Raw genomic sequence first — 60,948 nt, forward strand, 5'->3', positions numbered from 1 at the left:
ATGGTTTGGAAGAAATCTAGTTATAAGAGTTTTGGCTTTGATTTACACATGGAAATGGTCAGACTTGGGTCATAATATGTAAGGTAATTACTGGGCTTGAGTTTTTCATAAGGTTTAGTCTATTTTTAAAAAGTAGTCCATTTTGTAAAGAATAATTTTTGATCTAATTGTCAAGAGCAGCTCATTTTTTATATAATAGTCAAAAGAAATTACTATAATCTATTAAGTAACAGTAAAAAACCTTAATAAAAAGAGGTAAAAAATGCTAAATTTATATCATAGGGTTTTACTAATCATTGTGGTTCTTTTTCTTCTTTTTTTTGGTTGGGTGTACGTTGCTCCTTATGAACGACATAATATTTGTTGCATACAAGAATCTGTATTATTTTTGCTTCTAAGGACCAGATGGAGCTGTGTCCTGTTAATTTTGATTTCCACACTTGTGCTGAATTAATTTTTTTTTTTTTTCCATGGGCTTGTCCTACTTGTAGGGTAGAAATGCTTTGTATATTCTCTTAATCCCTTCTAATTCCATAAGTTTTATGTTTTCTTTTTCCCTTCTTTCCATAATCTCAAGGTTTGGATTGTACCTAATTGTTGAATATGAAGATCCAAATCTATATGCTGTGCTGGTTGGAGAGCGAGCTGACTTTTTCTGGGTATGTTGAGAGAGAGAGAGAGAGAGAGAGAATGTTCGGCAAGCCATTCTAACGGTAATATTTAATAATGGGCTGTGGCTTTTTGCAATAGTTGAGGCTGGCTGTCCGCACGTAAATGCGCAAGTCGCAAGTCCTTTGTATTTCAAAATGCTACCTTCTTCCAAAGCACTTTTCCATTACGTTACCAAACGCTCATTTTAAAATTTCAGCTTCAAAAAACGTGTTTTGACTTCTTAGAGCAATCACACCAGATCATGTAAAAGTTTCCTCTATTTTACACAAAAAACTTCCTTTTAAAATTTTACACATTCATTTTTACAAATTACCTACATCAGTTCATCTATCCTACTCCATCTATTAATTAAATAATAATTTTCTCACTTTTTTATTAACTCTCTCAACTAACCTACGCGCCTATTCATTTCTTCTTCTTCAGTTCTGATTAATTTCTCTCTCTCTCTCTCCTTCTCTTCATTTCTTCTCTTCATTTCTCTCTCTCTCTCACTCTCTCTCTACCCAGATCATCTCTGTTCTCTACCCAGATCATCTCTCACTCTCTCTCTACCCAGAGCTCCGATCATCTCTACCTAGATCATCTCTCTTCTTGATCCGAGCTCCGATCCAACGCTCGGAGTGCGATCCGAGCTCCGATCCAGCGCTCCGAGCGCGACCCGAGCTCCGATCCAGCGCTCCGAGCGCGACCCGAGCTCCGATCCAGTCGCTCCGAGCGCGACCCGAGCTCCGATCCAGTCGCTCCGAGCACGATCCGATCTCCGATCCACTCCGATCCAAGCTCCGACCGCTCCGATCAAGCGCCGATCTGTATTTGTGTATCTATGTTTTTTTTTTTTTTTTTTGAGCAAGTGTCTGTGTTGAGTTTTAGTTGGGTTGGTTGAGAACGGAAAGGAGAGAGAAAAAAAAAGAGGGAACGGAAATGATAAAATAATGCTATAAACGAGCTACAGTAACCGTGTATATTTACACGGTACTGTAGCTCGGGGATGAGTTTCCACGTTTTTACCCAATTTTAGATACACTGATGTAGCTCAAAATGTGTAAAATTAAAAAAAAAATTGTATTATACATGATTTTAGATACACTGATGTGGATGCTCTTATAAGTGGAACCAAACGCACACAATGTAAAGAGAGCAATGGTTAGTGCACACTACCCAATACATGCTACCGCCTACCATGCACACTCAGTGTTAAGTATGGATATCTTTTATATAAAAAATGATACCTGACTTTACAAAATGTGGATATTGTCTAAACTAATGTAATATCAAATAGTTTATGTAGAGTCCGGTTAATAAGGCACACATTAAGCTATTTATTTTTGGTAAAATATTCTCGAAAATTGAAAAATTTGTTAATAGTTTTTTAATTCTCGAAAAAAAAAAATTTCAAAAATGATTAATTATTGTGTGCCCTTAGGGCACACATTAGCAAAATCCGTTTATGTAAACCACAATTAGTGCCATGCAAAGGTTTTTTATGGTAGTTCCAAGCAGGCCATATTTAGTTGTCTGGACAAAAATGTAATCAACCAGCCCATACTCTAGCAAGGGCTGCCCTTCAAAATGAGGGGCATCCTTTAAAATAAATAAATAAATATGAAGACTCACTTATAGTAATATTACTATCTCAGATATGTTGAGTTCTCAGAGGTAATTTCCACCAAAAAAAAAGGTTCTCGTAGGTATTATCAGTTCGTTTTTAAATAATTATTTAAAAAATCCAAATTTTAATATATTTTTTATTATAAATTTAATTCTACTTTAATTATCTTTATTTACATAGATATTATCTGCAAAATTGTATTTATAGTCTGATATACCAAAAGAATCTAGTTATGATCGTGTAAAATTTAGAATCTTTTTTTTTTTTTTGGCAATTAAAATTTAGCATCTTAATTTTGTTGATTTTTTTTTAAAGAGAATTTCAACCTATAGCGTCCGCTCTATCATCAAACCAAGATACCAATCAATTATTGGTGTAAGCGAAAATTGAACCCCAGATCTCTTATACAACTATCAAAGACTTTACCAGTTAAGTTAACTAGAACCCACTTAATTTTGTTGATTTATACAAACTGCATGGGTAAAATCCTAGGTCTAATAGCACATTTTAATATTTTACACATTTATTTCATTTCAAGTTTCAACAGCACAATAAACACTCCCGGATAAATGATGGAGTCAACTGAAGTAGCAATACGCTAGATAGGGGATAGGCTGAACTCTAGGATAAATTAACTTCTTTTTTTATTTTTTGAAGCCAAGATAAATTAACTTTTTATTCAGCTAATAAGTAAAAGACATCTTAAAAGAAATTTAGTACTTCTCAACATTTTTTTTTTTTTTGGTTAAAATGGTCCAAGTGCTGCTGCTACCAGCATCAAATGAAGTCAACACACTAGATAGTTTTAATTCAACAAACAAAACAAAAATCTTAATATATCATTGTGAAAAAAAATGTACTTTTACAAGATAGTTTTATAATAAAACTGGACATGAAGATTATATGAAAGGGGAGAGTATAAAGGCTAGGTTCAATGTGAACCAATAAACCTTCCAACCGAAATACTCTTTTGGTGTGTTTGAATGACATAATTTGGGCATTTGAATTTGGATTTAGCTGATTAAAATCCAAATAACTTGTTTGAAAAGTTTAAAAAATGTCAAGGATTTGGATTTTAAATCCGTAACTCCTAAAATCAATAAATTTCAAATCCCTTAATTTCAAATCTATTAATTTAGAATCCAAATTCAAGTTCCAAAACTCAACCTTAGGATTTGTGTCCAACACTACCTAATATAAAAGGAAAAACCTAAATATGTTTCAATAGTTCTTAAAAGTCTTATGAGTTACTCCTGTGAGATTTGTGAGGCATCTGTAGCATTCTAACTCAACAAGCATTTACAGGAAAAAAATATCTATATCCAAGAACCGGTGGAATAAGTCGTTGCATACAAGATCATACATAGCTAATGATTTAAAGCTTTGAGTGGGATCTCAGAGTCACAAATGGGGGTGTTTGTGTTCAACAAATTCAGATAGAAGAGTCTATAGATTCATAGCTACATGTGGTCACGTGAGTAAGTACTACAAGAGATAGCTTTAAATTTAGGAATGTAAAACTTCCATTCTATCATAGAGAATTTGTTGTCTTAAGATAGTTTAGTTAAACGCTTCCTAGGTTTTTTACCTTGAAACTGTTGGTTTCATTGGTTTTCCTAGATCATATATCGCTTGTCTTCTTTACTTTTCTGCATTAAGTGATATGATTGTTTGTGTTTAACCTAAATTTGAATAATAAACCTAAGTATCAACTTGTTTAATAATTAAGTTAAAAAATCTAAATGTATAAGGGTCTAAACAAACTAACACTTGAAATAAACTAATAATCATGCATTGAATGGAAATAATTCAATTGAAATGATACCAATGCACTGTTTGAAAATAATTCAAAGGAACTACTAGACTTTATAGTCTTCATACAGATCTTGAGAATCTTGAAAATAAGGCCAAGGAACAAGGGAGTTTGCGGATTCTTCTTCATCATATGCTGCTTCTAATAATTTTTTTTTATGTAAAGTTGTGATTTACAACTATTTTGTGTTGGCTTTAATTCCGTGTCAAATTTGATTGTAATTTTGCTCAATCTTTTATACCCTATACTTTATGTGGGATTTTATTGTAAGGGTTGTGTGATAGAGAGAGTGTGTGTGAAGACTCAAGCTTTTGAAGGCAGAAGATTTCTCGCGAGTAGCCTGTGACTAAGCACCCCGCGAAGTGATGCATGTGCTCTGCACATGACTGGAATGCGAAGAGTCATGACAGATGGTGACAGCTGGTTTTCGCGAGTGTCTCCCGAGTAAGGCCTTCCCGCGAGATACCCGCGAAACAGTCTGTTTTGCTATTTTGTCCTATTTGCTCCACTACATTCTCAATCACATTATATATACCATCATTACCCACATATTGAGTAGAAAGTTTTTTAGAAGAGAAAACCCTAGCCTCAACCTTTGAGAGTGTGAGATTGTCATATCCACAATTCTACACACAATCCATTGTGGTTTTCCTCTACTCTTACCTCTCCATTTCTAAATCCTTGAGAGGTTGATAGCCCAAACACTTACCACACCCATACTGAGTGTCCAATGTGTTTTAGTGATGCTGGGAAGCATTGGAAGAAGCCAAGCTTTGGCAGATGCAATCGGGCGCATTGCGGGGTCCGGAAAGCCAGACAAGACACGGTTCTGAGAAGCCTTGTTAGAGTAGGAGCTTGGAGGGCTTAGGTGCATTGGGTAAACTAGGCTTGGAGAGTCTTTTGCTATTCGTGTATCCCAACTTATTGTCTAATGGATCGATTTACCGCTTGGAGGGCGGCAGAGAGGCTTTTCGTCGAGTCCTTCGGTTTCCTCTTCGATAACACATCGATGTGTTATCTTGTATTTGCATCTCTCTTCCCTACTTTTTTAGCTTTCATTTTATTGCTGTAATTTATTGATTATGGCTTAGAGTAGCGGTTTTGTTTGTTCGCTCGCATTTACTCTATTCCGCACTTAGTTTAAGTTAGAGTAAAATCAACCAAGCCGTAATTTTTTTAATTTGAGGTCTAAACAACTCTTGTGTTTTTAACACAAATTTGAGCTTTCAATTGGTAGGAGTGTGTGCTCGATTTCAGACAGCTCCTAGAGAATCCCATTTGTCAGCAATAAAACGAATCATCCGCTATATCAATGGTACTTCTAATTATGGAATTGGTATTCAAAAGACTCAAATGAGTGCTTAGCTGGATATTCAGATGCTGACTGGGCCGGGTGCATTGATGATAGGAAAATCACTCCGGTGGTTGTTTTTATCTTGGAAATAACTTGGTGTCATGGATGACCAAAAAGCAAAATTCAGTTTCTTTGTCAACAGCTGAAGCTGAATATATTGCAGCAGGAAGTTGTTGTGCACAACTTTTGTGGATGAAGAAACTCTTGTATGATTATGGAATCACTCAAGACACCAAGTGTGTGTTCTGTGATAACACAAGTGCCATAAATCTGTCAAAAAATCCAGTTCAACACTCGAAATCAAAACACATCGAAATTCGGTATCATTTTATCCGAGATCTAGTGGAGAACAAGGTTGTGTGGTTGGAGTTTATCAACACCAACATCCAAAAGGCAGACATTTTGACAAAACCCCTTGATGGTGCTCGATTTCAATCTCTTCGTAAGACCATCGGTGTCAGTATCATCCCCTAAATCTCATCCCTTCTATGACCTTATGCTGCTCTTTGTTGCATATATGTTATATAGGTCATTTGTGCATGTGTACACATGTTTCTTCTGCTAGCTATTTTTGTTTTTGTCTTTGTTGATCTTACTTTTCGTGTTATATTTTTTTGAGTGTGTTGAAAAATTCAAAAACTCATAAAAATTGAAAAATCTTCAAAAAGTTTGATCGCTTGTGTTGTGTATATCACATGTGAGTTTGGCCTAGTACTTTTGTACTAATGGCATAGTGCATTTACGAGCTTAGCTTGTTTTGTATGCACATCTATCTTTGTAGGAAAAATCTTGAAATCTATGTGTGATTGTTGTAAATTGATCTTCAAGCTTGTCATGAATGATTAGTCAATAGTCTTGTTGGCCTTGATACAGGCATAGACTTATGCCTATATCTTTTTCCACGTTTTTATGTTTTTTTTTTTTTTTTGCTTAAAGAGCTCATCAAATGTCAAATATCGAAAAGAGATTTTGAGCTGCAAAAGCCGTCACACATACTAGTTTTTTACTAGGAAAAAGGGAAAGCGACTTGTATTGAAATGTATGGTGCCTCAAAAAGCCAAAGGCTTACTCTCTTACAAAGTTGAAATATCAAAAGTTTAGGCATCAATCTCAAAATGAGAGGTACTTTGTTCAAAAATGATCATATGCTATGTTTTGTAATGGAGCCAAATGAAAAGCTTCAAAGTTATGTAATCATTCTTGTGGGAGATCATATATGTTCATTTCTATAATTGAGATAGTCCACTTGACTTAGTACTAGTTGTGTATGACTTGATTGAATTGATCATTGAAGTTTCACTCTAGACTAAGGACTTTTCCACATTTGATACTCATTCACAACACACAAGACTTTGTTCAATGAATGCTTATTTCATTTGTGTGATTGTACATGATCAAATGTGATGTGTGATGAGGAATGAAGAAAAATAAAGTACTCTAGACCGTCCATAGTCATCCACACCAGCAGTCGTCCAAAAGAAAGCACCAGGACAAGGCTAACGTCCATGGTCGTCCATAGATGAAAACACATCCGCAGTCAAATTTGGCACAACCGCATCTACTCTTCCTAGGAAAGCTATCAACCCCGTCCTGAAGGGGTTCGTCCATAAGAGGAACCACCTCCTTTAGAAGCAAGGTATATACAACAAAAGGACCCCTGGACGAGCCCTTTACACTTCAAAAAATTCCTAAGTACATGTCACCACTCCGTAACATACGCATAACTTTCGGTGACCGTTATATGAGAAAATATAACTCCTAAACGGTTGTGGAAGTTATCCTTGAACCCTCGCACCTCCTCAAATCCAGGGGAGGTTACAAGCCCAATAACTGTTCCTAGGACACTATATAAATATCCATTCAGACCAGAAAAAGGTACGCTTTATATTTCCCAAAAAGTTGGAACTCCGAAGATATAGAGAGAAAATTAACTTTGCCATCGGAGGGTTCTTGGCCGGCAACCCCGGTCACCTTTGATCGTTCTTCTTTCTTTTCCAGACCATCGAAAGAGCAAGTAGTCCTTTCAAGTCCGAAGCATCCAGCCTACTGATTTTCTTTGCATTATCAATGTGTATACTCAATTGCTTGTCGATCAAAACCAAAAAGATTTTTGAGTATTTTTATATGTTTTTGAAAGTGTTTTTATACTTTTGAGCCTTAAGTTTTTGTTTCAAAATGCATTTTTGTGTTTTTCTTCAAAAACCTGGTTCAGAGGCGTTTTCGCGAGTATCTCGTGACTTAGAGCTACCCGCGAAAAATGCTAAAGGGATATTAAAAAGCCACATTTTTATCCAGAGAGTCTCGCTACTGCCTCTCGAGTATTTCGCAACTAAACTCTACTCGCGAAATGTTTTTAGGCAAAAACTGGAAATTTTCAACTTTACACAGAAACTTTCGCAAGTGTCCCGCAACTATGTCACTGCTAAAAGCTTCTCGCGAAAGCTTCCCGCGAAAGCTTCCATGTGTCTCGCGACTAATCTCACGACTCTCTAACCCGCAAAAAACGCGTGTTTTTAGTTTTTATGTAGCAGATGTGACATTTTTTTCAAATTACTTCATTTCCCTCACTTTGCCTCTCGAACCCCTCTCAACCCAAAACTCTCTTTCACTCAAACCCCATCACTTTCAAGCAAAAATCTCTGCAAAATCACTTCAAGGTATGTTCATCTAAACATTGCTTTCACTTTTTTCTTAAGTTTCTGCAGTTTTTAACTTAGGGTTTTAAAAATTGGAGATTTTCGAAAAATGGGTTGGGATTCTAATTTTTGTGAAAATTTCTTCAAAATTTTAATTGGGCTGAGTCCCATTTGCTATGTTTATGTTGGCTCCTTGTGGGATTTTTAGCATGTATTTGGGCAGATTTCTTTGTGTTAATGCATTTTTCATTTATATAGAACTGTGTTGCATGCTAAGTGTTTGATAAAATGTCCAAGTGACATTTTTGTGTTGGTTTAGACTCAAATGAGTTCCAATGTTTAGGATTACCCTTGATTAACCATGCTTGACATGTTTTGATCATTGGGTGTGTGTTTTACACACTTTTCCCATTGTATGCCTCACAATGCCATGTCATGCATCACCTCGGCACACACTATGCATCACCTGCTGCACACACATGCACAGTCATTGTCTTTTTTTATGCATTGCGTTCATGTTTACATGTTTTATTTCTTATAACATGATATTTTGAGTTTATTATACTCTGTTTAAGATGTTTTTACTTTTGTTTTGGACTAACTTGAATCTAATCAAGTGTTTGTGGTCTGTTTTGTATTCTTTTTGTTTATGCTTTATATCTATTTTGCAGATTTCTCCCACCAAGCATGCTGCTAAGAAACCATCCTCCAAGCGTGCTCGCACAGATTTTGACAACTTCAAGTCTATTGAGGCAAACATGAAGTACAATGACTTCTATAAAGGAGCAACTATCATCATGGAAAGGGTAATGCAGTTAGAAACTCTTGCGGACACTTTCATACCTGAAGTGTTCAAGGAAAGGACATGGACAAAACTGCTGAATCCAAGTGGAGTAGTGTACTCGGAGATTATCAGAGAGTTTTTCTCCAATGCTAGTGTTGAAAGGGATCATATCAACTGCTGGGTACGTCACAAGGAATTTGTCATCACTAGAGATAGCATTCAGGATTTTTTAGAAGTTCGTCCTCCATCTCAATCGATCACGATGCAATATGACAAAAGATTGGAATCTTCTAAAGAGATGGTGAAGATACTTGGCGGTACTTCTAAGAAAACCTCCATGAACACAATCAAATTCACTCTAGAGATGCGAACCCTTGGACATGTGATGATCAATAACTTATACCCAGTCACCAACTTGACAACATTTTCCAAGCCAAGGACCATCTTCTTGTTCGATCTCTTCACTCACAAAGAGATTGATATTTATGGACACATCCTTCATCTCTTGAAGAAGAGCATTGTGAAGCAAAACTCCAGAACAGTTCTTCCATTTCCTTCAATTATAATGGGCCTAATTGCAAAAATGAGGCTTAAACTTCCAAGTGACCTCACTATGGTTCAGAGGGATTATCCTATTGGTGGTCACACAGTGACTCGAAGCACAGCTCACATCAAAGGATCAAAGATCGACACATCTCAAATTCCAAGGGCTACTGTTCAATATGAAGGTGGTGACACAGAGGATGAGATTGATCGCTTCACTTCTGCCCCAGAGACCTCAGCACAGCCATCCTCTTCAGCAACTACACGAGGATCTGATCGTCTTGATCACCTTCTAGCAACGGTGGATCAGATATATGGCATGCTTGAATCTCACGTGCAACACACTGCGGAGCAATTTGCTTACCTCCAAGTTCAAATAACTGCCATATCATCACAGATCGAGGATATTTCGATGGCTCCTAGATCTGACTCCGAATCCGATCAGTTCTAGCTTCTTTGGCCATTTCGGTCAAAAAAGGGGAGAAACTTTTGAGGGGGAGTAGCACATTTTAAGGGGGAGATACATAGAGACTTAGAATTTTGGTTAATTTTCTTTGTTTAGTGTTTAATTGCTTATGCCATAGTCTAGAACTCTTTCTTTTACATTGCTTTCCTTTAAAGCTTCAAGTACTTTGATTTATATTTAGTACTTTGTGTTTGTATCTTTGCTTTGTAGCATTTTTTTGTACTTATAATTTATCTTGAGTACTACACTCTTGTGCCCTTGTTGGATCGTGTATCCTTAATGCAAATACTTTGGTATTTTGCATTGGTTGAGTATTTTGGACATGCAATTGATTCTTGCTTTGCACTTAATTGCATTGTGTGTCCGGATGATCATTTACTAGTTAAATGATCATTGTAGTCATTCTGTAATGACTGTTCTTGTATGATCAAGTTATGCTTCATAGCTTGTATCTTGTTTATCTTGATCGCATTATGCTTGCTCATATACGTACCTTGTATTCAACTTGTCATAACTTAATGAAAGTTTTGTTTGTGTGCGAGTGTTTCAGGTTAAAGGTGTATTCGTGCAAGTGCTTCACAGCTTCTAGATTAAGTGTGAGTGAGTTTTGTCTATGTTCCCAAACTCACGTTAAGTCTAGAGTCTGTTATAGGGTGTTTTGTCACGAAATAGCCAAAGGGGGAGATTGTAAAATTGTGATTTACGACTGTTTTGTGTTGGCTTTAATTCCGTGCCAAATTTAATTGTAATTTTGTTCAATCTTTTATACCATGTACTTTATGTGGGATTTTATTGTAAGGGTTGTGTGATAGAGAGAGAGAGTGTGAAGACTCAAGCTTTTGAAGGCAGAAGATTTCTCGCGGGTAGCTCGCGACTAAGCATCCCGTGAAATGATGCATGTGCCCTGCACATGACTGGAATGTAAAGATTCATGACAGATGGTGACAGCTAGTTTTCACGAGTGTCTCGCAAATAAGGCCTTCCCGCGAGATACCCGCAAAACAATCTGTTTTGCTATTTTTTCCTATCTACTCCATTACATTCTCAATCACACTATATATACCATCATTACCCACATATTGAGTAGAGAGCTTTTCAGAAAAGAAAACCCTAGCCTCAACCCTTGAGAGTGTGAGATTGTCATACCCACAATTCTACACACAATCCATTGTGGTTTTCCTCTACTCTTACCTCTTCATTTTTAAATCCTTGAGAGGTTAATAGCGCAAACACTTACCACACCCATACTGAGTGTCCAGTGTGTTTTGGTGCTGCTAGGAAGCATTGGAAGAAGCCAAGCTTTGGCGAATGCAATCGGGCGCATTGCGGAATCCGGAAAACTAGACAAGACACGGTTTCGAGAAGCCTTGTTGGAGTAGGAGCTTGGAGGGCTTAGGTGCATTGAGTAGACTTGGCATGGAGGGTCTTTTGCTATTTGTATATCCCAACTTATTGTATAGTGGATCGATTTACCGCTTGGAGGGCGGCATAGAGGTTTTTCGCCGAGTTCTTCGGTTTCCTCTTCGATAACACATCGGCGTGTTATCTTGTGTTTGCATCTCTCTTCCCTACTCTTTTAGCTTTCATTTTACTGCTGTGATTTATTGATTATGGCTTAGGGTAGTGGTTTTGTTTATTCACTCGCATTTACTCTATTCCGCACTTAGTTTAAGTTAGAGTAAAATCAACCGAGCCGTAATTTTTTAATTTGGGATCTAAACAGCTCTTGTGTTTTTAACACAAATCTGAGCTTTCAGTTAAATTCTTTTTTGGACTATACTACTACAAATTTAGATTGCTCTTGACTCTTTTGAAGGAGAAACTGGTTTTGCGAAACTAATTCTTCTTTTATTTTAGCTTTAACATTAACACCTTTATATCTTGGCCACCATCTAACTGTTGTTTTCTAACAACATATTTTGTTTGTGATTGTTGGGAGAAATCATAATCCCATCTCATTATCAAAGGAGTTTGTAGTGGATACAATAGACTAATAATTTTGTAAAATTGAAAAAAGTGTGGAGGAATGGGATAATTTTTTCAAATATTTAAAATCATTATGCATAGAAAGAGAGTTGCATTCCCAATTCAGCTCCAAAATAAGACCACCACTTATTATACCATTGAGGAAGAAATGTAATTTTTTGTAATAGTCAAAAAAGAAAAGACAGGAATGTTGATTGCTATTTTTTTTTTTTACCTTGTTTTTGAGATGTTGTCTACCTTGTTGTTTCGTGCTTTAATGCTCTACTCACAAGCACCATAATAAGAAACATGTATGTGGGTCATGAAGGCATGGAGTACAATTTGGATAAGTCCTAAACAAGATTCTAGAGGTATGTACTCATTTTATTTCTCAAAAGAAATGGACTAATAGTCAAACAATAAGACGAATTAAGCCCAGCAATATGGGAAGAATTAGGAGTGGTAGGGGGAGAAGAGTGAGGGGGGACCGAATTTAAGTTGTAGAGTTCATCAACCAGTCAAACTATAAGGCGAAATACACCTAAAAATGACCAAAATACCTCGAAACCTAAAAAATTGTCAAAATGCCTCTGAAACTTTAAAATTACCAAAATACTTCTAAAATCCAAAAATTACCAAAATAGCCTCAAAATCTAAAAATTACCGAAATACTCCTAAAACCTAAAAAATGACAAAAATGCCCCTGTAATGTAAAAAATGACTGAGATACCCTTAGAATCTAAAGAATGACCAAAATAACCCCAAAACCTAAAAATATATAAAAATTCCCTCAAAACTTACAAAATGACTGAACTGTTCTTAGAACCCTCGAAACATCCAAAATATGCCAAACCTCTATTTTGGTAATTTAAGAGGTTTCAGGTGTATTTTGGTCATCTTACATGTTTAGGGGTATTTTGGTCACTTTAAAATTTTCAAGGGTATTTTGGTCATTTTCGATATTTTGAGGGGTATTTTGGTCTTTTTATATGTTTCAGGGTATTTTTGGTAATATTAGAGTTTTGGGGTTATTTTTCATCACTTTAGAGGTTTTGGATGTATTTTAGTCATTTTAAAGGTTTAGGGGTATTTTCTTCATTTTGTAGGTTTAAGGATATTTCGGTCATTTTTTAGGTTTAGGGTGTATTTTTATCATCATATTGGTTTTAGGGGCATTTTTGTCATTTTATTGGTTTCGAGGGTATTTTAGTAATTTTATTAGTTTTGGAGGTATTTCGGTCAGTTTGTAGGTTTCGGGGTATTTAAATCATTTTTTAGATTTAGGGGATATTTTAGTAATTTTTAATTTTCAAGGTTATTTCGGTCAATTTTTAGATTTTGGAGGTATTTCGGTCATTTTTGGGGTTCAGGGGGTATTTTGAACATTTTTTAGGTTTCGTAGGTACTTTGGTCATTTTTAGGTTTCGGGAGTATTTCAGTTATTTTTTAGGTTTATGGGGTATTTTGGTAATTTTTAGTGGTTTTTGAGCATATTTCCTTATTTTGAGGATATTTTAGTCATTTTATAGGTTTCAATGGTTATTCATTTTGGTCATTTAGTGGTTTTTTAGCATAATTGGTGATTTTAGAAATATCAAGGGTATTTTTGTTATTTTAAAGGTTTCACAAGTATTTTGCTCATTTAAGAGATTTTGAAGATATTTTAGTCATTTTACTAGTTTTTGTCTTTTTGAGCATATGTGGTGATTTTATAGAAATTAGGTTTGGATAAGGTATGGATATCCAGGAATAAACAAACCAGATAACAATTGGGTATGGGTACTAATTGGGTAAGGTAATCGAATATCCATGGATAAATTAATTGGGTTAGATATGGGTATACCCTTCCCATACCCTACCCATGGCCATCCCTCGCATAAGTGCTTCTTAAAAATCCTTAACTCGACTTTAAAAGACTGTGGAGTGAAGAACCCTCTTAACATATCATAGTAGAATGACAATTTTTCAATGAACTAAAATTTAAATCATTATAATAACAACACATCATCATATTGTGATAGCTTTACTATTATATTGCAATTGGTGGATGGTCATGTCCTACACCAGGGCTATGACCAGGAGTTGTTGGTCAAAAGGCTTCAGTCTCAGCCATTTTATAACGATTTATAGTGAACCAACCAATAAAAGGAGGTTTTGGCTTGCTTAAGGAGCCTCTAGAAACTGTTTGCGGATGAATTCCTAGTGGCTTTGATGATGCTATGGCACTAAGGTTTTGTTGGAGAAGAATGATAACCATAAAAATGGTTAACACAAAATTTTTGTTTGCCTTGAATCCAAGTGGAAAGAAGATGTTTTCTTAAACCGATTTAGTAGAAGGTGATTTTTGTTACTAGTTGACAGTGCTATTTAAAGATGTTTGTAATTGCCCCAAATGCATTCATTTACTCCTATTCATTTATTATCTAAACTTTGCATTTATTCCTATTCATTTATTATCTAAACTTTGCATTTATGTCAAAGTATAACCTCATTATGGTATATTAAATAATAGATTCATTTCTTCTATATATTAATTTGGGAAATTACACTTTTTCCAAATGCATCATTGATAGGCCAAAAAACGTGTTGACCTCTTGTGATAAATCAATTGATTAATTCGCCAAGTTTATTAATTAATCAAATTAACATGCAAACATGTGGTAGCACAAACAAATCACCAATAAACTAAAGTGCAGCGAAAAAATAAATTGACACTGTGATTTGTTTACAAATGGGGAAAACCAACACAGTAAAAACCCCACCAGATGATTTTAAGGTCACCACTCCCGAGAATCCACTATTATCAAAACAAGTAGTTACAAGTAAAGGAATCCCAGTACCTTATACCAACCTATAGTTGAACCCTTACCCCAATACCCAATTGGACTTGTTCTATAGTGACAATCTCTCCTTGTATTGCACGGCTCCCAGTACATGACTAACCAATTGCGCGGATCCCAGTACGCGACTTCAATCACCAACTAGAAGGATTGTTGGCTGCAAAGTTCATCAGTTCATCACACGATGAAGATCGAGAAGCTCCTTGGTTACAAAACCCTATGGTGCACAAACATAGCAGCTTCTTCTCAAGAAATATGAACTAGGGCAAACTAGGTCTCCGGTTACAATTTTCTCTTGTGAAATTTTTCTCCTGGCTATATATCCTGATACGGCCCTTAAAATAATCCTTATATACGTTTAGGGTTGGAGAAAAGAAAGCCCAAACATACAATCACGAATTGGATGAAAAACAGACTCGAAAATCTAAGTTTCATAAATCACGACAAATACCCTATCTATCGAGCTACTGTCGAGCCACGGGCTAGAACAGCTCTTCAAGTCTCGGTAGATGCTAGCTGTCGAGCTTTAATGAATAGTACTTTTCACACTTGATTCTTGGACAGACTTGCATGGCTTCAATACTTGGACTTGAAACAAGGTTCCTTGAAGTATTAAACACATCCTAGATCTACCCAAATATAAGTAAAATGCGTTTTGTCAAAGGATTAGCCAATTACATAAAATGTTGACATATGTTCCTAACATCAAATCACATATGTCCTAATAATCATCTACTCATTTTACATACAAAAATGAATTAATACATTGACATTATACAATGGTTAGATAATAAATACATATGCATAAATGCATGCGCTAATTATTGTGTGATAATAAATTATGAATTTGACATAAATGCACGGGGGTCCATTACAAACATATTTAAATAGCACTCTAAACTAGTAACAAGCATCATCTTCTGCTTAATTAGTTTAAGAAAACCTCTTCTTTCCACCCAGCATCATGGCAAACAAAACTTTTATGATAACCATTTTCATGGTTATCCTTCTTCTTCAACAAAACCTTAGCCCAATAACAGCATCAAGGCCAACCGATATTCATCCACCAACATTTTCCAGAGGCCCCTTAAACAAGCCAAAACCTCCATCTACATGGTTCACTATAAATCGTTATAAAATGGCTGAGATTGAAGACTTTCGCCCAACAACTCCTGGTCATAGCCCCGGGGCAGGACATGACCATCCACCAGTTACAATACAATTGTAAACCTATCAGAAAATGATAATGTCTTGTAATTATGAAATAAGGATTTAAATTTTAGTTCATTGACAAATTGTCATATTGCTATGATATGTTATGAGAGTTTGTTTTAAAGTGGAGTTAAAGGATTTTTACAAAGCACTTATGCATGGAATGTGAAGTAGTCTCAAATCTAAGGTAGTAAACATGAATGGTATGGTGTTTTAAAATAGTTTGTCACTGTTTTTTGGTTTTTGAAGTGTTTTTTTTCTTATTTCTTTGTGCTTTAATTAAGAGATAGTGAGATAAGCCCTTAACATTTCCTTCGGAAATGATAATTGTTCTCGCACATTCGTTAATATGCCATTACTACGCACAATGTCCATAATTTTAGGCACGATGTCTATGGGCTCGGGGAAATTTTAGTGTTTTGTTTTAGACACCTCTCTTTTTGGGTAAGTGGTGTGGAGTCTCCACTTATTTTTTATACAAAAAAAAAAATAAGAAAAAATTAAATACAAATTTGCATGACTAAATTGTTTCATTCTCATTGATTGAATAAAAAAATACAAACTTGATAAATTGAGTATTACATGGCTTTGGGTCCTAGTTACAAACTACCAAAAATACATAGTTTTTTGTCCTAGTACAATCTACCCAAAAAAAAATTAAAAATAAAAATATAAAAAAGATAAAGCCTTGGTCTACCTATCCAAAGACACTAAATTCGGAGGCTAAGTCATGGAATAGGAAGGTGTTAGGCACCCATTCCGCCCAGACTAAGTCTGGTCTTCTAAACTCTCATGACCAATGTACCACTTTTATGCATGATATGAATGACATGTTGCATATATGAAACACTTAGCAAAACTAAGTCACAAAAGTTTATTTATGAATGTGTCCTCTTCTTTGTTAAAAATTTAGATCTGTTGTTATGATAAAAAAATTGGTTTGATTCATTAAAAAGAAACCAGATCTGTTTTTGTTGAGTAAAAAAAATAGTTTTTATGAAGAAAAAAATCAAATCGGTTTTGTTAAGTAAGGTAAAACAAAATGGTTTTTGGTTTGTAAAGAATCAGATCTGTTTGTTTATGTGAAATTGTATAAATCCTTCTTCTTTTTTTAGAAGAGAACTACACTCATAGAATAAACATACGCTACTTGCATTCAACAAAACAACACTGTCTATGACCTTCTTTTTAATTTCAAAATATGCCTTATTAAAAAAATTCAGATCTACATCTAAAGAAGATATAAATCTGTTTTTGTTTTAAAAAAATCATATTTGCATCTAAGAAAAATACAAATAAGTTTTTATGTAAAAATTCAGATATGAATCTAAGGAAGATGCAAATCAGTTTTTGACTTTAAAAAATTCAGATTTGTACGTAAGGAAGATGCAAATCAGTTTTTAGTTTTGAAAAATTCAGATCTGCACCTAAGGAAGATACAGATCTGTTTTTTATTTTGAAAAATTCAGATTTGCACCTAAGGAAGATGCAAATCATTTTTTTATTTGAAAATTTTCAGATTTGCATCTAAGGAAGATGCAAATCAGTCTTTAATTTTGAAAAATTCAGATTTGCATCTAAGGAAGATGCAAATCAGTTTTTGATAATAAAAAAAATTCAAATCTGCATCTAAGGAAGATGCAAATCAGTTTTTGTTTTGAGAAAGATGTAGTACTAAGCATATTTTTTTAACTAAAAATAGATCATGACAATAAAAACATCAAGAACATATTTCAACAGAAAAAATATTGATAATACATGTTACAAATATTGAAAAGTAAAACTAAAAGACTATCTACATCATGCATCATCAAAATTAAAAGAAGCAGAAGAAAAAGGGTAAAGGAAAAACAACCTTTTGCATGGACGTACTCTTCTTCTTCAGGGAATATTTTAGGGTTTAAAGAATTTTGTTCAATTATCTTTGAAACCGAAAATACCTTACTTAAAAAAAGAAATTCTTAAGGCTAAAGCCTCCAGAACTTCTTTAATGTAACGGAGAAAATAATAGAAAGGAGAGTCAGAAAGAGGGAAAATCAGAGAGCGTGAAAAAGTCTCCCCCCAGAAGAAAAAAAAATGTGTGTTGAATTCTGAAATCCATCCTCTATTTATAGAGGCTGGGGGGTTTGAAAATTTAGCTAGATGATCAAAATACGAACTGGGACGCGTCCTTATCTCTAAAAAATCAAAAATGATGAGTTTCAACTGAATCCAAATTCCCCCAGGCCAAATCTCGAGGTTGTGCCAATCGGCACTCCAAAAGTGCCACTTTTGGGTGCCAAGTCTGCTTTTGAGTTTTGGTCCGTTTTGGACTCCTTTTTTGAGGTTTTTTGAGCAAGGACTTGTACTTAGACGCGTTTTGAACCCATATTCTAAAAATTGAACTCTTTTCTAGATAATTTAGGTTTTTTCAATTACAATTATCTTGTAGATAAATACTCCAAAAAAGTCTGGATTATCCACAATTTCATTGTTCTCCAATTATCCTCTTTATTCCCATGCAAGCAAGCCTATTTTTGACACTAACTAACAACCAATCACAAAATTATTTAATTAATTTTAATTTTCTAACCAATCAGAATTAATTTAAATTAATCGTGTATGTTCGATTCTACCTAAACACAATGCATGCTAACCGTGCAAACTTGGTCATGCGATATCTATCGATCTGGCGATCCAATTTGGAACCGAGCATATCGTTGCAATCGTTAGAATCTCAAAATCATTTTTATGATATGCAATGAATGAATTAATACACGAAATGCAATCACGAATTTTGGGTACACAATTGGTCATTCTAGTCATTTTCCTTGATTAAATCATGGGTGCAAAATCGAGTGTCTACATGGGCACAGTGGTAGAGTACGCCTCAACCAAGTGGACCAGGGCAAAGAAAAGAGAAATGGAGCTGTCACCTAATTTTATGGTTTTGGAACCATGTGTATAGTGCCCTTACATGGAAAGACTGATCTTTCTACCAAAGTCTACGATCGGAGTTTAGGTAGGCTTGAGAAGGTGTTAAACACCCAAGACTGCTCGACCCATGGGTCAGCTTCTACTCATTGTGTCTTATGTCTTAATCTCATTAAAGGCATGTTCAATATTACATCTTAAACTCACACACACACTAACATACAACATGGCATCAATCATCCTAAAACCCTAACATGCATCTTGTCCTATCCCACACCCTAACATCACATCTCATATTTCATCGAAGGCAGCAACATATATGTATCAAATCAAGATAGAAACATAGGCATGGTAAGATTAAACAAACATGTGATTGCATCTAAGCATCATCCAAATAAGCATACTCATACTCATCATCAAATCCATAGCCTAAAGACCCTACCATTCATCTAGCAATATGTATCCAAGGGCAGCAAAACACATCACAAAATAGCAATATCAACAAGATATTAACATCAAGCATATCTCAAACATCTAAGCATAGTGTCAAAGCATCAAACAAACATATTCATCATCCAAAATGCACGTTCATGTGAATCCATGACTTACCTCGCTTACCTTATTGCATCAATGCATGGACATATGAATGCGTGTCCATGGCAAAGCAAAGAATACATAAAAAGGGAATCCTAATCTAACATGTTAAAGGCAAACGAACAATAAACAAAGAGACAGAAACATATACATGTGAAAATAAGCTAGAACAGAGACATATTAGACAAATAAAATAAAGAAACTAAAGCAGAAAATGTCGAATTAGGGTTTCTTGGTTTGAGTACGCATACGCATACATAGGGCTTGCGTACGTGGCCCAGCTATGCATACTTCGAGTATGCGTACACATGCAGAAAGCATGCGTACGCATTCACACCCAAAACGCTAACCCAAAATTAGCAAGAAGAAAAACGAGGCAGAAACTTAAAACGATAAATCTAACAACCTAACATGTCTTAAAATGTAAACAAAGAAAACTTAAACCTAAATAAACATGTTATATCACAAATAAATCAGAAAAACAAAAATTAAAGCAAGAAAGTAAAAAGAAAGACTTAGAACATATACCTCAAAAACAAAGCTCCTTGGCTCAATTTTGACCGCTCCCCTCAATCAAATCTATTCACAATCAAATACAAAAGTGTTTAGTAATCTTCAAACTCGAAGATCAAGGCCAGAAAAAGCCTCAATTAGAAAATATTGACACGGGGATATTTTGTGAAAAAATCCCTCTTTCATTCACTATTTCTAGCAAATCTTGGGTTTTCCCTTAGGATTTTCTGTGTGTTTTGAAAATGTACCATGTATGGCTTTTTATATTGAAAAAATAGGGGTTTGGAACGGCTCCTAAACGATGTGAGATTCATTCCAAACCTCAGCCTTCATGCAAAAAGTTGTCTTTCATAGTTTTTAGAACCCTAGCATGCATACACATGCCCATGTATGTGTACATATGCATAAAGCTCGCGTACACAAGTCTGGGGCATGTGTACACATATGCGTGTCTACGTACGCATGCCCTATGGTTTTCATCGCCTTTATTTTCCAAAAATAGTTCTATTTAGCTCATAAAAAAAGTTATATTTTTCATAAAAATCTTTCTTATGTCAATTTCAATCTGATCAGACCCTAAACCAATTTTGGGCTTTAGAATTTTTCCATCATTGGGGAACGAGGGCCCAAGTCGTAAGGGGTAAAAAAGGCGATGTCTACTGATGCCCCTCTTTTGATTCGTGAGCTCCACTAATGGAATCAAAAGAATAAGAGACAAAACATTTTTCTTCAACGTACGGCTCAGGTCCAACCCTAGGGCAGGGTGCAACTCCACAGAGTCGCGTAGGATTCGTATGTCCCAATTCCCTCCTTTGTCACTCGGGAAACAAACAACAACAGGTTCACTATCCTAGAACCTGTTTTTCCAATTGCAAGCTAAAGGCGAGTGACTCACTATCCTAAAGTCACTTAAAAAAGAAAAAAAAAAAACATGGCCAACAGCCGCAACAATCAACCAAACAAACAAGGTGCTCTTACAAGCTTAAAAGGATACATATCTGTAGTGTCCATATGGGGCTCTTGCCTCAAATTTCTCCAAGTTGCTTGCGCCTCTAGGTAGTACTTGCCTCGGGTGACCTTGATCTCTATCTCTATCTCTATCTCTATCTCTATCTCTACATCTTCTATTGTGCCTGCATGTTCAATTCTTTCGAGATATGTGCACAAATTCTGGCTTGTATAGGATCTGTGCCTGCTCGTTCAATTCCCTTGGGATATGTGCACAAGTTATGTATTCTCTTTTTCTAACTAGTATGGGATATGTGCCTGCATATTCAATTCCCAATGGATATGTGCACAATTTTTGTACTTTCTCTAACTTGTATGGGATTTGTGCCTACATGTTCAATTCCCTCAAGATATGTGCACAAGTTCTGTACTTTCTCTTCTGGCTTGTATGGGATTTGTGCCTACATATTCAATTCCCAGAGGATATATGCACAAGTGGCCTTGGTGTTCTGACTTACGAGGAAGTCCTTGGTGAAAGATCTATTAAGGAGGATAATTTGCCAAGGAGTGTGTTGGTGACCCATGGGGGAGCCCTCTTGGGAATTTTGACCTGCGAGGAAGTCTTTGGTGTGTGACCTATTGGGAAAAGTAACTTTTCTGATGAGTGTGCTGGCGCCCCATTGAGGAGTCTTCTTGATGTTTTTGACCTACGAGGAAGTCTTTGATGGTGTGTAGTCCACTAAGGGATAAGATAACTCACTGAGGAGTTTGCTGGTGAATTTGACGAAGAAGTCTTTGATGGGGTGTAGTCCGCTGGGGAAAATTTTCTTCTTCTATTTCATGACTCACTGGGAAACTTGTGTTGATTCCACTCATGAGGGGGTTTTATCAACTTCATGGAAAAATCTTTCTTCTCTTCCTCTTCCTCATCTCTTCACATTTTCTCTAACTCTCCAACTTCCATCCCTCTCTCTACAAATACTCTCTGCCTTTCCCTTACTTCATCTCTCTCACAATCATAATTTGAAACTCTCTTTTTATCCCACACTCTCTTTCTCCCTCAAACTCTCTCATCTCCATGGCACCCAAGTCCAAGAAGAGTTCATACATGATTTTTGATGATGTGCTCAACCTCACCCGCTGGAATTTGGCTAGGAGGCTGAACGAGTCCCCTTCATTGACCCACAGGCCACATGACCATATCTCAGAGAGTGCATGAACTAGATTGGTAAGTTTTTCAAACTTTTCTCATTTTCGAGTTTTGCTTTAATCTTCCAATTTAATATGTTTTTGGACATGCAAATGCTTAGGTTTTACTATGGATAGGTTTAGATGAAAACCTGAAATTTTAGGAGGGGTAGGATCATGTGTAGGACGACTTTTGATCAAAATGTGCTTGAAAATGTCGAACACTTCTCTGTCTAGGTTCACATGTACACGGGTATCGGCTTGTGTATGCAGCTTGTATTCATGTGTATGAATACTTTACTCATGCATACATAGGCTCTCTTCATGCATACACGTCTGTGCTCTTTAGTTTACACGGATGCATGATCCAACATCTGTATGCAAACGCAAGCCTACGTACGCACACTAGCACTCAGAAACCCTATTTTGACTATTTTAGCTCCTTTTTCACTTATTTTCTCACCTAACTGCAATTTTAATGCTTTATTTTCATCCTTTTGCAGGCTTTGCCTCCATTCTCAGGTAGAGGCAACACCAATCGCGTTGCTGCATGGTAAAGGGTCTTGACTGAGGAGACCAGGGGTCACATACGCGTTGCGTACTACAGACACCCCAACAACAACCCCAAAAAATAATGACTAGCTATTTTAATCAGGATTTGATGTTTTTATGATATCCTATACATTTCAACTCTAATTTGGGCTTGTGAAATGTCTTTTTAAGTGGAATTTCATGATATTTAAGATGGATAAAAATTTATCTTGATCAGACGATCAAATTTTTGGTCAAATTTTTTACTAGTCCCATTTAAGGTTAGTTAACATTGGTCAAACTTAGCGAAAAATGGCAATTTTGGAATTTTGAACTCTTGGATCATCAAAATGATATATACAACATTTGATGGGGATAAATAGAACTTTTTCATACAATTCATTATCTTTCTATGTTTAAAAATACAATTTTTGGCTTTTTAAGGCTTAAATTCTAGTATTTTGGCACGTAAATCGAGTTCGAACAAAATACAATATCAATAGTGGACACTAGGGTTTCCTCGGGCCCACCACTCCATCCCTCGGGAGTGTCTTGGTGATGTGTGTATGACGTGTGTTCAATGTGTGACATTAAGGTGATGTGTGAGAGTGAGTCTTTTTTTTTTTTTTAGGAATCGTCATAAACCATTGGCTTCTAAGGTGTGATTAGTTACTTATATCTAATTTATTTTATTTTCTTAATTAACTAGGGTCTTTCCTAATGGCTTTTTAAAAGGAAGAAAAATTCTCAAACAAAAGAATTGGACATAGAAGTTCGGTTACATGTGAAGAAGGTATTAAGCACACCATAACACCTACGTCTATCTTTAGGATAGTAACTTGTTTTAATTTTTTCCTAGTGGATCACTATTTTGGAATATAACTAAGACAGTTGGCACTTGTTTTTTTAGAAAAAAATTTTACTTGTAAGTAGCATATGTGAAAAAGATATTAGGGTAAACTACATAAATGGTCCTTATCTTTTACACCATATTAAGGCTGTCCAGGCAAACCGAGAACCTTCCGGAACCGACCAACCCGACCGAAACCGACCCATCACGACTGGACTGACACTTCCAATGGGTCGGTGACGGGTCCTAACCTTCAGAACCCGACTCTAACAGGTTGAGTGGCGGGTTTCGTCCTCAAAAACCCGAGCTACCCGACCCGCCCGACAAAACCTCAAAGAAGACCGAAATCCGGCGAAAATCTGGCGCTTCTCAGCTCCGATGCGGCCACGTTTGGCCTTCCTTTACTCAGATTTACTCAAATCCTCACTAAGATATGCTTAAATCAGACGAAGCTAGCCCTGATCTACTCAAACTCGGCCAAACTCCGGTAAGCCCAACTCTAACTCAGCCAAATCTCAGCCATATTTCCATAGATCTAGCGAGTTATCGGCCAAAGCTCATTAGATTCGGCCAGATCTAACTAGATCTGGACAGATTTCAGCCAAAATTCGGCAATATCGAAAAACCCAAAACCGACTGATTCTCACCCGAAAACCGATACAACTTGACCCGGTTGATCTGAAACGTTATTCGAGTCAGTTGCGGGTCGAAATATTCCCCACCCGATAAGGTCGAGTCGAGTTCGGGTTGGGCACAAACCCGACCTGGCCCAACCCATGGACAGCCCTACACCATATATCATTTTGGTCCCCAACCTTTTAATTGTGTTAATTTGGTCTCTAACATTTCAATACCGTGTCATTTTGGTCCCTGCCGTTATCCCTTGGATGGAAAAATTTGACGTGTCAAACAAAATAATAAAAAAATTAATTTACTTGCCACATCAACTACCAACTGTACAAGCACATCATATTAAATTAAAAATAAATAAATTTTTTTTCTCACATGAGATTGGGCTTGGAGAAGAAACTATCTCTCATTCTCATGCTCATCTCTATCCCTTATACTTAACTCTCTCGGCTAAAGTAGAAGTTACAACGGTAAGGACCAACAACTGGGTTTTCTCATCGACGGTAGAAGGTTCGACACTCTCTCTCTCTCTCTCTCTCTCTCTCTCTCTCTCTCTCTCTCTCTCTCTCTCTCTCTCTCTCTCTCTCTCTCTCTCTCTATTTTGTTACTATCCAAAATATCAAAGATGAACATAAGCTAGTATTTGCTACAAATCATTTTGGAAACTCCAAGTAAAAGTATTGAATTGCATGAAAATTTATTAGAATTAAGAAAATGTAAAGACGTTTGCAATGAAATAAAATCATATTGCTTTTGTGCGAAAATAAGGCTTGCTGAATATTAAGTAGAATTTGACAATGGACCATGTCTGCCAAGTTAATTTTAGCCAATTCAACTAGCTACTTCATATATGAGATTCAACTAGTGACATCCTAAATTTGAAATTTTATGGAGCACATCGTGTTATCACTTAGCAATGTTGCAGATGATCGAAAAAAAGGCTCAACCGATCAAAGATCATGTTCTACAAAATTTTGATCAAGCCCAAAGCCCACAAAAACATTTACATTTTATTAAAATATCAATTTTTTAATTTTTTTTTAATTATTTCACTTTCTTCATACACGACAACAACCATCAACTCTCTTTCTTCTTCCTTACTATACATGAAGAAAAAAATTAGGTAAAAAATTAATAGTATTAGTGTAAATTTACACGGTTATTGTAACAAATGTATTTTTACACAATTTTACATAACCAAAAGTAAGGGTGTCAATTCGGGCTCGTGTCGTGTCAAGGTAAGAGTATTCGACTAAATGGCTCAACCCTAACCCGATTCATTTAATAATCGTGTTATGATCCTTCAACCCTAACCCGACTTGTTAATAAGGCAGGTTGACCTGACCCAACCCATTTGACACGTTTAATAAATGAGTCGTGTTGAGTTGACAAGAATGTAACACAACCTGTTTCAACCTGCATAATATTAAATATAACATCCATTTAGAATTTTTTTTTTTTTTTTTTTTTTTTACATCCTAAAAGGAGTGCATACACTTCAAGTCTTCAATCCACATTCAAAATAATATAATTCAAAAAATATATAACATTTATCTATAAATAAGTTATTTACACTCCAAAAGAAGTGAATACACTTAGACCCAAATTCAAAATAATAAAGTTTAACAAAAATAAATAACATAGTTCAACAAAAACAAGTGGGCCATATCATGCAATCAAGAAAAACACAAGGCACATGGGTTCAAAGTTTATTGTACAAAAGTATTATGCAGAAAAAATAAACACATGAGAGAGAGAGAGAGAGAGAGAGAGAGAGAGAAATAACCAGTTTGAGAGTTGACACTTTGAGTTTGAGAATTGGGCATGAAAGAGTAGCACGACTGAAATTTTAAAAAAAAAATTAGATATTTATAAGAAGGTTTAGAAATTTAGGGTTTGTAGGGTTTAGAGATCTAGGGTTTGTAGGGTTTAGAGATCTAGGGTTTGTAAAGTTTCAATTTTCAATTATATCCCTTGTAAACTTTTGTAATTACTCACTTTTCTTTTTAAATTTAAAATATATGTTGGATATAAAAGGGATTTGATAAATCTAAAATAAAATGAATATTTATTTGTTATAAGAGTTAAACGGGGTTGTGTTAAGTGGGTCATTTCGGGTTGACACAAATAAATTGGAGTGTCAAACGTGTCTATTGCGAGTTACGCAGGTTGACCCGATTATGACATGTTTCTTATCGTGTCGCTTTTGGGTCGACTCATTTATGACACAAACCCATTAAGGCCCAACCTTAATCCGAAAAAACCCGTGTCAAGTTCGTATCGTGTTCGCAGGTTAGGTCAAACATTGACACCCCTAGCCAAAAGTGGGTGAATTTTGGACTTGATTTGCTAAAATACAATTTTCTTTTTCTATTATACAAGCACTAATACTAGTGCTCTCACCTCTCACATCTTATTTACTAGTTGGGAAAGAAGGATTCACATTTTAGTTCTCCTTCTTAAGAAAATTGTGTCATTAAATTACGAGATTCTTGATCATCTTCACTTAGAATTTAGAATTAAATCCTGCATTGTCATTCCCATTTTAGGATGAGATGTCCAAAGCATTAATGGCGCTATTCTCTGCTTGTCCATTTGTGGATGAGATGTCCAGAGAGCTCTAATGACACTATTTCCTTCTGTCCATTTGTAGGTGAAAATAGAAATGAGATACAGCCAGCACCTACCACTTAATCCCACATGCAAACCTATTGTGGGATCCATAACTCTGCATCTTCATTTTCAGAACTCATTTTTTAAATTCAAGAGTAAACCTTTAAGGAACTTTCAAAGAAGAAACTTGAAAGCCTTGGCATCCGCAATTGGGGGAACAAACAAAATCAATGCCTTTGATTATTCCTTTCTCTTTCTTCTTTTTTAGATTTGAGTTCTTCCTTTCCAAGTCACTGGCCCCACTGAACTCCCAAGAGTAAAGGGTATGCCAATTCATTTTCGATTTGTATCCCTTCTAGTTTTAAATGTAGAAAAAGAAATTGTACCACGTGAAAGGAAAATTACAATTGCAAAAATTAATATATCCACCTCAAAACTCCAATTAAGCTTTCATCAAACATCACGAAGAACCTACTAAACATTATAAGATGTCTCTTCTCAATAAGAGAATCATATTCTTATCTTCAGATTAATAAAAATTAAAACCAGAATCACCCACACAAACCTGTCTTTTGCTTTTATTTTGATTCTTCTACCTTATCCTAAACAACTTGCCCCACTCTTACGCACACACAGATATCTCCATCCTGGCAATGAAGTTGACCAACTCTATGTCAAATTGTTTGATATCCAAAGCTTCACTTACAATCCAAGGTCGTCTAAATACCACTAGGGACGGTATCTCTCCTTCAAAGCAATGAGAGACTTCTTAGGAAGGAAATCCCAACTACCACAAAGGAAGAAACCCCAGAAAAGGGAGGACCAATTACACCAACAGGAGGCTATATTTTCCTTTCATTTTGAGTAAGTTCCAAGCCTTGTTGCCTGTTTTCTCTACTTTCAAGCCATCTCCCAAAGAGCTTAGTCCCCCCCTATGAAGAATCACCAATATGGCTTTGCATTAAGTTTCTCCATTGTTGTTTCCCTTGGTCTTGCTTCCTTCCTATCGTGTATAGCTGCTGAGTTAAAGAGAACAAAGGTAGTGGTTAACAAAGTCATTGGTTCACATGTAATGCATTTGTTTAAATTTTTTTTTTTTTTTTTTAATGTGAATGGTTTCATGTCTTTTTTGTGTGTTTTGTAGATCAAGGATATCAAGTTGAATGGAAAACTGTGTTATTTGCCAGGAAGTCATGCATTTGGGTTCGGAATTGCAGCTTTGGTCTGTTTGCTTATTGCTCAGATAATCGGCAATCTGATCATTTGCATGAATTCTTGTTCAAGAGAGAAGAGAAACAACTGCAAGACAAGAAGACCGAGGACTGCCTCAATCCTCCTGTCTATTTCATGGTAGGTGATCAATCTTTGGCAAAACTGGCGTTTCTTTACAGTTTCCTAGTTATACATTGCTATCACATACTGTTCCAATGAACACAAATTTGACTCCTACGATACAGGTTACACCTGGTCAAAATGTCACACTTGAACACAAATGATTTTTCAAGCATTCTGGCAACCACCTTTGAATGCCATTACCTAATCAGATTTACCTTTTTCTTCATTTTCCTGCTTCCTTTAAACTACATGCCATATCCACATTCTATTTTCCTGCTACTTCCTATGAACTAAGAGCCACGTGATGTCAATTATGGAATATGATGTGTTCTGTGATATGCTGCATGTAGGCAACTTGAAAGACTTTTTTATAATTAAAAAAATTCTAACAGGAACATGAACAGCTGGAGACGTCTCAGTTTCTTAATCTAATCTGAGATTCAGGCACCTAGAAAAATAATAAACATTATAAAGAAACATGGTCAAAGTAGAAAATGCTGAACAAGTCTTAAACTAATCCATGTTGCAGGTTGAGCTTTGGAATTGCAGTTATATTAATGAGTGTAGCAATAAGTATGAGCAGAAGCCAGCCCTATGGGAAAGGATGGTTGGATGGCGAATGCTACCTAGTCAAAGACGGCGCATATATTGGTTCAGCAATACTAGTCCTAATCACAATAGGTTCAACACTTGGCTCAGCCATCACAACAAAAAGGAAAAGCCAGACCGATAAAGACCAAAAAATACATGCACAAGTAGGATGAAAAGACAAATAATGGGAAATATGTGAAAAGATTTTAGAAAACAGGTGGATTTCTTCAGGGCAAACTAGGCAAGAGTTTGGGAGACACAGCAATGCCAAATGTTGCAGCAACACCAGCTAAAGAAGAATGTCGGGCCTCTACCCCTTTGAAGCAACATTTTCTTTTTCATTTGTTCTTGGGGAAGAAAGGTGAAAAAAAAAAATAACACAACCAACTGTAACCTGCCCCCGCACCCAATGTCAAAAGAAATAATTTCCATCGCAATGAAAGGAAGACTCCTTTCAATCGTATATCGTCATCAATGGAGCCCAGTAGAAGGGGAAAAAAATAGATATTTATACTATTATGATACTTTATATTTTTCCAATCACACGATTACAAATGTGATATTGAAACACTTTCTGTATCTATCAATTTGTAAGTAGAGAAGTTCAAATTAAAGTCCAAAAACTGAGTGACCAAAAGTTCTTTTCTTGCAAAATGTTCCCTAAAGTAACAAAGAGTCAACAACCACATGTTATAAAGAAAATAACTCAATGATCTTCAGCTAATATTTTCCTAGGAATTCAATAATCTTTAATCAACTGTTTCCTGTTTGACAAGTGATATAAACAATTAGAGAAAGGGCCACATCAAAAGCCACCAACTCGCCCAAGTTTGGAAGGTAAAGGAACTAATATAATATTCCACTCCAAGGACAATTTGGTCCGACTCTCAACTTGGTAAGCAATATTAATGCTAGTGACCCCAAAAATGAGCAAAGTGCACAATCACAACCTAGGCTAAAGTTCAGTTCTTTTAGTCCTCTCTAGTAGAGTTCAAGTAAGCGATTGCATTGCCATTTGTAATCCTCTCTAATAGAGTTCAAGTAATTGCATTGCCATCATGGGGAAACCACACAAGGAATGACTCCGACGAGAAGGTTAAGCAATTATACAAAGGATATTTGTGGAGGCAGATGAGAATTTCAGAATAGAATATTTGAATCCAGAACCAAAGCTGACACAGGAGGTTGTTTATTGAGTCACTGATTTATAGATAAGGGTTGAAATGAAATGATTTATTTTTTATTAATAAATACCATTCACATGTCACCTGACTAAATCATTTACCAAACACCCTTTTGAATACGTGACCAAGATTAAGGCACAAATCAATGCGCAAGTCTCTTGAATGTCACCTTAACAGCATTACCTCTACCTTAATCCCTCCAAACCACTGTCCGCTTGGCAATCTCGACCTCTACCTTAAGCCCTCCAAATTTATGTCTACATGGCATTCTCCAAATGGCAAACTACATGTCTATGCCAAGGTGGTGTAAAGGCTCCAGCATTCTTCCAAGCCACCTCAGTCCAACCCACGTTCCTAGGAGTTCTGGGCTCGTATTCAAGAGCATATAGTTTGTCCATTGCTGGTTCCTCCAAGCAAGGCTCAGGGCGCTTCATGCTAAAACCAAGGCAGTACCTTCTAAAAAGGCATGTGCCCTTGCTGCCACTTAGTAATCCCCTATATACAGTAACCACATTATTGACTCTTAACAATGCTTCTTAACATCAAACAAAAACCGATACATTATCAAATATTCCAACATCAAATTCAGATAGTTTTTGTAAGAGGTAAGTTTAACACAACATATTGATGTAGCAATCACAAATTCACCCATGCTTGACCCAACCTAATCCCTCCAATTGCCAACTCCAATCAAAGAATGAAATGCTGAAGATTAGGATATCCTGTCAACACATTGTGTAATGCTGAAGGACATGTGAGGTATATAAGTTCCAGGATTTAGGCCAAAGCAATAGCCCATGAAAGGGAACACTATTACATCCTACTCGACAGAAATTTCCATTGACAATCCAGAGCTTATTTTTTCTTCCTTTTCTTTCTTTGCATTTTATACCTTTTGTTGTTTATAGAAGTAACCCATACAGGAAACAGTTGACTAATAGGAATCTGCTAATGAGAAACAAGTGTTAAACCTTCCAAAATAACAAAGAGGAAGTTTAAGAAGCATCTCATGCTTAAGCCCCTCAACTCAAAAGGACAGTATATGGTTTATCACATATAATTGGATAAGCAGGCAACCTAGGCTTCCAGAATTCACTCAATTTTGATCTGAAAATTGCTACAGAGTAAATACATTGACCACTGGAAGTATGAATTCATTACATAGAATCTTAAGATGGCACCAGCCAAAAAATAGCAATGGATTAATTACCATGTCATAAAACTGGAAGAGAAGAAAAACAAAAACTGACACATGCAAAAAATACACTCATTTCAAATGGATACTTAATGATAAGTGTTATAAGACTAAAGGACAGCAGTTAAGCTCCATAAACCTTGGAATTTGGGCTCCTCTAATCAAGTTGATGCAATTCTAAATATGATAGAGGGAATATAAGAGTTTATGAAAGGAAAACAGAGAGCAAGTTAAAGCTATTAAATTAGAAAGAACATCCCAACTCAATCCCTAAAAGAAAGAGGGAGAACACAAACCTCGGCAGAAAATTTATTGATTCTCCACCAAAAAAATCATAAGTCATTAATCCTTAAATAAGACAAAGAATGTTGCCCTAACTAAGACACAACCACAACCATTAATTTAGATCAAATATTATGTCTGAAGCTGTCCTATCAGTGGTTGCATGCTTATTCAAAAAGACGCATAACAAATTAAATTGTCACACCATTTACTAAACAAAAACTTTAACAAAAATACTAAGTTTAAAAATAAAAATACTTCAAGAAACAAACTTAATCCTAAAAACTTTCTTTTAACATGCTGCACATCACAAGTGTGCAAAGGCAAACAGTAATTTAACTCTGTAGTTAAAATGCACTTATAGCTCAAAGCCTCAAGGTTTAAGCACTTTGCTCAACCAAAGCGAAGCTTGTTTAATGAAGCGCACCTCATGCATGCTTTTTTGGTGCTTTTTGAAGAAACATAATGCATGCCTAGGTGCATAATGGTATAGACGATTGATTTATACAAACCCTATTCTTAGGTGTTGTACTACAGAAAAATAATTTGATTTCAAAAAACACGAACAAGGCTAATTTACTATTCTTGTGTTTATTGGCCTTTGCCTTTTTTATATATTTTGATTAAAATGTGCATTTTCTTGATTTTTATCATAGGTGTCACAGCTATGTATTTTTATATGGGCATAAGAAAATTATATAAAAATTTTTATTTAAACATTATTAGACTAGATTATTATTATTATATTGTCCGTTCATTATTGTTTTCAAACTTACTATATAAAGATTTTAAGGAATTGAAATAACTTATATAAAATTTGATTTCATAAACTTTGTGCAATTTCACTGTCCATTTGAGCTAACAAGCAAAATATATTGCTATGTTGAGTTTATTAACTTTTTTCAATTTTATGCTATGAATCCTTTTATTAGAAGTTATTGCGAATTATATTTGAAAAGGTACGTTTTACTTCAATCAGGCATTTACGCTTTGCGCCTAGGCTCCAAAAGGACCATGCAGATAAGTGCAATTTATGCTTTTATCAACACTGAACTTGATTAAAAATTAGAGTGCAAAGTCTACAGACAATAAGTTGAGAGAGGGAACTTTAGATATGAATGTTTAATTGAAAGATGATTGTGTTCACACAAACACATAAGCAATGATATCATGATTGTTGTTCCTGTTCATGAATGTGAACACCATTAAAATGTGTTGGGAAAATAGAGAAGACAACTAAAAAAAGAAGAAGCAAGATAAAAAAACAACAATGACAACAAAGAATAGAGGAAACCAATGGGTTAGGGTTAGTATAACTATTCCAGCGTGTGATTTCCTCCATGACCAATTTGTTCGTTGATAACATTGCTTAAAAAAGTAAAATGTGAGAGGCCAGCTCATGGACATAAAAATAACATGAACCAGCAATAATTGGTAATACTGATAGTTCCTACCAAGTCTCTCAAAATGAAAACCCCAATATAAGGTGCTCACATCATTTACCTTGAGATTCATTGCTTATATAGCCAATGGACAGCAATGAGGTTTATAAAAGAAAAGGGACTGACTGACAGACAGAACCATGTTGGATAGAAGCAACCATGGACCTTTGGATAAAATTGAGGTCCAGATACCATTAGAAAGGCATGTTGTCACCACGACTCCTTCCACCATAACCATGTCCCCTTCCCCAGTTATATGAGCCTCGGTAATTGTCACCATGTCCAGCAGCATAACCACCATAACCTAGATTAGGTCTCTGTTGGATATTGCCAAATGTCTGCAAGAGTAACTGAAATTCAGTGACATCCATGACTACTTTTATTTCTTGGCACAAGTTCATGCCTCATGATTTCAATTCTCAAATTTGGAAATGACACAAATAAGTTGGCAAACCTCAGTATCCTGCTTGATTCTCTCAGAGAACCTGTTCTGTCCGTTCCTCGCACCACGTGCAAGCGCATTACAAGAAATTGTGTCAAAGAACTCATCCTTCTCATATGCAGGCTGCACAGAGGGGGAAAGGAAAAGGCATGCATTAAAGTATTAACATGACTAAATGCACTAGACAAGGAAAACCATAAAAACTACAATCATGTTGTTTGTTAAAAGAAGAAAACACACAATTTTAAATAAAATTATAAAAATAAAAAATCTGATTCCTGTTTATAGAAATGTTGCAAGTCCAACCTTAGGATTAGGTATTAAGCCATGACCTTCTCTGTCCCCCAAGCTTTGACCAGTTGTAAAGCCCTGAACTCCCCCTGTTTTATCCTTACCCTTTCCAAGATAACCCCATACTTCATCTTTTTTAAACTTTTCATTCATGGCCGTAAAATCGAACTCTTCTGTGAATTGTGTAGCCGAATACTGAGACTGCAAAAAATCAGCAACACAACAATTGGAAATTTCAATAAATAGTGCAACGGGCATACATACTTCCCGTAGAGACTAAATAAAACTGTGAAAATACACAAGCATCACACCCCAACCAAGTAGACCAATCTACTTTCTGTACACAGAAAAGAGTGCAATGAATATATATATATATATATATATATATATATATATATATATATATATATATATATATTAAAACACACAAGCCAGCATACACAAAACATGCTCCAAACACCAACCTAAAGAGCCAAGTAGGCAACCTATTTTCAGAAGACAATCAGACTATGATTGCACTTGGATTACTCGAGAAGAGCTACAGCAAATTGATCCAGACTTGCTTAAGTATTATCAGAGATGCAAGGACTATTGACAGGATTGGATTGTTCCCAGCCAAGGGAGTTGGTGTGGACACAAGATACAGGCCTCCAATTACACAGCCGTGGACATAGACACACAAAAGAAGACAACCCAACCAGTGGCCTTATGGATGGAGCCTGCTACAAGATGGGCCTAAAGCCTAATATTTATTTTACTTATGTAATTGGTTAAACCTTAGTTTCTTATCCTACTTGATTTTGGAATATAATATCTTTTCTTACTAGCTTAGTTGAATTTTTTTTATTCTTACTAGGATAAAAAGATTGAAATTGTATTTAAGGAACCAAGGGTTTAGAATTGTTTTAAAGCGCTTGATTGATAAAACTGTTGAAATTTTCTCAATGATCTAATGCTGATTCCAACCAATTTAGGTGTTAATTCCTAGCTTTTTTTTTTCTGTTCTTCATTTCGGTGATGCATAAAATTTGGTTTTTTGCCCAACATCAATGATCTAGTAAAAGTTGACTCCAGTTGAACCACCAAAGCTTCCATATCTTTAAAAGTATGTTGAATCCTCTCTTTCCATAGTGTCCATAATAGACACAAGGGACTTGATTCCAAACAAAAAAAAGATTGTTTTTCAAACCATTTCCACCATCCAGATAGAAGCTCAACAACACTCATCGGGTTTACTCAATGAATCTGAACCATCAAGGAAAAAAAAGTTCCACAAAGAAAGCGACCATTTTAGAGCCTTAGCATACCAGTTGTTTTTCCAAGGGAAATATGCACCTCTCAACCCAGATGCCATATAATGTGAACGCACATCAAACCTACCATTGTCATTTAATCTCCACTTCTTACATTCAAGGCCCTCTAAGCCTTAATACCAAATTTTGGGGTTGGCTATACTCCCAACAGCAATCAAGGCTCAAGTAAGCCACATATATTCTTTTCCACCATTATATTCTATTCGAAGTCATCATCCCTCTTACATCTTAATTGACATATCCTTTTTTACTACTTCTACTAATGCTATTTTAGGTCTTCCTCTACTTTTCTACATTCACTCAACTTGATTCAACTCACTCTTTCTCACTAGTGTACCGATTGCTCTCCTTTGCACATGAGCCAACCATCTCAAGTAACTCTTGCTTATCTTTTCATCAATAGGGGCCCCCTATCCTTAAGGGAATTTCTCATTTCAAATCCTATCTTTTCTTGTATTTCCATTTATCCATGTTAATATTCTCATTTCAACTACACTCATTTTATGAACATGTTAATACTTAACAAACCAACATTCAATACCATAACTTATAGCTGGTCTTAAAGAAATCTTTTATAAAACTTCCTTTAACCCAATAAGTATTCTACTATCACACAATACTCCGGATTCGCTTCTCCACTTCATCCACCCTACTCTTATCCAATGATTCACATCCTATTCAATCTCTCCATCATTATGTAAAATTAAACCAAGATATTGAAAACCCTCACTCTTTGGTATCTCTTGACCACCAAATCTTATAGCCCCTTTAATTAAGTAATGAATCAAGCTTTTGGTATTCTATTTCTTAATCCTATTTCATTTCCTGGTAAACTAACAATCTTATTTTTTTCTTTATAGATAAATGATACATTTTATTGAGAAATCAAGCTACAATAGGTTCCCTTTCCCTATATACAAGTAGTACACTAGAGAGCACAACATTCAACAGATATTAAATAAGGATGTCCAATCATTTTTTATAAGTAATAAATGTTTTATTAAGATCCCAAATAAAAGAGACCTCTCAAAGTATACAGGAAGTATACAAATGGGGACAAAACAATCAAAGCCTCAAAATACACAAATCCAACAAATCAAAAGTATAAGATAAGGAAAAACAGCGAAAGTGGACATCCAATCCAACAGAATTTCCAATCATGGCAGCCATCCAACCATATAAAAGACAGGAAAAAAAAAATCTCCATGGCTGGACGCTCAATCCCTTCAAAAGTGCGCCTATGAACTAAACAATCTTATGGACTTATGTCTTTGTGATATTAGGCATCATATGGGGTTATCCTAAGTGTTTACTTCGCTATCCTACTTCAATATGGGCATAGCAAACCTACTTCATACCCAAAAAAATAAAAGGTTCAGAATATGGCTGTAGCGTGTCAAGGGACAAAACTAGGAATTTTGGTTTAGGGGCCAAGTTATGGTACTAGACAGTACTCAAGACAAACCCTGAAGTATGTCATAATTTATAAATATATTATATACAAAATTATAAACTTTGATTTATATATATTTACAAAATGTTTAGAACTTATCATTTTTTATATTCTAACGAGTAGACAAAAGTTATCTAAATTGATATTAGACACAACCAAAAATGTCATAAAAAATAACATATTATCTCTCATCAAAGTTAAGCTTGAAGATAACCTTTCTTAAAATAAATTAATCATCTTTTTTTTTTAAATTTAAAATAAGTGATTGGTGTAATTAGCAAACTAATCTATTATCATGCACCTAAAGCTAGAAATTCTTAAAAGTTTCACTTTTTCAATTTTTATTTTCAAATTTTCTACTAAAATGAATAAAAAAATTACAATGGAACCAATGAAATCCTCAAAACTTTAGCAAATATAGGAGAAAATTTTACAAAATAAATAAAAAATAATTTTCTCTATAACCACTATGCCAATCACTTAGTTATACTTCCAAAAAGATCATTAAGAGGATCATTGAACCTTTTTTCTTGGGAGGGTGGGGGGGGTGAGGGGGCATGCCCCCTTCCCCAAGCTAACATGTAGTTCCACCCTAAGTGTGCATGATGCAAACAATACCCCAGGTAAAAATGAACAAACTTTCTTACTTATCAAAAAAAAAAAAATGAACAAACTTTTAAAGGGCAGGAGCTTTCTCTTAATAGAATAAGGCTGGATTGGGTAGATCATTTTGAGAATGTGTCTCAAAGGGTACTCCCCCGAGTAGTCTTTGCATTGCCCACTTTTGGTGGTTGCTGGTTGTGTTAATAAAGGTCGAAGTGCCTTTAAATTTGAGAATATGTGGTTGAAAGAAAAGGGTTTTGTGGAGAGAGTTCGGCAATGGTGGAATGGGTATTGTTTTCTGGGTTCTCCGAGTTTTATTTTGGCTTGTAAATTAAAGGCTCTTAAAGATGACTTGAAAAAGTGGAATAAGGAGGCATTTGGGGACTTGGCCTTTAGGAAGAAATGCCTTTTATCTGAGTTGTTGGATTTGGATGCTAGGGAGGACTTGTTGGGTCTTTCGCAAGAGGAACAAACTTGTTGTAGTCAGATTAAAGGCGATATTGCACATTTAGCATCATTGGAGGAGATTTCTTGGAAACAAAAGTCCCGGATATTATTTGTGAAAGAGGGTGACAATAATACTAGTTTTTTTCATCAAGTAGCAAACTCGCATAGAAGAACTAATCATATTCAAGGTATAGAGGTGGATGGTGTCCTTTATGAGGATGAGGAAGAGGTGTGGTCTAAGGTGATTCAGTTTTATCAGGGCTTGTACACGGAGTCAGATCCTTGGCGTCCTTCTATGGACAGTTTGGAGTTTGCCAGTATTGAGGAGGATGAACGGCTTGTTCTTGAGAGGGATTTTTCTAAGGAGGAGGTGGTACAGGTCCTTCAAGAGATGGAGGGTGATAAAGCCCCAAGTCCTGACGGCTTCACTATGGCCCTTTTTCAAAAGTGCTAGAGTGTAGTGGAAAAGGATGTTATGGCCTTCTTTGATCATTTTCATAGAAGCTCAGAGTTTGAACAATCTTTGAATGCTTCTTTTCTATCTTTAATCCCAAGAAAAATAATGCCCTAAATATCAGAGATTTTAGGCCTATCAGTTTATCGAGCAGTGTATAAGCTACTATTTAAAGTGTTGGCTAATAGATTGAGGATGGTGTTGGATAAACTCATTTCGGAGTCACAAAATTCTTTTGTTGGGGGTAGACAGATTTTAGACTCGGTGCTTATTGCTAATGAATGCCTAGATAGCAGACTGAAATGTCACACTCCGTGGGAGGTGTGTAAGTTAGACATTGAGAAAGCCTATGATCATGTAAGTTGGGACACTTTGTTGTATTTGCTGGAGAGGACGGGCTTTAGCGGTCGATGGAGAAGTTGGGTAAAGGCTTGTGTCAGTACTGTTCGTTGTTCGTTTCTCAATTTTGGTTAATGATTATCCTGCTGGTTTCTTTGGTAGTTCTAGAGACCTTAGACAAGGTGATCCGTTGTCTCCCCTTCTTTTTCTTTTGATCATGGAGGTTTTAAGTCAGATTCTGAAGAAAATTGAGGATGGTGGTCTTATTCAGGGTTTTCATGTGGGACCTATTAGTTCTACTGGTATTTGTATTTTTCATCTTTTATTTACTGATGACACCATTCTTTTATGTGATGCTTCTAGGGAGCAGTTGTTATCCATTAGGCTGGCTTTAACTTGTTTTCAAGCTTTTACTGGTTTGAGGGTGAATGTGGGGAAAAGTGAAATTGTCCCTATTGGGGAGGTGAGCAACATTCACAATTTGGCTAACATTCTTCAATGCAGGGTGGGCAGTTTGCCTATGATTTATTTGGGAATGCCTTTGGATACCTTTTTTTTTTTTTTTTTTTTTGATAAGTAAGATGTTTATTAATATCAAAAATGTAACACCCTAGTACACAGGGAGTGTACAAGGGTTAAACAGTCAAGAACAAAAATTACAAGAATCTAAGAAATCAAGAAATGATAAAAATGTTTGGTTCTGGAAAGCAGTCAACCAATCTCTAAGGGTTCTAAAGAAAAATAGCTTCAAGTCTGAAATTGATCTCTCCTTATCTTCAAAGCACCTGCTATTTCTCTCTCTCCAAAGACACCACAATAAGCAATGTGGAACAGTCATCCATATATGCCCATTTCGATGACTACCAAACCTGCCTTGCCAACACGCTAATAGCCCCACTACAGATTGTGGCATCACCCAGCTAACTCCAAACAATCCAAACACCATTGCCCACATATCCATTGCAACCGGACAATGGAGAAAAAGATGATCAACTGATTCACCATTGCACTTGCACATGTAACACCAATCCAGAATCCAAATTTTCCTTTTTCGTAAATTGTCAATCGTTAAGCACTTCCCCAAAGCCGCAATCCAAACAAAGAAAGCAACACGAGAAGGAATTTTCTGTTTCCATATACTCTTCCAAGGAAAGCAACAATCATTGGAGCCCACTAAGAGACAATAATAATTTTTAACCATAAAACCCTTCTTTCTATCAAGTTTCCAGCACATCTTATCCTCACCAAATCCTTTCACCGAAGCACCATAAATAGTATCCATAAAACCAGCCAATGCCTCTGATTCCCGAGCATGCACACCCCTAAAGAAACTTACATCCCAAAAGAGAACTCCATTATCAAGCTTCATAAGCTCAGCCACACTAGCCTCCTTGTCTCTGCAAAATCTATACAATTCCGGATAACGGACTGCAAGGGAAGTCTCACCACACCAATGGTCTTGCCAGAATTTCACTCTTGACCCATCCCCAACATCAAATAGAATATAGCGAGAAAAAGAAGGCCATCCCTGACGAATATTTTTCCATAAACCCACACCATATGGACCATTAACAGGCCTAGTACACCACCCCCTTCACAGCCATATTTCACCTCTATCACTTGCCTCCAAAAGGCAGTCCTCTCCATCCCAAATCTCCATAGCCACTTTCCAAGCAAAGCTTCATTAAAAAGTCTTATCTTCCTTATCCCAAGGCCCCCTGAAGCAATGGGACTGCATACATTAGCCCATTTAACTAAATGGAATTTTGGTTCATCTCCAATGCCACCCCATAAGAAATTTCTCTGTAGTTTCTCAATTCGGTTAGCCACAGCAACAGGAATAGGGAATAGAGATAGGAAATAAGTAGGTAAGTTAGATAGAGTGCTTTTAATTAAAGTGACTCTACCTCCCTTTGATAAGTACAGACGTTTCCATCCTGCTAATCTCCGTTCCATCTTTTCCAGAATTGGATTCCAGATTGCCTTATCCTTACATTTGGCTCCTAAAGGAAGACCCAAATACTTCATTGGAAGAGTACCTTGTTTACAGCCAAGAACAGTCAACAATAAGTCCAAATTATGCACCATACCAACAGGAACCAATTCTGACTTGCCCAAATTTATCCTTAAGCCAGAAACCACCTCGAACCAAATGAGGATCATACGGAGAAACGAACCGGTCCAAATCAGGCACCACAAAAAATCAAAGTATCATCTCGCAAAGAGAAGGTGAGACACCACCAAAGATCTTCCCTCTGGAACCCACCCTAAAGCCTCGACATGTGACCATCATGGGCGCCTTTTCCAACATCCTCCCAAGGGCTTCCATAACCAATACAAATAACAAAGGGGATAATGGATCTCCTTGTCGTAACCCCCTGGAACTCTCAAAAAACCCACAGGGAGAGCCATTTATCAGAATAGAGAAACGAACTGTAGATATACAAAAGAAAATCCACTCGACGCCATTTAGCAGAAACCACCCTTTTCTAACAAATCGCATAAGAAATCTCCGGTTTACATGATCAAAGGCCTTCTCAACATCTAATTTGCAAAGTAATCCTGGCAAATCGATTTCAATCTCTTGTCAAGGCTCTCATTAGCAATAAGTCAGGGGTCAAGAATCTCTCGTTTTCTCACAAAAGCATTTTCGAGATGCCGAGATTATATCTTCCATGACCGTGCGAAGCCTATTGGCTAAGACCTTAGCAATGATTTTATAAACGCCCCCAACAAGACTAATGGGACGAAAATCTTTAACTTCAATTGCCGCATTTTTTTTAGGGATGAGGGTAATGAATGTTGCATTCAAACTCTTCTCAAACCGACCTTTAACATAAAAGTGATTAAAAACAGCCATAAGATCGGGTTTAAGAATTTCCCAACAAGCTTGGAAGAAAGCCATAGGAAACCCATACGGACCAGCGATTTGTCACCATTAAAATTCTTGATTACCTCAAAAATTTCTGCCTCATCAAAGGGTCTATCCAACCAATCCGCATTATCACCGGATATCCTTGGAAATATCAATACTTCCGGAAATGGTCTATCAACTTGCTCCTCGAGTATAGTTTCGATAGAATTGAGTAATACAATTAGCAATCATGCCTTGATCGGAAGACAAATTTCCATCTACCATAAGGCTCTAAATGCCATTATTTCTTCTATGGGAATTAGCCATTCTATGGAAAAATTTGGTATTTGCATCCCCCTCCCTCAAATGCAACATCCTAGACTTCTGCCTCCAACTAATTTCTTCTAAGAGAGTGAGCTTTTCAATATCTGTACGGAGATTATTTTGTTCTATCTTTTCCTCAGCTGTTAAAGGCTGAATCTCTTCTCTAACATCCAAATCATTTAATTTGTTCCATAGATGCTGTTTCTTAATAGTGACATTACCAAACTCCTCTTCGTTCCACTTTTTTAGATCCAATTTCAAAGCTGCCAACTTCTTAGCTAGAATAAAACTAGGATTGCCTTGGAACAAGTAAGATGCCCACCAAACCTTCACTTTATCAACAAAATTCTCCAGCTTCAACCACATATTCTCAAAACGAAAAGGGGTTTTACCTTTGGATACCTCGAATAAGACGGCCTCTATTTGGAATCCAATTCTAGAGAGGATGGAAAAGAAGTTGTCAAGCTGGAAGCGGCTTTATTTGTCAAATGGTGGCAGACTCACTTTGTTGAGAAGTACATTGTCAAGCCTTTCGACTTATTATCTTTCTCTTTTTACTATTCCTAAAGTTGTGGCAATGAGACTGGAATGTATTCGGAGAAATTTTTTGTGGGGTTCTTCAGCTAAGTGTTTCAAATACCCTTTGGTGGCTTCGGAAAAGGTTTGCTTACCTCGCGGAATTCGAAATTTGGTGTCATTTAATCAAGCTCTATTAGGAAAATGGCTTTGGAAATATGGCCATGAAACTACTCATCTATGGCGGAGGGTCATAGCCATGAAATATGGAGAGGGAAAAGGGAGGTGGAGAACTAGAGTTTGTAGAAGGGCTCATGGTTGTGGTTTATGGCGAAGTATTAGTGAAGGGTGGGAAAGTTTTTCTAGGCATTTGTCTTTTGTGGTAGGAGATGGTTCTCGTATTCTTTTTTGGCATGATAAGTGGACTAGGGATAATTCTCTCAAATCTCTTTATCCTCAGCTATTTGTGTGTTCAGCCAATAAGGAAGCTTGTATCTCTAAGGTGTTAAGTCCTCCAATTGGTGATAATGATAGAGTATTGAGTTTAAGATTTTATAGTGAATTTAATGATTGAGAGTTGGCGGCTTCCTATTCCTTTCTTAACTTCATTAAAACTCCAATTCCTAGAGGTGGACGTAGTGACAGACTTTCTTGGTGTCTTAATGGAAGTGGGAAATCTGATGTTTAGTCTTTTTATCTTAAGATTCAAAATGTAACTTTTCCTACTTTCCCTTGGAAGGGCATTTGGAAAGTAAAGGTTCCAAAAAAGGTGGCATTCTTTATGTGGACAGCAACTCATGGTCAAATCCTTACTTTGAATAATCTTATGCTCTGTGGCCGCACTTTGGCAAATCGTTGTTGTATGTGTTGCTGTAATGAGGAATCTGTGGATCACCTATTGATTTCTTGTCCAGTTGCTCATTCTCTGTGGATGCATATGCTTCGGTTGTTTGGGATTGATTGGGTCATGCCAGGTTCTATTGCAGACTTATTTTTTTTGTGGGTATCAGTGGCTTGGGAAACATAATTCTGATATTTAGAATTTGGTTCCAGGTTGTTTAATGTGGAATCTTTGGATTGAACGGAATCGGCGTTCTTTTGACGATATGGGAAAACCATTGGATCAATTGCTAGATTTATGCAAACAGACCCTCTTTGATTGGTCTCGGTGTTGGGGCCTCTCAGATTGTTCCACTATCACAGAATTTCTTTTGTCTCTTAGAGAATAGCTTGATGTTTGTTTGCTTTTTTTTACCTCTTTTTTCTACTTGCTCACTATTGTGATCCTTGTGTATTTTTCATGCTTTTTCTTTTTCAATAAATCTTTTTCTTACCTATCAAAAAAAATAAAATGCCATTAGATGGGCCATCGAATATTCTAGACTTCTTGAATTTTTGTATTTGTAAATGTTATTTGGGGCAGAATTTTTCATATACAACCAGTATATCAAAGTCCCTCCCTTTGTTTTTAAATTATTGCAATATCTTTACTTATCAAAAACAAAATTCCTAATCAATCCAGTAAACAAAACTGCATTAAAATTTAAATATACTACCAAAAACAAGCAGAAACCAAGAAAATTATATTCAAGCATGATGAATGCTAAAAATACTATTAATAATGTCTCAGCAAATAAAAAACACCCCCTAAATTGTTTTGCATAATATTTCCCCAACATAATAGATTAAACAGATTACAGATTAAATGGTACAAGATGCAATAGTAACAAGAAAATATCCTAAAAAATGGGAATTATAATTTTTGGAACCAGCATCCCCCCCCCCTAAAAAATAAAAATAAAAAGAGAGTTTTACCTGTCTTGTAGAAGTTGGCAATGGCAAAAGAGGTGCTTGAGATACTGGAATAGAAATTGATGATGAAGAATAAGATGATGTCGGAATTGGAGCACTCATATCAGTCTGAATAGGGTAGAGTTTCTGCATGGAAGAAAGCGCATGTGGCCTAGACTGTGCTAACTGATCCGGAGTTAACAATGATGGAGGAGGTGTTAGCAAGGGGCCTGAAGAATCTGCAAATGAAGATGGATAAGACATGGACCGGACAGGGAGAACCGATTGTGAGTCAGAAACAGCTTTACCAACAATTTGGTTTTCACTGGTGTTTAAGTCTTCACGAGACAAAGGAAATGAAGACAGAGTTGATCTGTTAGCAGTTAAAGATTCAGAATGTGGTAAAGATGATTTTGTGGACAAGAAGGACGGAATATCAAGAGAAGTAGAAGACTGTACTGGACTAGCAGAGGGTGAATATTTTGGATGTACAGAAGCAGAAGCAATATATGAAGATACAGGGGTACCAAATTCTGATGTATTCGGCAAGCTCAGGGTTGTAGGTGTCTGAATTTCAGGAGTCTGCCACTGACCCTGCATTGTCAAATGAAATGACCCAGTTGATGGAGGTTGAAAAGGAATAGGTTGCTGTGAAGCATGAGATATACCACCCGATGTTCCATTGTACCCTTGCCAATACATTGGCATAGAAGAAGATGGAGAACCAACAAGTTGTGTAGCAGGTTGGGATACAGATTGATATGAAGGTAGTACTCCAGAATAGGTTCTGCTTGTCAAAGCAGGGGTATCTTGCCATTGAGTTGATTCTGTCAAGGTTTTACCACCAACAGAAGCCAAAGGTGGAGAACTCAAATGCACCCCAGCATAGTGCGACTGCAAAGATAAAGCAAAACAGATATGTAGGTGAACTTGATTTTTCTGAATGACACTTCAAATTTTGAATTTCAAATCCCAGAATGTCAATACCTGGATGATAGCAGGATCATTGTGAATCTGCTCTTCTGTTTGGACAGGTGGGGAGGCTTTAACTTGCAAGTCCTAAATAGTAAATATTCATAAGGATTTTTCTTTTATGAAGAATAAAATTTTATTAAAATAAAGAAAATGGGCAAAATTATAGTCCACAGGACATTTACAAGATAAATGCAACAAAAAAAACTATGATGTAAAACTACAAACATCTAAAATTTCCAGCAACAAGGAGCAATAAACACTAAAACAAGTAGAAACCAACATATTTAACATGCCCACAATTTCAGAAGACTACCAAAACAAGTATTTAATAAAGAATCATATAGCAGCAACATCAATTTTAGAAGATTACCAAAAGTATTTCATAAGAATCATATAGAAGCAACATCAACTTATCATCCTAGCTCCTCAACAAAAATACAAAAAAAGAATGAGTATGTCTGAGAGAGAGAGAGAGAGAGAGAGAGAGAGAAAGAGAGTACATATATAATCAAAGGCGACGATAATGCAACCAAGTATTGGGTGTTTGCATTCTTCTTTTTAAGCTTAGGGAAAATTATGTTTTAAACCCTATAACTGAAGGGTGTAACAAATTAAATCCTATAGTTTTAAATGTAATAAATTAAACCCCAATGTTCCAAAAAGTAACAAATGAATCCTTATAGTTTCAGGAAAATGAAAAAGTAAACCCTGAGATTTCAAAAAATAACAAATTAAACCCTCAGCCAATTTTAAATTCCAAACGCAATGAAATTCTATTTAAATGGTTGAAGATATTTGATTAGGTTATTAAGTAAAGCCAAAAAAGAAACATTATATACCATAGCTCTTAGTTACTCAAAACATTCATATTTGTTCTAAGAATCAAGGCACAAGGATATTTACATAATAGCTATATTTTCAAAAAAATAAAAGAAGGGAGGGGGGGGTGCTTGTAGAAAACCACTAAAGACCTCAAAATGAGAAAAGGAAGCATACTAAGAATGGAAAAATAAGTTGCTTTCACTTACTTTAATATCACTTGCTCGGAAAAGAATGTATTCATACACCTTATCACCTGGTGGAATTTGTGGGCTATCTTTCCTTCGCCCCTCTGTTCCAAAAGACCTAACTGCAAGATCACAAAAGGCTTTATTTTGTTTGTTATTCTTTTCCATTAATGTAAAAGCCAAGCTAGAATTTATATAACCCCCAACATCATAGGATGAGTGAAGTACTTTTTTGTTGACCTATTAAGTATTTCACCTACACTTATTATCTTCTATTCTATTTTTGGATTAGTAAATAAAATAGTATTATTAAGTATAAGAAGATAACCTCAAGTACAAAGACTTTATAAAAGAGAATATCCAAAAAAATACACTCTGTAGTTTAACAAAACAAGAAAACCCATAAATGTAGCATAAGGAAAAGAACTCGAAGACTCAAAGTAGTCATCCTATCAATTAACAACCATAAAAACAATAAAAACTTCGGCATTTTGTAGAGATCTCCACTCCATTTTTTTTTTTAGGAAAGATCTCCACTCCATTGAAAGTACAATTGACCTTGGACTGCAATTTATTATCCGTAGTTGTTTCAATATCATCACCCTCAGAAGGAAACAAATATAGATAACATGAGGCCTTCGCCAGACACATGACCCCACCAAGAATTGGTGATTTCAACATAGATTGGAAGCATTCTAAGCTATGCGAAGAAATTAAGTTTCCATGACTAAAATCAGCTCTTTTTTCTTACTTGGGTAGAAAATTTTTAACAAAAATACCCTTTCCCCGCATTCGATTGAGGGAATTCGATACACTCGTCGCGCGCGTGGGGACTCACGTCTAGTGATTCCCTCCCTTCTTTTTTTTGCTCCCTTTTCCTTTTCTAATTTTCTTGTTGTCTTTGTTTCTCTTTGTTTTCTTCTTCTTGTATCTCCTAGGTTGCTCTGTGTTTTTTCAGGCATAGAGTAACCCTTCGTATATATATCATTCTTACTTATCAAAAAAAAAATTCGATACACTCCCGGCATTCGTATCCCCAAATGGAATACCTAGAAACTTGAATGCCACAAAATATAATTCGTCCTCATTCAATTCGATTAAAAATTTGACAAAATTCTCGAGAAAGTTACTAAACATGTTAGATTTATCAATCGAAATGTTATAGGAACCATTTTTATTTATTTTAAAAATAAAAATAAAACAAAAACAAAACAAAACTCCATACAATCTCATTTTTGTGAAAACATTATAGTGATACTACATTCACACATTTATTCTCAAAAATTTTAGACCACAACAAACTATGTATGAGTAGTCTAATGTTCAATTGTGGTATCTAGGTTTTTAACAATGTCCATTGTTGTTCTTCATTTGTCGATTCTATAATTTTATTTACGAGAATCTTTTGGAACTGTGGACAACACACTCTACACCTAGGGTTAACAAAAAATCCCAAACTATTTGTCAAAAAAAAAAAACACAAACCCTAGTTTAGAAGAAATAGTTGAGAATTTCCTAAAGGTAAAGGAGCGTACCGTTGTTGAGGCCAATGGTGGAATCGTTGACGTTGAGGAAGGAGAGGAGTCCTTCGTAGCGAATATCGGACTTGGAAATCAGGCTTATGAAGCTTCCTATGTACGATTCCGCCGCCGCCGCCTTCGAAGAACTCGAAGCATCTTTTGCAGCGGCGGTTTCAGTCGCCATTGTAGTTGTGGTGGTTATGTGTGACGATCAGGATTCAAACAAGTACCTAATAATCCACAAGAGAGAAAAAATATATATATGTATACTACAAGTTAATATGAATATGAATTCTCTCTTCTGAACTCAGTTGCTGTTTTGTTTTCTCTCTCCACACAGTTTTCTTTTGGTTTGGTTTGCTTTGCTTTTTTGCGTTTCAGTTTCAGTTTGTTTCTCCTTTTTAAAGAGGAAAGTGCTTTTAGTTTTACCGGTGCCATTTTTTTTTTTTTTAAGAGAAATATTATTTACAAAATATTCCCACAACAAATTATTAGAGGTTGCTATTTGTGGGAAAAAGAATAATTTTGATTCTGAATACTATTTTCAGCCTATAATTTTTTTGTAAAAAAGTTCTATACGCCCCTTTAGTTTAGAGCAATTAAATAAAAATAATATTCATAAAATAATAAAAAAACAATATTTTTCAAAATAAATAAATAAAAACTAAATATTGTTTTTGTCATTATAAACTACAAAAACAAAGGTTTTTTTTATCCCTATTTGGCCCCTAAAATGTTGAAAAAATGTTATTAAAAAAATTTTATAATGAAAAATGAAATTCATGCAAATTTTAAACTGAAAATAATATTTTAACCTAGAAAAATGCTAGGATGCCAATTTTTTCACTCTTTTTTTTTTATTTGATTATATAAGATAAAGAAGTACTAATAAAGCAAACTTATTAGCATACACACTTCCAAGCAAAGGAAAGCTCCCATCAAAAGTAGGAGAAGAAAAAGGTTACAAAGACTTGCAGTTGTTGACATCTTGCAATTTGCATTAGCACAAGTATTTGATTTGCTAAAGACATACTTCATCAGCTTTGGCTAAACTTGCCCAATAAGTTATAAGATATTATAAAAGTACAAGAGTTTTATTAGATGAAGATTGATTAGACACCAAATTACCTACAATTTTTGCATCTAACTTTAACTCCCTTCCAGGTTATCACCGTCATAAGTGTCTTAAAACATTCATGTCAAAGTTTTAAAAAGAATCAGCTTTTAGCAACTCAAAAAAGTTATTTTATCTATTTTAACACTTTGAATTATTAGAGCATTAGAGTATTCGCAATAGAAAATTGTATCCTATCCTATTTTACCATCTCAAAAAACTACTTTATCAATTATACCATACCATTTTACAACATCCCAATTTTTACAAGTCCAATTGTCAGCACCTTTTTGTATCTTGATTGTACATTTCCCATACATTTCCCATTTGCAATTGTCAATGAGAATGCTCTTAGTATTGGTGGTGCTAAAAAGCTCAATTGTTATTTTTAGCACCACGAATTACGAAATTGGGGCTGCATTAATGGAGCTAAAGCAATAATTTTTTGCTTCTCAGCTATAGTGCACAACTTTTAGCTCAAATGTTTTAAAAAAAACATTATTTTATTTGTGTTCACACTTAATCATATTATTTAACTAGTTTCTTTTCTTTTCTTTTTTCTTTTTCTCTTCCTTTCTTATTTCTTCCTGTTGCAAGCTCCTATCTCCTTACACTCTTCACCTCTCCCATTCTTCCCTCAGATTTTTTTCTCTTCCTTCACCTCACCAACCCATCTTGCCTGCCAAGCTGCCGAAAGACCCATCTTGCATGCCCAGCTCCGACCCACCTCTTCCTCCACTCGCCGCCGACCCAAGCCCCTGCCTAGCACCAACCCTCACTCTTTTTGTTCTCCGCCCCTCTCTTTCTCTAATATCTCAAGCCTCTCTCACTTACGGCATTTGTCGTAGGTAACGACGTTCGTCGTGGGTTGCTGTGTTCAACGTGGGTAGCGGGTTTGGCTGAGTTTATGTGGTTGGTGGTGGATTTTGGTCGTGGTAACAAGTTTGTGGAGTTTTAGGTTTGGTTGGATTTTAGTGGATTGTGGTTGTTTATTGGATTTCTGTAGTGGATTGTTGTTGTTTAGTAGATTTTTGCAAGTTTGAATGGGTTTCAAGTTTGGCTATTGTGGGTTTGTGTTTGTGTTTTTCTATCTGTTGTGGGCAATGGGTTGAGATCGTGGGTTTGTGTTTTTGCTGGCTTTTTGGTTCTTCTTCCCATAAGAGTTTTTACACTGGTGGCAGTGGTGCCGTGAGGGCTTGAAGAAGTTTCACACTTGTGGTAGTGGTGGTGGTGGTGACGGCAACGATGTGGAGGTTGTGGATTGAAAAGAGAGAGAAAGAGAGATAGAGAAGAATAGAGAAAAAATTAATAAATAAATAAATTGTTTATTGTGGTGGATATATTATTTTATTGTGTTGTTTATATTATTTTACTGCGTTGAAACCTAAAATAAAACCACTGATGTTGGGTGTTTTGTAAAGTGAGGTGGTAAAATAGATAAAGTAGCTTTCTGTGGTACCAAATTGCTAAATTTATGACTCTACCAATGTGGATGCTCTAATATACTCAATATTAAAGGTTATATTTTAGCATTCAATATATTAAAATAATACAAACAATTTCTACCCACCCATAAACACCATTCCACAGCCACCAAACAACCACAAAGAGTCACACCCAAACCTACAACCACAAAATAGCCATGCCCACAGCTAAACCCTCATTTCACATAAAAGCCACCAACCATTCCCCGGCCACATTACCACCAACCATAACTCTGCCGAAAGCCAGCCATAACAAAAACCCACCACACAAAAAACCCACCAATGAACTCAGTGACCCACGACAATGATCAACCCAGCCACAACATCGTCAACCACAACCACCTAGGAAAAAGACCGAGTACAACCAACTACAACCGCAACCCACCACCACTACCACCCACTCCCACAACCCACAAAACCCACTGATCTCAACAACTCGCAACCCATGAACCAATAACACTAATGCTAATCTCAACAACCACCGCATGCCAACACTACACACCAATCTCTACCATCACTGCATGCTCAAGCTGTCACCAATCTCAACACCATTGCTAATATGGAGCATAAAACAAAGATGTCCTTGTTGGCAATACGAGAGAGAGGGGGAGTAGAAATGTGAGACAAAGATGAAGCACAGAGGATAAGAAAAGAAAGAGGGACATGATAAAGACAAAGAAGAGAACCGAATAAAATAATATTATTTTAGTATAACTCTAGCTACAGTAAACTACTATATATAATAGTTTACTGTAACTAAGGTTGTATTTGACATTGGCTTAAAAAGTTAACTTTTTTACTATTAAGCTTATTTTTGCTATTATTCGGCTTATTTTTTATACTATTCATAGATTTCATTGTACTTTTTGATATATTCTATTTGTAAACTTTAAATAAATTAATCTTATATAAACTAACAAAAAAAAGTTTTTTTTTATCCCTATTTGGCCCCTAAAATGTGAAAAAATGTTATTAACCAATTTTTATGATGACAAATGAAATTCATACAAAATTTATAATCGAAAATAATATTTTAACCTAAAAAAATGCTAGGATGCCAATTTTTTTCACTCTTTTTTTTTATTTGATTATATAAGATAAAGAAGTTCTAATAAAGCAAACTTATTAGCATACCACTTCGAAGCAAAGGAAAGCTCCCATCAAAAGTAGGAGAAGAAAAAGGTTACAAAGACTTGCAAATGTTCATTCTATCTTGTAATTTGCATTAGCACAATTATTTGATTCACTGAAGACATACTTCATCGGCTTTGGCTAAACTTGGCCAATAAGTTATAAAATATTATAAGAGTAGTATAAGAGTTTTATTAAATGAAGATTGATTAGACACCAAATCAACTACAGTTTTTGCATCTAACTTTAACTCCCTTCCAGGTTATCACCGTCATAAGTGCCTTAGAGTATTCACGTCACAATTTTAAAAAGAATTAGCTTTTAGCAACTCAAAAAGTTATTTTATCTATTTTAACACTTTAATTTATAAGAGCATTAATATTGGTGGTGCTAAAAAGCAAAATTGCTATTTTTAACACCGTGAACTACAAAATTCGGGTTGCATTAGTGGAGCTAAAACAATAATTTTTTACTTATCAGTTACAGTGCAGATCTATGGTCCGAATGTTTTAAAAAAAAAACATTGTTTTATTGTGTTCACATTGGATCATATTATTTAACTAGTTTCTTTTATTTTTTCTTTTTCTCTTCCTTTCTCATTTCTTCCCATTGCAAGCTCCTCTTTCCTTACACTTTTCACCTCTCCCACTCTTCCCTCAGATTTTTCTCTCTTCCTCCACCTTGCCGACCCATCTCGCTTGCCCAACTCCGACCCACCTCTTCCTCTACACACCGTCGACCTAAGCCCCTACCCAGCACCGACCCTCACTCTCTTCATTCTCTGCCCCTCTCTTTCTCTACTATCTCATGCCTCTCTCACTTGTGGCGTTTGTCGCGGATAACGGCGTTTACCGTGGGTCGTTGTGTTCGACGTAGGTAACAGGTTTGGCTGAGTTTGTGTGGTTGGTGTGGATTTTGGTCGTGGTAGTGAGTTTATGGGGTTTTGAGTTTGGTTGGGTTTCGGTGGATTATGGTTGTTTATTGGATTTTTGTGGTGGATTGTGGTTGTTTGGTGGATTTTTGCAGGTTTGAATGGGTTTCAAGTTTGGCTATTGTAGGTTTGTGTTTGTATTTTTTGATCTATTGTGGGCAATGGGTTTGTGTTTTTTCTGGATTTTTGGTTCTTCTTTCCATAGGATTTTCACACTTATGGTGGTGGTGGTGGTGGTGTCGTGAGGGCTTGAAGAAGTTTCACACTTGTGGTAGTGGTGGTGGTGGCGGCGGCGGCAACGACAGCATGAGAGTTGTGGATTGAAAAGAGAGATAGAGAAGAACAGAGAAAAAAATTAAATGAATTATTTATTATAGTAGATATATTATTTTACTGCGTTGAAAGCTAAAATAATACCACTGATGTTGGGTTTTTTGTAAAGTGGGGTGGTAAAATAGATAAAGTAACTTTTTGTGGTATTAATTCGCTAAATTTATGACTCCACCAATATGGATGCTCCAATTTACTCAATATCAAATGTTCTATTTTAGCATACAATGTATTAAAATAATGCAAACAATTTTTACCCAATACACCCACAAACGCCATTCCACAGCCACAAAACAACCACAAAGAGTCACACCTAAACCTACAACCACAAAATAGCAATGCCCACAACTAAACACCCATTTCGCATAAAAGCCACCAACCATTCCACAGCCATACTACCAGCAACCACAACTCTGCCGAAAGTCAGCCACAACAAAAACCCACCACACAAAAAACCCACCAGTGAACTTAATGACCCACAACAATGATCAACCCAGCCACAACACCATCAACCACAACCACCTAGCAAAAAGCTCACTAGCTACAACCGCAACCCACCACCACTGCCACCCACTCCCACAACCCACAAAACCCACCGATCTCAACAACTCACAACCCACAAACCCATAACACTAACGCTAATCTCAACAACCATCGCACGCCAACACTAAACACTAATCTCTACCACCATTGCATGCTTAAGCTGTCATGAATCTCAACACCATTGCTAATATGGAGCATAAAACAAAGATCCCTTGGTGGCAATACGAGAGAGAGAGAGAGAGAGAGAGAGAGAGAGAGAGGTACGAGAAACACAAAGAAGGGAACCGAATAAAATAATATTATTTTTGTATAACTCTAGCTACTGTAAATTACTATATATGATAGTTTACTGTAATTAAGGTTGTATTTGGCGTTGGCTTTAAAAGTCAGCTTTTTTATTATTTAGCTTATTTTTGCTATTATTCAGCTTATTTTTGATACTATTCATGAGTCTCATTGCACTTTTTAGTACTATTCATGAGTCTTACTGTACTATTTCAACTACCTTTTAGCTTTATCTACAGTACTTTTAGCAAAAAAAATTCAATTTCAGCTAAATAAGTTATTTCCAAACGGACTCTAAGTGTTAATAATTTGTAAGCTTAGCACCTTTATTGTTGTGGATTTTTTTTTGGGTGCCAAATAGCTTTTTAGCTATTTTAACCGTCACTTTTTTTTAGCTATTTTAGTATATTTGATGTGAATGTTCTAAATAGTAGGAAATTCTTATGATCTATCACACCTACAAGTTTGAGAATTGTAAGTTCAAGTAGTGGCAAGTCATACTATTGCACATGGTGATCCTACGCCATGCATGACAGGGTTTAAGTTAGCCAGAACTAGTGACCACAACTACATGTCCTTTTTTTAAAGCAAAAAAATAAAATAATAATAATGAACTACACTCCAAGCTATAAAATCAAGTCTATACCATCTCTCAAAGCACAACATTCAAAACGAAACTAATAGCTCCAACGAAATCGTTGATTAAGATTTCCTAAAGATTTATAAAGTAAACTCATAACCTAACTCTCCTGAAGTTCCCTAAATAACTCAAATCTATATCTGCAATTTTGATACATGCTAACTAAATATTCAACTTTTTCAAAAAAAAAGTTTCTAATAATTTTTACCAATCATCCTACTTTTTAAACGTAAAAAAGTTTCTAATAGTTTTTACCAATCATCCTACTTTTTTAAAATGTTTAATCACATACCGCATTTTTTAAAACCGTCACTTTAAAAAAAAAAAGGCACAATATTAAAAAGTTAAACCAAACTCACCTTAAAATTTTGTTAAAAGTAAGGAATGAATAAGTTTTGGAAAAGGCAAAGTAACATAAGAGAAGGAGGTGGAGGATGACATAAAAAAGAAGAAGCTCTGGAATAGAGTTTTGCTTAGCATGCCAGTTGCCATGTCAAAATAGCATTCATGTGGAGATCTTTTATTGGGTTTTAAACCTGATCACTTTTTCTTTTTGTTCACGTTTTTGTGCATGGGGAATTCATGACAACATTAGAGCTAAAAATTTAGCTATTTGGTAATAAAAAAAGTTATTTTATCTATTTTAGCTACACACATGCTGCAGCAGTAGATCTATTTTAGCTTTCAATATAATAAAATAATATAAATATCACAATAAAATAAGATATCTACTACAATAAAATAATATATCAACTACATACAACCATCACAGCCACACACACACACAACCGAGCAGAGAATAAAAAATTGTTTTTTTTTTTTTAGCTCTAAGATACAGTTCACATCTATAGATAGATGTGCACTATAGCAATGAAGCTAAAAAATAGCTATAGCTCCACGATTAGATGTTGGTTTTTTGTGTTTTGGTGGAACTTAAATAGCTATATAGCTTTTGAGCTCCACTGTTACAAGTGCTCTAAGTCAAATCCTTAATAAATGATGTTTATACTTATATTGTCAACATGAAAGTATTGCTGTCCGTAAAAGAGAAATTAAGGGTGGAGTTCATTGGCTTGATAGTAATGATTAATGGTAATACCTTGGCTTTAAAAACTGGACTGGGCCAAAACTAGATTTGCTTTCAGTTCTTGGTTTTGACCGATTTTTCCCGATATTCACCGATTTTGGGAATTTTTTAGGTCAGATTGGCCTTCGGTTCCTAGTTCAATCAGTCGGACCGGCTAGTTCGGTTTTTTAAAACCTTAGATAAAATTCAAGAAGCTTGCCAACATGAAGATGAAGATATATTGTTATTGTGAGGACCCGAAGATTCGAAGACCCGAGGATCCAAAGAACTGAAGACCCGGAGACATACTGGAAGGTATAATGAGTAGAGGAGAATAAAGGAACCTGCCCGAGACAAAGTGGGATGGTCGGGCAAGGAACGAAGAGAGATTGATGTTGTATGAGACGTATTGCAAATATCCGGGTGGGGTTGGATAACTATGAGCATTGCATTGAATATTCTGTACCAACCATTCTGGCCGCATTAAATAAAGGAATACCAACTTTGTCTGCTGCATTAATGTAGACATGACCTGAACAGTACAAAACACAGAGCTAAAACTTTTCTCCATTACCGACTACAAAGGATTGGACAGGTGTCAGTATAAGGGATTAAGTAGATGGAGAGGTGTAGGGCTGAGATAATAAGGGCAAAGGGTATAAATAAGAGAAGAGAGACAAAGAAAAGGGGACTTTTGTTGCTGTGACCCTCTCTACAAATTCATTGTATTCGGATCTCTAGTCATAAAACGTATTGTGGCAGTCAGTTTGTTGTATGATTTTTGGTCCTTCCAATTAGCGTTGTCTGTGGGAACAACAAAGTGAGACGTTCTGGTTTAAAGGTATATGGCAGAGGCAAGTCCAGATAGGGAAGAATCAGTAAGTTCACGAAGAAGAGACTTAACCGTAAGTCTCCAACGGGGAATAGGGAAAAGACGTACTTCAGGGGTGGTGGTGGAATTGCATCGTGGCGGTCAGGAGGCTAAGCAATGATCACCAACTGAGGGGCAAATGTCTCGTGACAATGTGTTGCAACAAATGCAGTCTGAGATAGATTACTTATGCAGGCGCTTAGATAGTAAGAAACGGGGAAGGAAGAGCTCTTCTCGCTCTTCCAGCGACAGTTTTGAAGCAAAATTTGGAGGACAGGAACTTCCAGTACTTGAGTCTCCTCACAGTGAGGCCCGTGTGAGTGCTTCTTTGGGTGTTAGGATAGGGAAGCGGAAGGAGACGCAAGGTGAAAGTGGAGAATATCACGGTGATGGAAACAATGCAATAGGTAAAGCTTTGAGGCAAATTTCAAAATCTCCCTTTGTGGCCAGGATAAATAGGGCAAAGCTCCCCCGCAGGTTTTCTCAACCTATATTTACTATTTACAATGGAAGGACGGATCCTGTAGAACACGTCAGTCATTTTAATCAAAAGATGGCTGTCTACTCGAATAATGAGGCGTTGATGTGCAGAGTGTTTCACTCCAGTTTAGGGCCAGTAGCCATGCGGTGGTTTGATGCTTTGGCAGAAGGTTCCCTAGCGTCCTTTGAAGAATTGACTAGGGCATTCGGGGCACGGTTTATAACTTGTAGTAAGATCCCAAAACCCTTAGATGCGCTCCTATCTATGGCCATGAGGGAAGGAGAAACGCTCAAAACTTATTCTGATCGATATTGGGAAATGTATAATGAAATTGACGGAGATGTGGAAAGTGTGGCTGTGAGAACTTTCAAGGTGGGGCTTCCCATAGAGCATGGATTGAGAAAGTCCTTGACAATGAAAGCAGCTTTAGATATGCGCCAGCTTATGGACCAAATAGATAAATATAAACGGGTGGAAGAGGATCAGATGCAAAGTAAAGGAAAAGTGAAGGTATATCCGGAGAAGAAAGATCTTCGGGGAGTGGGGTTTCAAGGCAGTCGGCCTAAGCGAGACTTTCCAAGTCATCCAATGTCCGCCGAAACTCCTTTGGTTAATTCATTGTTCAAGGAGCCTATACATCACAAATTGGAGAAAATTCGGCATGAACCGTACTTTAGACCACCCAACAAGATGAGTGGAAATGCATCCACAAGGAATCAAAATTTTCATTGTCATTATCATCAAGACAAGGGACATACCACAGAAGATTGTCGAACACTACGTGATCATCTTAACCAACTAGCTAAAGCTGGGAAGATCAATCACTTCTTGGCTAGACCGGACGGGCAAGTGGGACAACAAGGTACGCGAATGTATTGGGGAAATACTCCTCAGCCAGCTCTAGGCACCATTAACGTTATTTTGGCGCATCTGAGAAAAGAAGTCGGGGATCCTTCAAGGATCATGTCCATGCAAAACGGGTTTGGAAACGAGGTCATAGAGGAAAACAACCAACTGGTTAAAAGAATGAGGTTCTTGGTGACACTGGCATTGGGGTTCTCTGATAAAGATAAAGAGGGCACGTATCAACCCCATGACGATGCATTGGTAGTAACTATTTGTATCGGGGGATACGATGTGAAGCGAGTCATGGTGGATGATGGAAGTGGTGCAGAAATCATGTATCCTAACTTATTTACTGGTTTAAAGTTGAGAGAAGAGGATTTGGAGAAGTATGATTCCCCATTGATAGGCTTTGACGGGAAATAGGTAATTCCACGAGGGATGATTAGGTTACCTGTACAGGTGGATGGTACTGAAGTCCAAGTTAACTTCATAGTCGTTATGGCATATTCACCTTACATGGCTATTTTGGCTAAGCCTTGGCTCCATGCAATGGGAGCAGTTTCGTCAGCTTTGCACGTAATGGTGAAATATCCTATCCGAAGAAATGTGGGAGTGTTACATGGTAGCCAGTTGGTAGCCAGGCAGTGTCTGATGTCTGCAAATATTAGAACAAGCCAAGGTTCATCAATAGGGGCGACACTGAAAGCATTATAGCAATTAAAGAAATCTACTCGGGAAGTAGGTATTGATAAGGATGAAGGTTCTGCCGAGAAGTTGGACAAAATATGTATAGGAGAAGATAAGGAGAGATATTTTCAGGTGGGATCACAGTTACTAGTGCTGGAAAGGGAGGAGTTAGTTCAATTCTTACAGGATAACATTGATGTTTTCGTGTGGACGACCTATGACGTCCCGGGAATTGATCCGGAATTCATTTGCCACCATTTGAATGTTAATCCTAACGCAATGCCCCAGAAGCAGCCTCCTTAGCGTGCGTCCCAAGAGCATGTAGAGGTAGTTAAAGAGGAGGTTAACAAGCTAAAGCAAACCGAGGCAATCAAGGAAATTTTTTATCCCGAGTGGCTGGCCAACACTGTTGTGGTAAAAAAGAAGAATGAAAAATGGAGAGTTTGTGTTGATTTCACTGATCTAAACAAAGCATGTCCAAAGGATCCTTTCCCTATCCCAAGAATTGATCAATTGGTGGATGCAACTGTTGGGCATCCCCGGTTGAGTTTCTTGGATGCTTTTCAAGGTTATCATCAAATCCCTATGGCATTGAATGATCAGGAGAAGACAGCTTTCCGTGCTCCAAATGGCAATTATCATTATTGAGTGATGCCCTTTGGTCTTAAGAACGCAGGCTCCACTTATCAACGGATGGTGACTAGAATGTTTGATTCGCAGTTGGGACATAATATGGAGGCATATATCGATGATATGGTGATCAAAAGTAAGAAGGAGGGAGACCATTTGAAGGACCTACACGAAACTTTCGCAGTACTTAGGAAGTATAAACTGCGTTTAAATGCATCTAAGTGCTCTTTTGGAGTAGGCTCGGGAAAGTTCCTCGGGTATATGATAACTCATCGGGGAATTGAAGTTAATCCTGACCAAATCAAAGCCATCTTAGGGTTACATCCTCCTCGGAATCCTAAGGAGGTACAAAAGTTAGCTGGAATGTTTGCTGCCTTGAATAGGTTCATATCTCGGTCTGCGGATAGGTGCCGACCTTTTTATCGTCTTTTACATAAATGGAAAGATTTCCAGTGGACAGATGAGTGTAACTTGGCTTTTGAAAATTTGAAACAATACTTGACGAACCCACCGATATTATCAAGGCTGGAAAAGGAAGAGGTGTTGTATGCCTATCTAGCCGTCACGAACTATGCTGTAAGTCTTGTCCTAATAAGGAATGATGACGGGGTTCAAAAACCAATATATTATATTAGTAAATCTTTACAAAAGGCCGAGCGGCGATATTTACCCTTGGAAAAAGCTCTTCTAGCCATTGTACATGCTACAAGGAAGCTGTCCCATTATTTTCAAGCTCATACAATAGTGGTGCTCACCTAGTTGCCTCTGCAGGCTATCATGAGGAAATCGGACTACACGGGTCGCATAGCTAAATGGGGAACCAAGCTGGGAGCTTATGATGTTAAATATATGCCCCGGACAGCTATTAAAAGGCAGGTTTTTCCCAATTTTGTGGCTGAATTCACAGAAAGTGACACTAACCAAGAAGATGCAATGATGACTGTAATGACTATTGGGCTTGGGAATGTCCCTCTTTGGGAAGTTTATACGGATGGGGCGCCAAATCGAAAGGGAACCGAGATTGGAGTTGTGTTAATTACTCCCGAGAAGTTAGTTATGAAAAAGTCATCGAGGCTTGGATTTATAGCCACTAACAATGAGGCCAAGTATGAAGCTCTCTTGGCAGGCGCCCAAATGGTTAGGCATCTGGGAGGAGAAATAGTGGAGTTGTATTGTGATTCCAAACTAGTTGTTGGACAAATTAATGGAGAGTTTGAGGCAAGAGATGAGAGAATGAAGAAATATCTTGAACGAGTCAAAGGGGTGTTAAGTATGTTTAAGAGTTTTCAAGTACGACAGATTCCGAGAGGGCAGAACGCTCATGCCGACTCATTGGCCATGTTAGCCACATCGCTGGGCTCAAAGTTGCCACGGACGGTGATGGTAGAGGATTTGTTGACCTCTAGCCTTACAAGCATCTCGGCAGTCAGGGTTCACAGCATTCGCGTGGGCCCGAACTGGATGGATCCGATTATAACCTTCCTACAGCACGGTGTATTACCTGAAGATAAAGGGATAGCCGAGAAGGTACGGAGAAGTGCTCCCCGATATTGGCTGTCGGAAGAGCATAAGCTATACAGACGATCTTACTCGGGGCCGTATTTGCTTTGCGTACATCCTGAAGCTGTGGAGCCCTTGTTGGAAGAGTTACATGAAAGAATATGTGGGAGTCATACTGAAGGACGATCATTAGCCCACAAAGGCATGACTTAAGGGTATTAGTGGCCAAACATGCAGAGGGCCTCCCAAGAGTATGCAAGAAAATATGATCAGTGTCAAAGGTTTGCGCCAAACATTCATCAACCAGGGGGTGCCCTAAATCCATTGTCTAGTCTATGGCCCTTTGCTAAGTGGGGCTTGGATATCGACGGACCCTTTCCTCGGGCAGTTGGTAATAGGAGATGGTCCATTGTCGGCACAGATTATTTTACGAAGTGGGTGGAAGCTGAACCATTAGCCAATATCAGGGATGCAGATGCTAAGAAGTTCATTTGAAAGAATATCATAACTCGTTTTGGAGTCCCACATACCTTGATTTCTGATAATGGACTCCAATTTGATAACAAGGCTTTTCGCCGGTATTGCGCAGATATGGGAATAAGGAATGGATATTCAACACCGGCCTATCCTCAAGGAAATGGTCTAGCCAAAGCTACAAATAAAGTTATTCTGGCTGGATTAAAGAAGCGTTTAGACGATGCTAAAGGACGATGGGTAGAAGAGTTGCCTCATGTGTTATGGGCTTATTGTACTACGCCCCGAAGATCGACAGACGAGACACCCTTTTCAATGACATATGGAATGGAAGCTGTAATCCCGTTGGAGTCGGGCTTTCCCACTTTGAAATCCAATCAATATAATGATGTAAGTAATCATGACATGCTGCATGATAGTTTGAACACCATTGAAGAAAGAAGAGAAGTAGCCAGTGTGAAGATGGGAAGTTATCAACAAAAACTCAAGCAAACATATGACAAAGGAGTTAAATCAAGACCTTTGGTACCGGGTGATTTGGTGTTAAGAAAAGTGGTAGGAACAGCGAGAAATCCTGCTTGAGGTAAATTAGGACCTAACTAGGAAGGGCCGTATAGAATTACGTCAGTAGTAGGTATAGGGGCTTATCGTTTGGAAGATCTAGATGGAAGGGTGGTTCATCACCCTTGCAATGTAAATAACTTACGACGTTATTACTATTAAGGAAAGAGCTTTCTTTTGTATCATTTGTAGGCTCATTTTGTTCTATTAGCATGGGTATTTTCTTTTACTGTTATACCAATACAAGTGTTAAGCTGACCTTAGTCTTTGTTCGGCTCCTCGGGTCACAAGCCTAAGAGAAATTAACAACTTATACCAATACGAGTGTTAAGATGACCTTAG

At 36.5% G+C, this 60,948-nt stretch overlaps 4 protein-coding genes and 1 pseudogene across 4 annotated transcripts; 4 read left to right on the top strand and 1 right to left on the bottom strand.

Moving 5' to 3' along the window:
* Window positions 1–27,066: 27,066 nt before the first annotated feature.
* LOC142613976 (protein MODIFYING WALL LIGNIN-1-like) lies at window positions 27,067–29,207 on the top strand (annotated as a pseudogene).
* A 3,338-nt stretch (window positions 29,208–32,545) lies between these two features.
* Window positions 32,546–47,401, bottom strand: LOC142613712 (decapping 5-like protein). The gene is made up of 7 exons (XM_075786180.1): window positions 47,048–47,401; window positions 45,534–45,634; window positions 44,518–44,589; window positions 43,555–44,424; window positions 33,452–33,637; window positions 33,158–33,268; window positions 32,546–33,041 (listed from the first exon to the last, which is right to left on the bottom strand). Exons 1-7 carry the CDS (start codon window positions 47,214–47,216, stop codon window positions 32,898–32,900), a joined length of 1,653 nt encoding a protein of 550 aa, XP_075642295.1. The 5' UTR covers window positions 47,217–47,401; the 3' UTR covers window positions 32,546–32,897.
* An 8,165-nt stretch (window positions 47,402–55,566) lies between these two features.
* On the top strand, window positions 55,567–57,177 carry LOC142613532 (uncharacterized). Its single transcript, XM_075785916.1, has one exon. The coding sequence runs from the start codon at window positions 55,567–55,569 to the stop codon at window positions 57,175–57,177; it is 1,611 nt and encodes a 536-aa protein (XP_075642031.1).
* Window positions 57,178–58,134: 957 nt separating this feature from the next.
* Window positions 58,135–59,784, top strand: LOC142613533 (uncharacterized). The gene is made up of 3 exons (XM_075785917.1): window positions 58,135–58,647; window positions 58,843–59,208; window positions 59,371–59,784. The coding sequence occupies exons 1-3, from the start codon at window positions 58,135–58,137 to the stop codon at window positions 59,782–59,784; spliced, it is 1,293 nt and encodes a 430-aa protein (XP_075642032.1).
* A 378-nt stretch (window positions 59,785–60,162) lies between these two features.
* On the top strand, window positions 60,163–60,627 carry LOC142613535 (uncharacterized). The gene has a single exon (XM_075785919.1). The coding sequence runs from the start codon at window positions 60,163–60,165 to the stop codon at window positions 60,625–60,627; it is 465 nt and encodes a 154-aa protein (XP_075642034.1).
* Window positions 60,628–60,948: the final 321 nt, after the last annotated feature.

The sequence above is a fragment of the Castanea sativa genome, chromosome 10, assembly GCF_040712315.1.
Source record: "Castanea sativa cultivar Marrone di Chiusa Pesio chromosome 10, ASM4071231v1".
Lineage (NCBI taxonomy): Eukaryota > Viridiplantae > Streptophyta > Magnoliopsida > Fagales > Fagaceae > Castanea > Castanea sativa.

Bases quoted from the DNA above. Each gene is read 5' to 3' on its own strand.
- LOC142613535 (XM_075785919.1), top strand. From the start codon at position 60,163: ATGGGAATAAGGAATGGATATTCAACACCGGCCTATCCTCAAGGAAAT.
- LOC142613532 (XM_075785916.1), top strand. From the start codon at position 55,567: ATGTCTCGTGACAATGTGTTGCAACAAATGCAGTCTGAGATAGATTAC.
- LOC142613533 (XM_075785917.1), top strand. From the start codon at position 58,135: ATGGTGACTAGAATGTTTGATTCGCAGTTGGGACATAATATGGAGGCA. The intron at 58,648-58,842 runs GTAAGTCTTGTC...TTGCCTCTGCAG, and splicing joins TAGCCGTCACGAACTATGCT to GCTATCATGAGGAAATCGGA. The intron at 59,209-59,370 runs GTTAGGCATCTG...CAAGTACGACAG, and splicing joins TCTTGGCAGGCGCCCAAATG to ATTCCGAGAGGGCAGAACGC.
- LOC142613712 (XM_075786180.1), bottom strand. From the start codon at position 47,216: ATGGCGACTGAAACCGCCGCTGCAAAAGATGCTTCGAGTTCTTCGAAG. The intron at 33,638-43,554 runs GTAAAACTCTCT...GATTTTTTGCAG, and splicing joins TGCCAACTTCTACAAGACAG to TCTCAGTATTCGGCTACACA. The intron at 33,042-33,157 runs GTTTGCCAACTT...TTACTCTTGCAG, and splicing joins GAATCAAGCAGGATACTGAG to ACATTTGGCAATATCCAACA.